The sequence below is a fragment of the Saccoglossus kowalevskii genome, chromosome 2 (genome assembly GCF_978046115.1).
Source record: "Saccoglossus kowalevskii chromosome 2, keSacKowa6.1, whole genome shotgun sequence".
In the NCBI taxonomy this organism is placed as follows: Eukaryota; Metazoa; Hemichordata; class Enteropneusta; family Harrimaniidae; genus Saccoglossus; species Saccoglossus kowalevskii.
The window spans coordinates 18,904,904-18,965,612 of record NC_140642.1 but is presented as its reverse complement, the minus strand read 5'-3'; the positions used below and the strand labels follow the sequence as shown (position 1 = coordinate 18,965,612).

At 35.8% G+C, this 60,709-nt stretch overlaps 2 protein-coding genes across 2 annotated transcripts; one reads left to right on the top strand and one right to left on the bottom strand.

Moving 5' to 3' along the window:
- Positions 1-7,091: 7,091 nt before the first annotated feature.
- On the top strand, positions 7,092-25,610 carry LOC100367773 (tRNA (adenine(58)-N(1))-methyltransferase non-catalytic subunit TRM6-like). The gene is made up of 11 exons (XM_078011271.2): positions 7,092-7,258; positions 17,320-17,459; positions 17,953-18,059; positions 18,549-18,640; positions 19,384-19,467; positions 20,372-20,496; positions 21,071-21,828; positions 22,143-22,228; positions 22,492-22,594; positions 23,443-23,529; positions 23,906-25,610. Exons 1-11 carry the CDS (start codon positions 7,170-7,172, stop codon positions 23,987-23,989), a joined length of 1,755 nt encoding a protein of 584 aa, XP_077867397.2. The 5' UTR covers positions 7,092-7,169; the 3' UTR covers positions 23,990-25,610.
- Positions 25,611-28,959: 3,349 nt separating this feature from the next.
- On the bottom strand, positions 28,960-32,257 carry LOC100313576 (churchill-like protein). The gene is made up of 4 exons (NM_001168045.1): positions 32,161-32,257; positions 30,145-30,283; positions 29,598-29,668; positions 28,960-29,186 (listed from the first exon to the last, which is right to left on the bottom strand). The coding sequence occupies exons 1-4, from the start codon at positions 32,197-32,199 to the stop codon at positions 29,094-29,096; spliced, it is 342 nt and encodes a 113-aa protein (NP_001161517.1). The 5' UTR covers positions 32,200-32,257; the 3' UTR covers positions 28,960-29,093.
- Positions 32,258-60,709: the final 28,452 nt, after the last annotated feature.

The window sequence follows — 60,709 nt, the reverse complement described above, 5'->3', positions numbered from 1 at the left end:
CCATATGAATACAAGAGTTGCTATATTAGTATCTCCATATGAATACAATAGTGACTATATTAGTATCTCCATATGAATACAAGGGTGGCGAGATTAGTATCTCCATATGAATACAAGGGTGGCGAGATTAGTATCCATATGAATACAAGGGTGGCGAGATTAGTATCTCCATATGAATACAAGAGTGACTATATTAGTATCTCCATATGAATACAAGGGTGGCGAGATTAGTATCCATATGAATACAAGGGTGGCGAGATTAGTATCTCCATATGAATACAAGGGTGGCGAGATTAGTATCTCCATATGAATACAAGAGTTGCTATATTAGTATCTCCATATGAATACAAGGGTGGCTATATTAGTATCTCCACATGAATACAAGGGTGGCGAGATTAGTATCTCCATATGAATACAAGAGTTGCTATATTAGTATCTCCATATGAATACAATAGTGACTATATTAGTATCTCCATATGAATACAAGGGTTGCTATATTAGTATCTCCATATGAATACAAAGGTGGCGAGATTAGTATCTCCATATGAATACAAGGGTGGCTATATTAGTATCTCCCTATGAATACAAGGGTGTTTATATTACTATCTCCATATGAATACAAGGGTTGCTATATTAGTATCTCCATATGAATACAATAGTGACTATATTAGTATCTCCATATGAATACAAGGGTGGTTATATTAGTATCTCCATATGAATACAAGGGTGGCGAGATTAGTATCTCCATATGAATACAAGAGTTGCTATATTAGTATCTCCATATGAATACAATAGTGACTATATTAGTATCTCCATATGAATACAAGGGTTGCTATATTAGTATCTCCATATGAATACAATAGTGACTATATTAGTATCTCCATATGAATACAAGGGTTGCTATATTAGTATCTCCATATGAATACAAAGGTGGCGAGATTAGTATCTCCATATGAATACAAGGGTGGCTATATTAGTATCTCCCTATGAATACAAGGGTGTTTATATTAGTATCTCCATATGAATACAAGGGTGGCTATATTAGTATCTCCATATGAATACAAGAGTGACTATATTAGTATCTCCATATGAATACAAGGGTGGTTATATTAGTATCTCCATATGAATACAAGAGTGACTATATTAGTATCTCCATATGAATACAAGGGTGGCTATATTAGTATCTCCATATGAATACAATAGTGACTATATTAGTATCTCCATATGAATACAAGGGTTGCTATATTAGTGTCTCCATATGAATACAAAGGTGGCGAGAATAGTATCTCCATATGAATACAAGGGTGGCTATATTAGTATCTCCCTATGAATACAAGGGTGTTTATATTAGTATCTCCATATGAATACAAGGGTGGCTATATTAGTATCTCCATATGAATACAAGAGTGACTATATTAGTATCTCCATATGAATACAAGGGTTGCTATATTAGTATCTCCATATGAATACAAAGGTGGCGAGATTAGTATCTCCATATGAATACAAGGGTGGCTATATTAGTATCTCCCTATGAATACAAGGGTGTTTATATTAGTATCTCCATATGAATACAAGGGTGGCTATATTAGTATCTCCCTATGAATACAAGGGTTGCTATATTAGTATCTCCATATGAATACAAGGGTGGCTATATTAGTATCTCCCTATGAATACAAGGGTTGCTATATTAGTATCTCCATATGAATACAAAGGTGGCGAGATTAGTATCTCCATATGAATACAAGGGTGGCTATATTAGTATCCATATGAATACAAGGGTGGCGAGATTAGTATCTCCATATGAATACAAGGGTGTTTATATTAGTATCTCCATATGAATACAAGGGTGGCTATATTAGTATCTCCATATGAATACAAGAGTGACTATATTAGTATCTCCATATGAATACAAGGGTGGTTATATTAGTATCTCCATATGAATACAAGAGTGACTATATTAGTATCTCCATATGAATACAAGAGTAGCTATATTAGTATCTCCATATGAATACAAGGGTGGCTATATTAGTATCTCCATATGAATACAAGAGTTGCTATACTAGTATCTCCATATGAATACAAGAGTAGCTATATTAGTATCTCCATATGAATACAAGGGTGGTTATATTAGTATCTCCATATGAATACAAGGGTGGCGAGATTAATATCTCCATATGAATACAAGAGTTGCTATATTAGTATCTCCATATGAATACAAGGGTGGCTATATTAGTATCTCCATATGAATACAAGGGTGGCTATATTAGTATCTCCATATGAATACAAGAGTGACTATATTAGTATCTCCATATGAATACAAGGGTGGCTATATTAGTATCTCCATATGAATACAAGGGTGGTTATATTAGTATCTCCATATGAATACAAGAGTGGCTATATTAGTATCTCCATATGAATACAAGGGTGGTTATATTAGTATCTCCATATGAATACAAGAGTGGCTATATTAGTATCTCCATATGAATACAAGGGTGGTTATATTAGTATCTCCATATGAATACAAGAGTGGCTATATTAGTATCTCCATATGAATACAAGGGTGGTTATATTAGTATCTCCATATGACTACAAGGGTGGCTATATTAGTATCTCCATATGAATACAAGGGTGGCTATATTAGTATCTCCATATGAATACAAGGGTGGCTATATTAGTATCTCCATATGAATACAAGGGTGGCGAGATTAGTATCTCCCTATGAATACAAGAGTGACTATATTAGTATCTCCATATGAATACAAGGGTGGCTATATTAGTATCTCCCTATGAATACAAGAGTGACTATATTAGTATCTCCATATAAATATATGAGTAAAATACAAGAATAACATTTAAAAAAATGTATTTGACGTACCAGGTTCGTTAAAGTGATTTTTTGGAGAAAGATGACACTGGGTGACATTGTAATGAAATTTGAGGCGGACCACTTTTCAATTCAGCAAGAATAAAAAATGTATCAAATTTTAGATTAGCTTCTGCAATAGTTTCTTTCGTCTTGGGAGGCCCAACTGCCGGCGTTGAAGTCGGCGTATCGGTAGTTAGATTTTCAATGAAAATAGAAGTCCCCCAAAAATATTTGATGATCTTTTTTCGAAATTTTGAACCCCAAATAAGCGCCCACCAACCGTGAAATCGCCCAAGGCGATTTTTCGGATGAGCAAATTTACGGTAGAATCCGGTATTATATTTAATATATGAATACACGGCCACGCGTATTTATATCCATTAGGAAAATTTAAACGGTAGCTCGAATTTTACTGCCACCATTGTTAAATGAGACGATCACTAGAACCCTGTCTTTTCATACACTTCATTGGAGGAATTACATTATCCCAGTAGTAACAAATTAAGTTAAATTAGGGTGCTTTAATTGTAATGAATGTTTACATTATGTTGTGATAATGTAAAGCTATGGTTTTATAAAAAACCTGTAATTCAGATAGTGGTGATTTATTATCTCTAATAAGTCCGTGTCACAACAAACCACAATCGGTATTCATGATATATTTCACTGACAAATTATTTACATAATTTCAATTTTAATATTATTTACCTAATTGTACACCAGAATAATTTATTGTCAACTCAGATAGTATTATATGATGTTCGTTCGTGGGCTGATATTGACATCACAGGTCTGCGATATATACAAGAAGATTGTGTTTCGAAATTTCCAAAATGTCGCAAATACTATTAAGAAAAAATGTGTCTTTATGGCGAATCAAAATAGCAGCCTCTTCTGTCAACGCAAGGACCGCCTTACATGCGCGTAACGTGTCTACTGTCGCGCCAAATTTCGGCCTTGCTCCTTTTTCTTCTATTAACTTTTCCAGTGAGTCTTCAACATTGGGCGCCCAATCAACTTGAATTGGTTCGTGTGGAGAGAAAAATGATTTCATCAAATGTAGCAACAGATCTGTCTTTAGTTTACACATGTCGAACGAATCTGGCGAATGGACGTACAGTGTTGCCTTGATTGGTCTGCTGTGTGACTGTTGTGTACACGCCCTCAAGTAGTGATGTAGCCCCCGGTGTATCCTCTTCAGCACTGACGGGTTTCGCGCTAGTTGTACTTCGGATTTTGTCAGTTTTACATTACTTCTCGTTTTCCTGATCTTGGATTTAAATTTTTTCAGAGCTCTGTATACAAGGTGCGATGAACTTGTTTTAACGGCAACAAAGTGTGTCGGATCTTCATCAGCTATCTTCAAAGACGGAACGCTGAAACAACGTTCCATTTCGCAATGTCCAGCTGCGATTAAGTTGTCTTCGGAGTATTCGCTGAGATTGTCATCATGCACAATTGCGCTCTCAGATTTCACAGATATTACGTCGTCGAGTTCTTCTTGTAGCGTATGTATTGGTATTTTGTTCTCAAATAAGCCATCAATTCGGTCGCTAATACATTTCTTCTCAACCTGGCCGCACAGCGGATAGTCTTCATCGTGGTCGTAATCTTCAACGCATCCTTTACCACACACAACGGGTAACAACTCTTCCACGGGCTCGTCTTCGATACACTTATTTCCGGGCGAATCTGCATCACCATCGCGATCCCAATCGACTTCTGTCACTGTCGCGTTTCCAGGGCTCGGTGGCAGTCTGTGTTCCGATATCTCAAAGCCTGAACGGTCATCCCGTATCTCCCGGAAAGAGTATGGTCGCTCCTTCCCATCTTCCGAGTAGGAGAAATAAACCACCTGATCATCTTGTCTTCTCGTGAAGCTTTCACGTTGTTTGAAATATTTCTCGAAGTTAATATTGGAGCCAAGATGTACTCTACATATACGACTTGCATGTATACTGCCGTGTGCCATGGTTCTGGTCCGCCGATGTTACAGGATGTTAATTTCGTAAAAATACTCCGGTAAGTGTTTTACGAATTGAAAGGAATGCACCGCCACTGACGAACTATGATAATTGTAACAGCAGTTCGTAGTATTGTATTATATACAATGCAGCTTCATTCGGGACGATTTGGCAGAAGACGGTGATTCCTTTCCGGACACACTTTTTTGCTGGATCCTTATTGCAAATGTTCGTTAATCCGTGCTTACGTTCTACTGTTCTTAGTACGCCATGTCACGGACGCGCGTCTTGGATACGCGGGCATTGCAAGTTTCTAACTTTAGTTTCAGTCTTATCGAGTTAAAATGCATGTGTCTTCAGCGCCAACAGAAAATAAATTAAATAAGTCGATTACTTTGACCACCATACCTCATCGCGATGTTTTAGCAATTACTGTTATTTCTGTTTTAGTGTCTTCAAATGGCGAAGAACTGTTGGTACATTTTCACTCAATATAAATATAATTACTAGTGATTGAACACGTTTATCATATCTTTATCATTAAATAGTGTGAATATAATCATGCTATTGTAGGCGCTACTAGTATTTTAACGGTGAAGTCCCAAATTCTTGGGAATAATTACTTGTAACACTGGCAATTAGTATGTGTTCTATCGTACCGGTTTGTAACTCATTGCACGGTGTATGCAAGGGGGGGGGGGTAGTTGGTACAGAATACAGGAATTAAAAAGAGCATTTCACGTTGTTACAGAAAATGAAAGTTCCATTTACAGTAAAACTTGTTTGTTTACACTTTACAGATAAAGCAAATTCCTAATTACATTTTGCATTTTTATAATATATTTGATAATTTGTGTTCTAGATTCAAAATTGGATATTGTGTACTAATTACTGCAATGCTGTAACAACATTCAATGCGGAAAATGTTTTAAACGCTTACCACAAAAATAAGATCTTTATACAAATTACGGACGAATAAAATAACTGATTACATTTTACACCTTGCCCATGTCTACGAATTTACGTTTTTTTATTTATTTAAATTACATTATTACGAAAATAAAAACAATTGATTACAGCTCACGAAATTACCCCTTGCCGACCCTCTGAAACGATACATGACTAACCAAGGTCAACTTCAAGTTCATCAAGTTGGTTATTCATCGCATAACGGTCACTGAACGTTGCTCATTGGTTTGTCACGTACATTCGTTAAGCATTAGTTATGACATCACTAGGCAGTGAGTTGGAGTGCCGTATTTTTAGAAAACTTTTAATAGATTACATTAAAATTTTGACTGCGAAAAATACCGACACGACGAGTCGAGAATGATACCTTGGAAGACTTCAGGGAAAAAACACATTTCCCACAAAAGTTTAAACTTTCTCCAGTCGGGATGATTATTTTTTATTTTACTAAAATAAGCAAATATGTGAGTATCCCGAAATACGTGACGTAATTACAAAATGGTGGTGTACACGCGAAGTCATGTGTATACCACTGTAAATAAATTAATAGTGCAAAAATAAATAATCCCCGACAGAAAGCAAGTCTAACCAAATGTACGGTATTCTACAAACGCATTTTATCAGAAAATGTATACCCATTTAATCAGCTGGGCAGATTTGCTGATCTGATTTGCTTTGCGTTTTAACTTGTGTGTGCGAAAGGCTAGCATTACTGTTAGACTGGCGCAGTCGAGGCGATTAATTTGTTTTTGTAGTTTAAATAAAATTAAAAAAATCGCCAAATGAAAGTGTTAGCGCGAAATCACCTCGACGGGGTGATTTCGCAATTACAGGTGAACAAATTAATCGCCCGACTGCGCCAGTCTACATTACAGTGTACATTTTGTAAAACTCCTTATAGACATTAGGATTTATTTATCTAGACAGACTGCTTGGGACAGTCTCATTCACCGAGAGATTCCATAAGTTTATTAAAAGATGTAAAAGTATAAAGAATATTAACATAGTGTATGGAATCGATTCAAACTCATTATTAACCCTTTTTCGTAAAAACGTTTAAAACTTATGGATTTACTAGTCATAGAGGGCGATATATACCCAAGTTCTACGTCAGCCAATATTTAACGGTTGGTAAGCACCAGTACTGGCAATGTTACATTGCTTGTAACATACGGCAATTTCAACTGTAACCATTAATTGCGATTTGCACTATTATTATTTCAATTTGTTTTAAACACAGTCTCCACTAAGGTTTTACAAAATCTAATATTGGAGTACACATATAAGAAACAAATGCACACCAGTCCATGTGTTGTCAACTTCCGGTTCTGAGTTCTTTCCATCGCACATCTGCCGACTAAACGCTTAAGATGTCACTGGCTAGTAAGATTAAAGAAGATGATTACGTTATTCTGCAGAAAGGAAAAAATATGCAGTTAGTACAAGTTCGGAAGAAAAGGTTTGTGTAATTTCTCCGCCTTCACTATTCGCTCAGGCTAACGCGTCAAACTTGGTTAAGAATTCTCTCCTTCAGCATGGCACTAGAACGAAAACTGTCCCCAGATCGGGAGAATTAACCAGATCGGGAGTGGGGGGGGGGGGTGTAGGTCTAGAGCAGGAGTCAATCCCATGCATAAACGATTTTGACAATCGAAAGAACTAGCAATTATACAATTTACTGCCTGACAGTAATATCTAGGTTTTTTGAAGAAAAAAACCTTCGTTTTGTTTTTATCATACAACGGAGAATTGATTAGGAAATAAATATTCATCCGATATTTTAACCTAATTTGTTATAGTTCCTTAGGCAACTCCAGTCCTAACCCTGCCCCTCCAGCAGTAATTTCTTTAATTCAAGATGTACATTTTAGATCATTTAAAAGAAAGTATTAGCACTTTAGCTAAATTAAGATTCTGTTAATTTCTGCATTGACTCAAATTCGCTAAAATGGCATGTGGCTATTTCAAAATGTTTTACAGTCCTTATATTTCAAACTGTATCAGTACATACATCTTGTTTGAATAACATTTGCCATTTATATGATTGAATGAAATAAATTGACAGGTAATTCTCATCTTGATCTTCTATTTATATTATACATATCCACCCCCCACAAAAGATGCACAATTTTGAAAAGTGCAAAACCCTATTACTAGAATGTATCCTCATGCCTTTGTGTACATTTTTGTATCATGCGTAGATTGTTTTATATTTCTAGTCTGTGTTTTACTTAGTTTCTTAATGCGATTTTGACACTTGCAATACAAAATTTATGCATTTTTCTCATGCATCAGTTTTAATGATTAACCACCCCTCAAGAAAATTACACAAAATGTATACAATTACATTACTGGACTACAATGGGAAACAAAAGAAATATTTAAATAGAATGAACAAACAAATGATGTTATCCCATAATTCCACAGTTCCTGTGATTGTGGGTTGTACTAACATATTTGCTTGCGATAATAGTTTGGTAAGTATCTGTGCTTCATGCATTCTGAAAACGTACATTTTTCTCAAAATCTTCTTTTTTTTCTTCTTTTTTTTAAATTACTGATAACTTGCTGATGAATTTTCTATAGTTGTATTCATCAATGGTAAACGAAACTTACTTTACAGCCATACAAAATATTTTTAGATGAAGAAATCCCCAAACATCAGGTTGTGTGGTTGAAACAAAGAAATCTGCACATGAACTGCCAAAAGATAAGGATAGAATTTACATTCCCCAAAGATTGACATCATTTTTAGTGTCTCTATAAATTCTCTTTAAGGTATATTTGATATTTTGGTCACATAATGCAAAAAGTACTTTTGATAAACAAATACAGCAGTCTCCTTAGGGAAGACGTCAAAAGATCGATGTCGGATAAAAAAACTTAATTCCGATAGTTTTTTCTCAACCCCATCCCCCACCCCCCACCCCCACTGAAACTTAATTGATAAATATTGATCATGGCGTCAGACTACATTCACCATTAAATACAAATTGATAATTGGACAGTAGTATGGCATGGCAGTTGGTTGTAATAATGAAGGGAATATTCGCATGCGCAAACTACTTCTCTGGGTTCTGCGCATGCTCTAGGTTCATGCCCTGAAATTGACATCATTTGATGCACATATTTACACTCGGACCAAACCATTTTCTCGTCTTGGATGTGTTTTTTTCATTTTCTGTTATTTTTGTCTATGATTGGATAGAAAAAAAAACGAACTGCAAATACTCCAAGATTTTTTTGACTTTTTGAGGTCAACCACACCACCCCCACCCACACCCCCAAACTAAAGCACATAAGTTTTGTTTTCTAACATCGATCTTTTGACATCGTCGCTTAGGAATTTAAAATTAATAGTGTCCAAAAAAGTATACCAATAAAAAGTGTTAGCAAAATACTCCATATCCTATTGGAAACATAATAATTATTTTTAATTATAAGTGCATGCAGTGCCATTCTTGTGATAAAAAATGTTTATAACTGTGTTCATTTTACAGCACTGTGTGTAAACTAAAAATTGTTACAGAGTTTTACTAAAACTATGGATATTGTAAATGTTCAATAGATATACAATTTTATAAATTTAAAATGGCAGTTAGATCTAAAAAAGACCAATCCAGCAATGTTGTTGTCATTTATGACATCATAGTGTGTAAATTATTATTAATATTAATGAGTTTGTTCAATGTCAGCCAATCAGTGTCGGGGCGAGATGCAAATCATAGGTGTGTTTGTTGATTAAGTTTGAATTGTCTAGTTAGACTTCAAAATGTTTTCTATAATTAATATTCAATTCGCTGTATTATTTCTGTTCAGCAATAGCTTTGATGTTTAGTTTAGATTATTCGTATTCCTATTATATCATACATTGTATTTGACCTATGACGTTATTACCGCGATCAGTGATTGGTTTAAAACCGATCTATCACAACTTGAGTTTTGTGTCATGTGACACTTGAGGTCCTCGTGCCATTGTTATCGTTATTATTATTTTTACGTTTGTTGTTGTTTCAAGCCGTTGTTGATGTTTCCTTTTCAAAGTTCAATAAATGTCAATCCTGACATGAGACTTTCCGACTTCGTGAATTGTTCCGACCTATAGAGTACAGTGGCTATACTTCGAGCCAAATCACAGCCATATATTGGTGCAAGAGACCAGGATTCAACGGAGCAATTCAAAGTCGCGCGACACAGTGAAAGTTTCAACCAGCACAGTTTTCAACATGGCACCAAAAATCACCACGCTAATCAAGAACAGAGATAGAGCAAGAGTCAAGCTACAAGCGGTGCTACAACCCATTGAACAACTAGTATCCAACTACGAGACAGCTCAAGACAAGACCGTCGCATATCGGGAAATCGCCGCAAGAAAGTTAACCGTTGATACGCGAGTCGAAGCCCTAGTCACCGCCGACGGATATGTCACGGGTCTCATCGATATCGACGACCCAGAATTCGCCGCTACTGACAGTTATGAGGTAGATATACTGAATCGTGTTGCTTTTATTACTTTATTTGTCAATCAAAACAATCCTGCTTCAATTCTAGACCCAAATCAACGACCAGTCAGCGTACAACGCCACCCACCTCAACTCAAAACTGTTCAACTGCCTCGCCTCGAGATACCCATTTTCCGCGGAGACCCACTAACATGGAACGAATTCAACGACAATTTTAAGGCCACAATTGATTCAAATACGCAGATTACCGATATACAGAAGTTTACATACTTGCGATCATTTGTTGCCGACGACGCCAAGCAACTCATAGACGGCTATCAGATGTCCGCCGAAAATTACAAACTGGCATACGCACTGCTAGAAAAGCGTTACGGACAGACACAACTTATTATTCAAGCGCACATGGAGTCATTATGGACGCGTGCACCACCCGATTATAACGCCACATCTTTGCGAACATTTCACGATAATCTAGACACAACTATTCGCTCACTCAAAGCTCTTGGACAGGATGAATCTCACTACGAAAAGCTATTGATACCGTTTTTACTCAAGCAACTGCCAGTTCAATTTCAACGCCAACTTTCTCGATCCAACACGGATGATACATGGACTTTGGCGACGCTCAGCAAAGCAATGCTACATGAAATCAAAGCTCTCAACATTGGATCAGACGACGCTGCTGATAGCGATCACTACCCATCGTCTGTTGCTGCTTTCAATACCAACAGTCAGTATCCTCAGTCAAAACAAGCAGCTGGTACCCATGGTAACTATCAATGCAATCCACATGTCTCTAACAAAACAAAATATACTGCTAATGCCAGAACACACACTGCACAAAACAATGCTAAATCACAGCAGTATACACCCAGATCACCACATTGCACTTACTGTAATGGTAAACATTATACCACAGACTGTCGTACCATAACAACACGCACAGATCGTTTGAAATTTATACATGATAACAAGCTCTGTTTTAATTGTTTAGGTCATCATCTTTTGCGAGAATGTCGCTCCCGTTGGACTTGTCGCACGTGCAAAGGCAAGCATCATACTTCAATTCACTCGACTATTTCGACAGACACCCAGCAAAATAAATCAAGCGATACCCACATAAATTTCGCGCATGTATCAAATCACTCTCCCAAGCGACCATTTCTCAATAGGCGGTCAAATACCGACCCACCACCGCGCGTCTTGCTGAAAACCGCACGAATCACCACATTTGGCAATGGTGTTTCTAGGGTCGCTACAGTCCTTTTTGATGAGGGGGCTGATAGGAGTTTTGTGACAACAAAGTTTGCAAATTCGATAAATGCAAATCCCAATTACTCGGAAACTCTCAATCTGAAATCATTTTCCAATTCGAAAACAGGGTATAAAACGATACCTCGTACCACTGTCGGTCTTCTACAGATAGATGGTATAAAGAGCGCAATCGACTTGCTCATAGTCAATGAAATTTCCGATAATTTAGATAACAATCTCACACACGATTTACGCAATATATCACATATACGCAACCTCAAATTAGCACACCCACTTTCTCACGACACTAACATGACTGTGGATGTATTGATTGGTGCTGACCATTATTGGGACTATGTTGGATCCCACATCATTAGAGGTTGCAGTCCTGTCGCAGTTTCTTCCGCTTTCGGCTATCTCTTATCAGGGCCTATTCCTTCAACTAGACGGAGGGGAAGAAATATCCAGACTTTTCATATATCCAGTGTGAAAGCCCCAGATACTGAACTCGATAGTTTAGTCAGCTCATTTTGGGATTTAGAGACAGTTGGTGTTTACGATACAATCAAGTCAAGCGAACTCAAAGTAGCACAAAATGAACAATACACACAATATATTGATCATTGCCTCACCACCGAAGATGGAAGATACACAGCTAAATTACCTTGGAAACCGGAACACCCTACCTTACATACCAACTATCAAGCAGCAAATACTCGCACCAGAAAAATGATCGCCAAGCTACCAGACAAACTTGTCAAAGTTTACGACAACATTATCAATGATCAGTTGCATAGAGGTTTTATTGAGAGAGTCACCGATGATAGTACAGATATCGGGCACTACTTACCTCATCGCTCGGTCAAGAAGGACAGCGAGTCTACTCCAATTAGAATAGTGTACGACTGTTCAGCAACTACTGGTAAGGACCAGCCCAGCCTCAATCAGTGTTTAGATACAGGACCCCCACTTCTCAATTCATTAACGTCTATACTACTGAGATTTCGAGCAGACCCCATAGCATTAACCGCAGATATTGAAAAGGCTTTCTTACAAATTAGTCTACATGAAGCCGACCGGAAATACACTAAATTTCTATGGTTAACGGACTCAACCAATATTAATAGCCCTTTCGAAACCTTCCAGTTCAAGTCAGTTCTATTCGGCGCTACATGTTCACCCTTCATATTGAATGCAGCCATCAAACATTTAACGAATGAACACTCTTCAAAATCGACAGCCCAAGTTCTACAACAGGACATTTACGTCGATGACGTAGTTTCTAGTTGCGCATCTTCAATGGAAGCATTACAGTTCTATGAACAATCAATCAATATCCTATCTACACGCAAGTTTAACTTACGTTCCTGGAACACTAATGATGCATTTCTGAGACAAGTTATTGATATTGATGGTCGATCCAACTCAAAGTCTGACTTATCAATTCTCGGGATCCGCTGGGATTCTAAAGCTGACCTTCTGCGCGTGAAACCATTAAAAACGCCGAACTTCGGACAATTCACTTCTAAGCGAGATATCGTAGCATATAGCGCTAGTCTATATGATCCACTAGGTTTGTTTTCTCCTGTTCATATCAAAGCAAAATTGATCATTCAACATTTATGGATCACCAATCACAACTGGGATACACCCATCGACTCTGAAATACTACAACAATGGCAAAATATAGCCGATGATCTCTACAAGATGACGAACAATCACATCCAGCGCAAATATTTTGTCAACAATCCGACTAGTGTTGAAATTCACACATTTTCTGATGCATCAGACAAGGCCTACGGAGCCGCAGTGTATTTAGTATCTGACACCGAATCTACATTAGTGATGGCAAAGGCACGAGTTGCTCCCATAAACAAGCAAACCCTAACAATACCACGCTTAGAGTTAATGGGAGCCCTGATTGGAACACGACTTAGTCAATTTGTTGGTAAATCCCTTGAACGGAAATACTCAATCTCAAAATATGTGTTATGGTCAGATAGTCAGATAACATTACATTGGCTACATGGACGAGGTAAACAGAATGTGTTTACTCGCAATCGTGTGACAGAAATCAACTCATTTCAACAGGAACTCCACTACGTCAATACAGCAGAGAACCCAGCCGACTTAGTAACCCGAGGTATCACACCAGCTGAGCTATCAGAATCAAAATTGTGGTGGAACGGACCGTTTTGGTTAACTAATCGACAACACTGGCCCAGATGCGAGTTATTTGATACTCCAAACACAACCAATTCTGATCAACGTGTGAAGACAGGGGACACTTCAGTATCCACATATACGCAAGCCCCATCTTCAACGCCCACTGAAGTCTCTGAACAGACAGTACTTCACACTGTTGTTACAACAATGCCAAATTTAGAAAACGCACAACTAGGCCCTCCATTCATATCGCCTACGATACGCGAACAATCAATCTCAGTCACAGAAACTTCCACAGAAGTCAACTACAATATTGACAATGTATTCCAGATCGAACATTATCAAAATTTATCACATCTACTTAGAGTTACAGCGTTTGTATTACGTTTCATTAACAAGTTGAGAGAACGCACAAAGAAGACAGCCATATTGACCTCTCCAGATGACAACAATCAACAAACAACAGCGCCCTCACCGACCGAACTAGAGACCGCCGAGCTAGTTTGGATTCAGAATATTCAACATATGTACTACGCTGATGAAATTCGAAGACTAACCAAGAACGATGGTAAACTTGGAATTCTCTGCAAGCAACTCAAGCTATTCGTCGACAGCGATCAATTATTACGTGCAGGAGGTCGACTGCAGAATACCAACTTACCCTTCAACACTGTACACCCGATATTGATCCCCGGTAAACATGCGTTCACCACAATGATAATTCGGGACACTCATTTAAGTCTTCAACATGCCGGTACTAACGCAGTCACGTCTCAATTACGCGAGCGGTACTGGATAATCTCAATGCGACGCTACGTCAAAGCAGTTCTACGCCAATGCGTCATTTGCAAGAAAGTAGACGGTACGCCATACTCCAAACCAATTCCAGCGCCACTTCCTACCTTCAGAGTACAACGATCTGAACCCTTTTCTTCTATTGGAATAGACTACACCGGACACTTATTCGTCAAAGACCCAATCAATCAAGCTATTGTTAAGGTCTACATCTGTCTATTCACATGTACTATCACGCGCGCCATACACTTAGAACTCGTCAGAGATCTTACGACTGAATCGTTTCTATTAGCCCTCCGACGTTTCACATCACGTCGCTCGACACCTAATCTCATCATATCGGACAATGCGTCAACGTTTGTATCAGCATCACACCAGCTCAAAGAAATCATGCAAAATTCTACAGTACAACACTATTTATCAGATCAACGCATAGCATGGAAATTTACTCCAAAGCGCAGTCCATGGTGCGGAGGTTTCTTCGAACGAATGATTTCTATTACCAAGACAAGCCTTAAGAAAGTTCTTGGGCGATCCTGTGTGACCTATGTCGAATTGGAGACTATTCTGACCGAAATTGAATCTTCAATAAATGAACGACCGCTGACATTTGTTTCTTCAGATATCGCCGATCTGAATCCGCTCACACCTTCACATTTGATCAACGGGCGTAGTATACACAGTTTACCACAAGCTACTGAAACGGTCACAAACCCCAATATCTTGATGAATCATCACATTGCAAATCACCGATATCGTTACCTCACTATGCTTCAAGATGCCTTCTGGAGGCGTTGGTCGCATGAATATATCGCCGCTCTTCGCGAACGGCACATCAACCAACACAAGGGTGTCAAAACCAATAGAATCAAAGTTGGTGATATAGTTTTAGTACATGATGACATCAAGAAGCGCCTTCACTGGAACCTAGCCTGTGTTACCAAGTTATTACCAGGTTCGGACGGTATTGTTCGCGCAGCAGAAATCAAGACGAAAAGTGGAATGACCAACCGAGACATTTCACGTTTATATCCATTAGAGATATCAACCGACAACACGCAATCTGATCAAGAAATATCAACGGACATATCTGCGACGTCATTGATCGATTCACAACCAATCAATGATGAAGTAGACAATTCTAACACAACGCAAATTCACAGACAATCACGAAGAAAGGCAGCTCAACTAGCCAAACAAAGAATCACCATGCAGTACAATGATAATTCTGTGTGAATAATTACATTGACTCTTTATCACATAGAGACTCTTTTACAAACTTTTCGATATCACCAGAGAACTCTTTTCAAAACAGTGATTTATTACTGAACACTAGAAATAAGTAAGAACAGTATTTCTCATAATAATGAATATTGCACAATTTAGGCAAGATATTCATTTGTATCATAATTCTATGTTATAATGTTCCCTTTATTGAATATTTGAGCATTTTACATTGATTCTACAGTTAAGCAAACCCACTATGTTTTGATACAGGTTTGCCAGCAACTCGTTTGTGCCCGGAGTATGTCGGGGCGAGATGCAAATCATAGGTGTGTTTGTTGATTAAGTTTGAATTGTCTAGTTAGACTTCAAAATGTTTTCTATAATTAATATTCAATTCGCTGTATTATTTCTGTTCAGCAATAGCTTTGATGTTTAGTTTAGATTATTCGTATTCCTATTATATCATACATTGTATTTGACCTATGACGTTATTACCGCGATCAGTGATTGGTTTAAAACCGATCTATCACAACTTGAGTTTTGTGTCATGTGACACTTGAGGTCCTCGTGCCATTGTTATCGTTATTATTATTTTTACGTTTGTTGTTGTTTCAAGCCGTTGTTGATGTTTCCTTTTCAAAGTTCAATAAATGTCAATCCTGACATGAGACTTTCCGACTTCGTGAATTGTTCCGACCTATAGAGTACAGTGGCTATACTTCGAGCCAAATCACAGCCACAATCAGCAAGCAATATTCACTTTGAATATGTGAGTGGTGGTCTCACAGAAGTAATTGAGATTCTAATTGACTCTATTCACACTGTGCTCATTGCTGTTGGATAACGGTTTTAACATAAACATCATCCATGCACATTCGTTCCAGGATTCGTCCTGGCTGCTTATTTATTGATTATGCGTATTTAGAATTCACAAAAAGAGCTTTGCTATTGAACAGCAATGGCCGTGGTCAGAATAATGTATATTGAAATCAAATGCATCTAAAATGCCAAAAGTAAATGCAGAAATATAGACATTCCAAATTTATCAAAGTCCTAATGTCTATTGTGTCGAGAGAGCAGTAGTCAAAGATTACAATTTCAATGTGACATCATGACTTGACCTAAGCTGAAAGCAAACATTGCCGATTTTAAAAAGAATGAGCACTCGTATTTGACCAAAATATTTTCAAATCACTGTTTACAACCCATCAGTTCTTCAAAACTTTGGTCCAAATTCTATGATTTAGTAAAGCATGATGGGAACTAATGTAAATACATGTACCCCAATAACTTATAGGACTATTTTATAAGAAAGAGGAGGCTTTTAATACTATATTTGCTTTATTAGAAGCCCTTTTTAAATGGATGCACATATAAACCAAAAATTACATTTGTAATATATAGTGTCAATAACATATTTTTTTGATCATAGAAACACTTGTATTTCACGTAACCACATGTGCTTCTAATAGAGCCAATACGGTATTCTTTTTCCAGAAAAATTCATCTTATACAGTGTCAATAAAATATTATTTCGATCATAGAAACACCTGTAATTCACGTACTAGTAAGCACATGCGCTTATAATAGAGCCATTACGGTATTCTTTTTCCAGAAAAATTCATCTTGATAGAAAGTTTTTTGACTTGGATCCTGCAATAGGAGAGAGTTATGGGACAACGTGGGAGATCACTAAAAGGACAATCACAAAAGTGTACAGTCGTAAACTGTCGGTGGTCAAAGAAGAAAGTACAGGTAATGTCAAACATAATGAAATCAAAATATTCATCCATGCTCTTCTGATGGATTGTGACTAAACACTCAATGAAGATAACTTTATAATACATCTCAATTAAAATTTTACATTGTATTTTTAAATACGCATACGTGATGAAGTTTTAGATGGGTGATAAATACATTAGTAGCGCATATGCTTAAGTAAATAAGTTCTGTCAAACTCAAAATCATATTTTAATTGCTCATGTGCATTTTTTTAGAGATTTATAAAATAGGGTGACTTTTGTTATTTTTTCCGTTCTTCATTATTTCCCTGTATGAAATTTAATATATTAATTTTGACAGCATTGTACATTCTAACTTGTCTAATCATTAACTACAAACCATTTCTTCCACTGACCATTACAGTATATACTTCATTCCTGACACCAAACACTATTCTTGTGGTTTATAACTATGTCACTGTTATTAGAATTTGAGATTGAAGGTACTATAATTATGTTAACCACAGGGTCAGACGCAGTTGGTGACAATAGAAATATCGTTGATGACAACACAGCACAGAAGTTATCTCACAATGAAATATTGGCACTCAAGAAAGATGGTCTAAAAGGAGAGGTAAAACTACAACCGAGGACATTTTAGTGTGTTCAGTTTTAGGAACACAATTCATGTGTTAATTCTAATTAAGAAATCTTAATCTTGAACACAAGTGTTAGTACACACCATACACTATTGGTCCGTTGGTGTATATCACAGTACGTATGATTTTTAGAACTTCTGTTAATAGTAGACACAAATTAAAATTTTCACCACCAGACTTTTTCCCAAAATTTGTCTGCACCTTTTTCTTAAATTCTTCAATATTTCTGGAAATGAACCTTAATTTTGGAGCCAACAGTCAAAGTATGAGTAAATTACCAGTTTCTAATCAAAAATTTAATAATTGCTTAATTTCACAATTAGCCAACATTCCAGAAATTTCCCATAGAGGTGATCATTGTTTTACTGAAAGCAAGTAATTATTAAGGAATTAATTATCACATAAAATCAAATTTAAGTCTAATTTAGTTTTAAGTCTTATTTTGTTTTCATTGCTTATTGCAGGATCTAATTGGACAGATTGTGGAAAACAGTGCAACATTCAAAGAAAAGAATATTTATTCCCAAGCAAAATATATCAAGAAGAAAAAAGACAAGTAAGACAATATGTAATATTTAATGATACACTATCTGCTTTGTAAATACTTTCCAATTTATAATAGCCATTGTGTTGATTCTATGATGCAAGTACAGTTATCCAGTGAGAATATGATATAGTGCATGGAAAAGTTAAGAAATGTGTTTTATCTGCTCCAGATTTTATAAAAAAATATATTTGACAATCAATGTTTTTCACATGAGTGTTATAAACTACAAATCAAGAAATTTCAATTATTTATATAATTGTTTTTTGCATCACTGACATATCTCATATTACTGTGTGGCTGTGGATGTCTCTATCACCTCTAATGATACTCGATAATGTGGGTCAAAGGTTATACACCATCACCGCTAAAGCTTGTGTAAAGTGTCACATTTGTAAACAGTGTCATGTTCAATATTGTGTCCCATGTGATGTATGCAAAGTGAATTTAGGTAATGGTCTCAAATTGTCAAAGTTTGCCAAAAAACGAATGTATTGGGGTGTTTTTAAGTAAAGAAAATTGAATTGTTTTGGTGTTTTCAGACCTTTATAAAGATCCTACTTTCACGTACAGGGGCATGGGAGGTACAAGAAGTAGTTTTTGCCAATTATTCCTTAAAACCGTTGTTTGTTTACATGTTATGTGATCAATGACTCTAATAAATGCCACACTGCGGTTAGATTTAGGTCTTGGCATTTATTTTATATGATGCTTTTTACATATTAGTAACTTGAGAAATATTTCTTTATTTCCAGACATATACCAATATTCAAGATACTGAAGCCCACTACAAGACTGTTATGTGAAATGTACTACACTAAAGCATCACCCAAAATAGTGTAAGTTATAAATACCCATCATATGTACCGGATACATGGTGTTGAATACAGAACTCTATATTTTCTGTGTGTGCATTAGGACAATATTAATGAGTGTGCTATAAGCCTCAATTGCAACACTATGTGTGATTGGCTGGTTCTCAGCCTCAAATTGTAGCACTACCGGTATGTGTGATTGGCTGGCTTCTAGCCTCAATTGCAGCACTATGTGTGATTGGCTGGTTCCCAGGTTCAATTATAACACTATGTGTGATTGGCTGGTTTCTGGCCTCACTTGTAACACTAAGTGTGATTGGCTGGTTCATAGCCTCAATTGTAGCACTATGTGTGATTGACTGGTTCCGGGCTCAATTATATCACTTTGGTTGTTGGCTGGTTTCTGGCCTCAATTATAACACTATGTGTAATTGGCTGGTTTCTGGCCTCACTTGTAACACAAAGTGTGATTAGCTGGTTCATAGCCTCAATTGTAGCACTATGTGTGATTGGCTGGTTCCGGGCTCAATTATATCACTTTGTGTGGTTGGCTGGTTTCTGGCCTCACTTGTAACACAAAGTGTGATTGGCTGGTTTATAGCCTCAATTGTAGCACTATGTGTGGTTGGCTGGTTTCTGGCCTCACTTGTAACACAAAGTGTGATTGGCTGGTTCATAGCCTCAATTGTAGCACTATGTGTGGTTGGCTGGTTTCTGGCCTCAATTATAACACTATGTGTGATTGGCTTGTTTCTGGCCTCCAATGTTACACTAAGTGTGATTGGCTGGTTCTTAGCCTCAATTATAAGATGTGAACTTTTCCTTCTTCTTGCAATGCATGTACTTTGCAAGTTACACTGGTAACTCATCAGCCCTAAAACCAGACTGCATCGGTTATTTTAATATTTACATGTGAATTTCATTCCAGTTTTATCCGATACGACACAATGGGTCAGATATTGACCTTTGGTAACATACATGCCAACATGAAAGTATTAGTGGTTGAAAGCTGCATGGGCCTGCTTCTTGGGGCGGTAATGGATCGCATGGGAGGTTAGTCATTATCTGTATCTTGATTTTCACCATCAGATTGACCTTATAATGTCAAATACATCATTCCCTTTTCTGTATGGTATATAGTTATCATTTGTGAGTATTTGTAAGCATGTTCTTTCTTTGCAAAATACATACAGTGTTAACTTGTGTAGATTTGTTGTACTCTTATTACATTTGAACTGCAGAATATTTTCTGAGCGATGTATTAAAATAATTTGAATGAAAATTGCCCAAAATCTGCCGTTTGGATCACAGTTGCTCAACTCTGGACCCAACAATTTGCCAATTGTCCAATGAGACTGAACAATTAGGCTTCCAATGCCGGCAATGAAGCTATTTTTTTGCAAAAGTTACTTTCACACATTTCATGACAAAACCTGGACTTTGAAAAGTAGTGTACAAAATATGATTTGAAGAAAAATAAGTGTGATTACCCAGCATGCAATTCTGCTAACGCTGCATCTTGTATGATTTTAACGCAGTTTTCAATATTCTGTATTTCTCGGCTTGTATTAGATGAATGTAATGGAAGTGTAAAGCTTTGATACAATTTTTTGTCTGTCTGACACAGGATATGGAACAGTTGTACAGCTTTATATAGGTGATAGTCCTTTACGAATTGCCACTGATGGCTATAACTTCCCTAAAGAATATTACAAGACCCTACACAGTTTTCCACTGAACCAAGCAGGTAGCCTGAAACTCAATACAGAATCTGAACTCAAAGAAGAGTACAGTACATCTCCAAAGAACACAGACTGTCAGTGTTCTGGAGATGAGAAAGTTAAGAAACAAAGGACAGACTCACCATCAAATATCTTTGATGATAATTCACCAAGCAATGATGCAATAGTCTTAGCAGAGAAAAATGACGTTATGGCTGCCAAAAACTCTTCTGGTGATTTTGATAAAAAAGATACTCCGAAGAAAGTAGAGACTTCACCTAGCGTACAAGATGATGATCTAAAATGCTCCAATAGTGAAGATAAATTTCCAAATAAGGATGCACTTATTTTAGATGAAAAAGATGAGAGAATGGATGTCAACAATTCTTGTGATGATTTAGTTGAAAAGAATACTCCGGAAAAATTAGAGACATCACCTTTGGATACGGATGCGTCAAAATGCTCCGAAAGTGAAAATAATTGCCCAAAGATTTCTGATAAAAAAAATGGCGATTCTCCGGCTTGCATAGATACGGATGATAAAGTTTTTCAGAATGATGGCATCATTGAAGAGGACAGTGCTGCTAAGGATACAGATGATAATGATGCTGAGAGGGGATTAGAAAATAACCACTCCGGCAAAGGGAAGAGGAAGCGTGTACCGGTTAGTGTTACGTGAAAAATCACAAATTTTCATAATGATGCTGTCCTCCATCTTATACCAAAACAAGTGATTTTTTAATGTTGGTTGACTACTGTAAAATGGTTAATTATTCACTGGGTTTTAATTTGGCTTATTTCGCTGACTGTAAAATGCGCTAAATTAAAACCCAGTGAGTATGTAAAATTTAGCATAAAACATATTATCTAAATGATAAAACCGTGAATTTAAAACCCACTGAATATGCCTGAAATGGTAAATCAGTGAAATTTAAACCCAGTGAAAATTAGTCATTTTACAGTATTATTTTTATTCAGTACCCAGAAAGAGTAGCAAGAAAAGAGAAACGAAAACAAGAATTAGAAGATGCCAGATTTGTGATAGAGAGTGGACATTTTGATGCGTACGTAGAATATTTTCAGTTATTTATTATATGCACTTTTTCTTCTGACTGACTGAATGATGTTAATCACTTCATCCGTGTATTATCAGAAGAACCATAGTGAGATACCGTATTACCATGTGTTGCATACAGAGACAACACAATAAACCTCATTAAAAACAGTATTGCTCTTGTAACTCTACGACCTGCAGTGCATCATCATCTGTAATTTGTTCTGCTGTTTTGCAACCTGCAATTGATATTTTTATTTTTGGTACCTGCAGCGTTCTTATAGCGTGTAAATTTGATCCTGCACCCATTCTACTGAAGCTATTGGAGTTCTTATCACCATCCAGACCATTCATTGTGTTTTGTCAACTCATAGAGGTAAGATGCACATTAGCATTTATATCCAGTGAAACCTGGTGACTATTGTATGATATTGTGTTACAAATTGTCGTCCTTTCACGTGTACCAAGATCTGGTTAATGCAAGTATAGTAATGTGTGTTTGACATCATTTCATGCTGCTGCCATGTACTCACATGGTCCATACTGCAAGGCACATGGTTCACAATGCCAGTCACATGATCCACACTGCCAGAAAGTCACATGGTCCACACTGCCAGTAAGTCACATGGTCCACACTGCCATGCAGCCAAATGGTCCACACTTATAGTCACATGGTCCACAATGTCAGTCACATGGTCCACATTGCCATTCAGTCACATGGTCCACACTGCCATGCAGCCAAATGGTCCACACTCTTAGTCACATGGTCCAATGTCAGTAACATGGTCCACATTGCCATTCATTCACATGGTCCACATTGCCATTCATTCACATGGTCCACATTGCCATTCAGTCACATGGTCCACATTGCCATTCAGTCACATGGCCCACATTGCCATTCAGTCACATGGTCCACATTGCCGTCCAGTCACATGGTCCACATTGTCGTCCAGTCACATGGTCCACATTGCCGTTCAGTCACATGGTCCACATTGCCGTCCAGTCACATGGTCCACATTGCCGTCCAGTCACATGGTCCACATTGCCGTCCAGTCACATGGTCCACATTGCCATCCAGTCACATGGTCCACATTGCCTTTCAGTCACATGGTCCACATTGCCTTTCAGTCACATGGTCCACATTGCCTTTCAGTCACATGGTCCACATTGCCATTCAGTCACATGGTCCACACTACCATTCATTCTAAATATTGTACATTGCAGCCTTTGTATGAATGTTTTGGGAAAATACGGGAATCCAAAGAGACTGTTAATGTGAAAATCACAGAATCCTGGTTACGAGAATACCAAGTAAGTTACTATATGAACTAAATAATCCATTTGTGCATCTTTTAATGTATGGCCATTGAATATTTCCTTAATTAGTTTGTAATCTAGTGCAAAACCCTAAAGATACATGGAATTAATGTTATGTGGTTTGAATGATTGTCTGAGTGAACAAACAGAAAAGTGATGTGTTAAATGTATTGTTATTACTTCCATATATCATCAGTGTCAATCATGAATAAAATTTGATGTAGATAAAGGCTCCAGTCACTTCTAATGTTGATCAATGATAACCTGACTTAAACTACATGTATGTACCGATGCAAGTAGTTTTATTTATATTTAACATTAAGCTGGGTAGAACCATCTAACAAGATGAAATTTACTGTTTATTTCACAGGTTTTACCGATGAGAACACATCCTCTGATGAATATGAGTGGCACAGGTGGCTATATTTTAACTGGCATCAAAGTTAATACCTAGAACTACATACAACATGTATGAGATGAACTGATATTGTCAAATGATGACAATTTGTATACTGAACTTTTGTACAAGATAATTCTCATCCATGATTAATATTTTTTGTACACTTTGCACACCAAAGTCCACTTTTCTCACTTTTCTCAAAATAAACAGACATAATTTCCCCCCTATTTTCCCATGATTGTTATTCAAGACCTGCAACCAATAGAAATGTATGTCCAAAAAAAAAAAAACTACAGAAACAATGCATAATATTTAGCATTATGATGTGCCAACATTTTGGCACATTGCCTAGTGATGCATGCATGCCTTGTGCTGCATACAATAAATGAACAAGAGTTCAAAGCATAATTATGCTGATCTTGTTATGCAAATGCAGCTATTTGCATAAGAGTGCTATCTTTGATTATTAAACAAATATGCATCGCCTGCTAGAGCTCTTTTAAACAATCTACCGGGTAGATATCATAATCCATGATTTTCTGTGGAAGCTTTCAGCAGATTGAAATGCACAATTTTTGTTTAATGCATAAGATTTCTGGATTGTGATTTTGTGCCAAGTGAATCTTGTGTTACTTTTGCCTGCGAATTTCACAGAGTCGCAGAAATTTTACATCATTTTTATGTTCTCTCGAATGTTATCAAATTATAGTGAAATTATATCACCACAGTTTTAGTATTTGAACTTGAATTAAAATCAATATTAGCAACAGGTAATTGTTACAATAATTAGTGCTGAGTTAGTCCCTGATTGCAAATGCAGTCCAAAAACAGGGACTTATTATTGACCCCCATGCTGTTTGCTAAGTTGTTCGTCAGTGTGATCAACCAATCAAGTTCAAACTGCACACATACATCATGCATATATGCACATGCATTTGTTTCATGATCTGATTCAGGCTGGCTGAATGACAGCCATTTTAGGCCAACAGTGCTTGAAAATTGTCACCATTCCAGGACTGTGGACGAATTTAGTTTAAAGCGCGGTAGTCGACGCCCTGCGCATGTGCGAGATATATGGGTCTCATATAAACAAAGATGGCGACTTTGACTGTTGCGCAGATCAAAGAGTACGAACTGAGGCATTTCCAAGCTTTAATTAAGTAATTTTCATGTTATTGGAAGGCATCGAAGAAATCGAGCCCAGGTCAAACCTCGTACTTGTGATTTCCATTTGAAGAGCACATTGGATTGTGGGAAAATCAATGTTTATCAATACAAATGTCGCACATGCGCAGCGCGACGACTGCTGCACTTTAAGATGGAATCACTGGCAGAACCAAAAATTCAGTAAGGGGCGCGCTTTAAACTTAGTAGATACATTGAACACAATAGGACTTTGATGCACACATGCTTGTATTATTGATGCATTTGGTTGCGCAAGTCTGCTGCATAGATTTGCCTGAGCTGTAATACACTTTGAGACTTTGCATGCATGTATCACAAGACATACAATGTACATACACTCAACTAAACTCTTACTTGCTCTCTATATAGTTTTCCCATTACATATTTTTCTTCTTATTTCAAAAAGCTATCAGCATCAGCATTTTAGAAACAATGTTGGAAAAATATTATCCAATATTCTTGTATAATGAATAAACGTCATAAATGAGTATTTATTGACTAATTTATTGAAAACCTGCATGTACTTGTTATTCTTAATTAAAAGCATTGTGTGAGTGTTGACGATGAACATATGATATAACACCCCTGCTTGCTATATTTTTTTCTTTTCACTTTGTTTTTCCGGTGATTTACAATAATGTCTTTAAAAGTTTTATTCGTTAATAAAAAAACTGCAAAATATTCTTGTGTATTTTACCAAGTTTAGATATTAAATGGCAAAAGCCACATCAAGCAAATACATATAGTAAAACCACCTAGCTAGTGTTATTTTGAAATGTTGTCTCAGGGATGGATAGCCTTTTTAAAATGTCATTTGGTGTATAATGAGATGCATATTTCTGTCACTTATTACCGGTATACGTTTTGGGGGGAAGGGGGTGCAACAGAACATAAGTGCTAAACCCACAAGTGCAATGGAGGAAGGGGGTATTAGGAGCTGCAACAATGTACCAGTTGATTCACGGACATAAAATGCATTCAAATTCCACACTTATAGCATATAAGGGAAAAGGGTGTGGTTATGATGTTGCTCACCCTTGTATTACATTTTTTGAAATTATCAGTACTCCATCACATGGTAAATACAACTTGACCTCCATGAAGATTGACTGCTTTAAATTATTTAAAATGTCCTGCGTTTAGGAGTTATTCAGGTACACCGACACAATGTGTTGGGCTTATCAAGTATTTCAACATATCACTGTTTTGTTTGCAATTATTTTATACCCTTCTACACAGATGTTCCATCTATCCTGGTTGGTTAGCCGATTATAAAAGAGAATTCTTAGATCAGTTTACTCAGAATTTTTTCAGCTTAAGAAATTAGCTCACTTTCTTCTGATAATTTGGAGTTTGAAACATGAGCTAAAAATCCACAAAATGATGTTTTTGTTGCTTTGTTACCCTGACAACTCATTGGCCACACCTAGTAGCCTTTAGATGGGAATAAAAATAATGCACTACATGGCAAGAAAGGTCTTCAATAGGATTATACTTGAGAGATTGAAAAGGCCGGTTGACCAACAACTGCGTGACCACCAGGCAGGCTTCCGTAAAGACAGATCATGTACTGATCACATTGCTACACTGAGGATCATAGTTGAACAGTCCATAGAGTGGAACTCCTCCCTGTACATCAATTTTGTGGACTATCTGAAAGCCTTTGACAGTGTAGACAGAGAATCACTTTGGAAGCTGCTTAGGCACTATGGGGTCCCCCTGAAGTTTGTCAGAATGATCCGTAACTCATACGAGGGAATGACATGCAGGGTAGTACATGGAAGAAAGCTGCCTACTCTCCCCATTTTTATTCCTGCTGGTCATTGACTGGATTATGAAAAAAGTGACAAATGACAAAAATGTTATCCAGTGGACACTATGGACACAGCTTGAAGACCTGGACTTTGCTGATGACATTGCCCTCCTGTCCCATAACCACAAGCAGATGCAAGATAAAACCACCAACTTAGCAAAAACTTTTGCCAAATTTGGTCTAATCATCCACCAAGATAAGACAAAGGTTCTGAAAGTGAATACTGTGAAAGAGGAACAGATCAGACGAAGTGATGATGTTAGGCGCTCAAGATCCACCTGGGGACAGCTTGAGACTGTAGCACAGGATCGCACACGCTGGAGAACTGTCATCAATGGCCTATGTTCCAGGAGGGGCAACAGGCCAAAGTGAAGTGAAGTGATTACATTGATATTCATCAAATATACATTAAGGTGTATGACAGTATATTGGTTCAAATAAAAGAGCAGTATTTAGAGACGCCATAATAAAGCATATTGTTGGAACGATACCATTGCCATGGATATCCTAAACAAGCAGCCTATCGGCTGAGATAGCTCCGCTGTTAGAAATGCACATTTCAATTAAAGAACTGAAGACATCATCAGAAAATGAACAATATGTATAGTATCAAAGCAATCGAACTTACAGTTTTTAACAAGAAGTCGAAAATATCACTTTCTACCAAAAATGACTAAAATATTCACCAAAATTAGAGAATTGAAGATATCATCACGAAATGAACAAATCTGAGAAAGGTCTACATGTAGTATCTATATATGTAATATCAAAGCAATTGAACTTTTGGTTTTTAACAAGAAGTCGAAAATATCACTTTTTACCAAATATGACAAAAATATTCACCAAAATTATAGAATCCAAGATATCATCACGAAATGAACAAATCTGAGAAAGGTCTACATGTAGTATCTAAATATGTAATATCAAAGCAATTGAACTATTGGTTTTTAACAAGAAGTCGAAAATATCACTTTTTACCAAAAATTACAAAAATATTCACGAAAATTAGAGAATTGAAGACATCATCACAAAATGAACAAATCTGAGAGAGGTCCACATGTAGTACCTATATATGTAATATCAAAGCAATCGGACTTGTGGTTTTTAACAAGAAGTCGAAAATATCACTTTTTACCAAAAATTACAAAAATATTCACCAAAATTAGAGAATTGAAGATATCATCACAAAATGAACAAATCTGAGAGAGGTCCACATGTAGTACCTATATATGTAGTATCAAAGCAATTGGACTTGCAACAAGAAGTCGAAAATATCACTTTTTTACCAAAAATGATAAAAATATTCACCAAAATTAGAGAATTAAAGATATCAATACAAAATGAACAATTCTGAGAGAGGTCCACATGTAGTACCTATATATGTAATATCAAAGCAATTGCACTTGCGGTTTTTAACAAGAAGTCGAAAATATCACTTTTTACCAAAAATGACAAAAATATTCACCAAAATTAGAGAATTAAAGATATCATTACAAAATGAACAAATCTGAGAGAGGTCCACATGTAGTACCTATATATGTAATATCAAAGCAATTGCACTTGCGGTTTTTAACAAGAAGTCGAAAATATCACTTTTTACCAAAAATGACAAAAATATTCACCAAAATTAGAGAATTAAAGATATCATTACAAAATGAACAAATCTGAGAGAGGTCCACATGTAGTACCTATATATGTAATATCAAAGCAATTGCACTTGCAGTTTTTAACAAGAAGTCGAAAATATCACTTTTTACCAAAAATGACAAAAATATTCACCAAAATTAGAGAATTGAAGATATCAACATGAAATGAACAAACCTAAGAGAGGTCTACCCAAGGTACATATACACCAAGTATCAAAGCATTCAGGCTTGTAGTTTTGAAGAAGTCGAAAAAGTAAAACATTGACACGGACAACGGACGACGACGGACAATCACTCATATGATAAGCTCCGCTCGACAAATTCGACAGCGGAGCTAAAAATATGTTTCAATGAATAAATAATAAATCATTCAATAATAATTGATGGAATGAGGCAGCTATTATTTTCTTTCCAACAAATACAAACAAAAAACGACCATGGATATTGAGTCAATTCTACTACTTTCACAACTGTCTGTCACATGCCTAACAAAATGTGCATTTGAAGCTCTGTCTCAGAAAAGAGTCTGTTGTTTCCTGGGGTCTGTTGGATTGATGCTGATTGTATCGGAACCTTTACCACAAAGCATACAAAACATATTATAATCCTGCAAGAAAAAATGAAACAAATTGTGTAAATTAACAAAAAAGCACTTTAATAAACGATGGCACCAATTTAGCAAAAAAAGTGCCTTTAATAGGTTAAAGATCCCATATCCTTGATATGATTGATTCAGATTTTTAGATTTGAGCATTTCGTTTTTTGGATATAATATTTAATCAAAACTCCCCTTTATTTTTCACTACTGAAACTAATTTTCCTAAGAATCATTGCCGGTAAGATTGGAAACTTACAAATGGCAGATGGGGTTTCCCCAGTACTTGGGCACTGATGCATCGTGGGTATCTATATGATACTGGATTTACTCTAAAAAAAAATGTATTACCGGTACCAGTGATAGCTTCAAGAAGCTTACAAATAATAAAATCAAGCCATAAACATCTCTGGATAAACCTACCTGGAATTCACCGTCTACACTGAAACTATAGCTATGCTCAGCAACCACATGCATGCAATTAGGGCACACATCTGAAATGTACAACACAAATAATAATGCTAATAATTAGGTACTGTAAAATGGTTTAAGCTGGAATTAATTTTCGCTGTAAAGACATTTTCGGTTTTTGTATGGAATTTATTTTTACCGATTTTGGACGAGTTGAATGTAAAATATAAAAAAAAGGTGTATTCACTGGTTTATTCCTTTAGCGAAAATTAAGAGTTTGGTAATACATGTAGTTAATACAAATTGATGTATATTGGTGTTAATTTTTAGCAAATCGACATGCTTGGTAAGTGTTTATGCAAATATAAATGCTTTGACAAGGGATAATTAACGCAAATTTACATATATTGGTAAATGTTAATTTATGCAAATTTACATTCATTGGTATTAAGTGTTAATTTAAGCAAATGTACATACATTGGCGAGTAATAATTTATGCAAATTTACACTTATTGGTGAGTGATAATTTATGCAAATTTACATTTACAAATTAACATACGTTGGTAAGAAACAGACTCCTCTCCATCTTCTTCAATATCTTTCTGTACATCCACTGTCTTTAGGGGTTCTTTCTGTTTGCATTCGCTGCAGCCATGGTAATTCACTAAGTATGCACCAGAGTCCAGGCACATTGATCCCTGTATTTTAAATACAATGTTCAACTATAAACTTGTATGACAAAACATTGTGAACACCGTAAACATTCACATTTAAAGCTAGCAATTTTCATGATTTTGGTGATTTTTTTTACAAAAGAAAATTTGTCACACCTTGTCATAAGGATCCCAGTGAGATGTTCACTGTAACACTCTGTCTTAAGAATGCTAGTGAAATGTTCTCTGTGAAACGCAGTCATACGGACATTTATTGAAATGTTCTCTGTGAAACCCAGTCATACAGACATTTAGTGAAATGTTCACTGTGATTCTAAATCGTAATGGGTAGCAGTTGTCGTGCAGTTCATTGCTACAACCTTTTGTGATTTACTGGTTTATGACCATTTTTATTGCGAGTTTCGCAGATTTCCAACAGGAACTTATTATTTGAATGTGGACGAGACTAATCAAACATCTCATAATACATGTATTCAGCTAACAAATAAGTATTACATGGGTAAAATGGAAAGAAAGTGTATATTGTTTAATAATGCTCTTGTACATAATAGTTGCATTGTCATTTTTACAATAAACACCCCTTGTGAAAATGTTGTGTCTAGGAGTGTAAAATTGTTTAGACTGCAAATTGAAGTCATAACAAACAATGGCAACTTTGCCAGGATATTGCAATGTTCCAGGGAAGGTTGGTAGGGAGATAGCCCTGTGTACAATTCTGTCAGTTGGCATCCTTAAACTCTTCACCACCAGACTTTTTTATACAAATTTCTCTGCACCTTCTTTCTTATATTCTTCAATATTTCTGGATGTTTGGAGCCAACAGACAAAATTTAAGTCAATTTTCAGTTTTTATTCAAAAATTGTCACTATTTGTGTTCCAATCAAATGCAGACTATAAATAGGACAATTTTGTGAATTTGTGATGAAAATAGGGAACTGGAGGTGAAAAGGTTAAGACGCACCATTTAGTAATTGACTGATCATTTGGTTCTCATGGCTAGTCACTTTAGCGGAGGCCAGCTCACAGGATTATACTCAGGGCTACAAAATAAAATTAAATCTAATGACATTACATAAAAAACTTAACACTCTGAGATTGTATTCATACTAACAAAATATTTAACATAATTGTCCCAAGACCCCAAGAAAGCTCTAGAAATGATCACAGATAGTAACTTTAAAGGGTGGTGGTCAGTGACTTTAAAGGGTGTATGTTTGATGAGTCCCATGCAATGTACACAACACGTGTAAAATACAGTGTTGCTTGTTTACACAGGATTTGAAAAGGATTTGCACAATGACCACTGCATTGTAACAATTATTATTTGAATTAAATTAGTGCAAATATTTAATAAAACTTTGTCCTGCCTTAATTACAAGTATTATATTATAGTGGCTACTTTCAATATAGAGCAAATTTACATTCAGTGCAACAACATATGTATTTTTTTTTTTTTATTTATTTATTTATTAACACTTACTCACTCCCCGGAGAGAGTGGTATTAGTGACATTACTTCGCGCAAATACACACCTTAATACTATTCATATCGCAAACCTCTGAACAATTTTACATATTTTTTATCTAACTTATTGATACTCTCTGAAACCACTGGACTTGTACATAATAATGTGTATATATTTACTCTCTGAAACCACTGGACATATACATAATAATGTGTATATAGACACTCTCTGAAACCACTGGACTTATACATAATAATGTGTATATATTTACTCTTTAAAACCACTGGACATAATTTCATAAGTACATGTATACAGAAATCAAACAGGAAGAAGGATCAGAGTTCGCTCGTGTTGATGGCGCGGCGGCTATGCTATTATGCCATCCATCCAATAATGAATATTTGTTATCACGTGATCGATCTGTGCAATACTTACCCTATCAGGGCACTTCTGTTTAACACAGTCTAAGCACATCTGGGCCCAATGTGTGGTACACAAACTGATTAATACTGTAAACGTATTTTACTTCCGCATCCTATCCGCACATGGAGGTCATGTGATCGCGAAACGTCAGGTGATATATGTGACCTTTGACCAAGCAGTCTACAATCCCCTAGACTAGCAAACACACTCTTGTTTTGTTATGTTCTAATGGAGTTATAAATGGCGAAAGCCGCGTTACCGCAAAAATCTTTGCCTGGCAGTCTACTCAGCTTTCGCCATTTAAACAGTCACATAATATTTTATTTTTATTTAAAAAAACACGACATGCACCCCAACATTTCTGTCTAGGTGATACGTACGTCATGACAGGTTTTTTGGGGGAGATGACCGCGCAGTCACCCGTATTCAACATAGTTGACATTGAATAAGTTCTGACTTTTACGGCAACCGAGGTGGCTCACAACATGGCATTTTATAAAATCATTTTTACAATTCATTTACATTTTGAAAACTCATTTTTATTTTATTATAATCCTTTTTTAAACACCATGTTCGGTTATGGAATCGATTTTTAAAACCCTCTTTCGTTTCTGGCCAAAGTGTAAGCCGACCGATGAAGCCAAGAACACTTTATGGACCAAAATCGCCGTGGAACCACGGATAAAGTTATAGCCTGAAGAATAACTTACGTAAAGAAGCCTTACCAAGGGAACATCACTGGTGGAAAAAAAAACACACACTACCAGGTCAAGTTGAAATGATATACAAATCACATGAGAATCTTAGTGAAAAAAACAATAGGCGGGAAACAACAGCGATTTTTATGTAAATTCTGGTGGAAAATTTGCTTCAACGTGAAAAATACGTATATACCTATACTTCAAATGTAAACAAAAGAGTGAAAATGGATTTTTCAAATAAAAACGGATTAGTCAGGTAAACACAAAAACGGATTTTAAAAATGAAAATGGATTTAAAAAAAGAAAATGGATTTTAAAAATGAAAATGGATTTTGAAAATGAAAACAGATTTTAAAAATGAAAATGGATTTTGAAAATGAAAATGGATTTTAAAAACGAAAATGGATTTTGAAATTAAAAATGGATTTTGAAAATGAAAATGGATTTAAACAATTGTTTTTTTTTAAATGAAAACAGATATCAGAAACGAAAGTGGGTTTTAAAAATCGATTTCAGAACCGAAAATGGTGTTTAAAAAGGAATTATAAAATTAAAATGAATAGTAAAAATGGTTTTATAAAATGCCATGTTGTGAGACACCTCGGTTGCCGTAGACTTTAGATACGGGGTCCGGAGAATTATTCTTGATTATGGAGAAACATCACCCTAGAACTTTCCTTACGCGCCACTTCTGTCAACGACTATACACAGAAACGAAAATTGCACGTAGTGTGATATCAAGTTGGTGGATAAGTTGCTGCAAATTCTCAAATTAATCATCATCTACCGTCAACCTACTAATCTGCTTGGAGTCAATTCATTGAATTCCCGGGAAAGGGATGGGATGGGATAGGGTCGTGTGTGCGCTGCGTGCACTTTGCTTGTACATGTATGTGTATGACGTACAGGTGGACACCATATAGCAAGAAATTACCTATCGGGGAGGTGCAAAAATCGAAATCCCGCGTAAATATCAATTCAAACACGCACAAAGTCAAATTCAATAAAACCAACCTAACTTGTTTCCAAAAAAGGAAACTATAGTATTATCCCTTAGTGGCCCCATTATTATTCCGGTGGTCCAAGAAACGAAGGAGATAATGTTATCCCTGAGTGGTCGCAGTAACAGAGATAATAATATGAGGTTATTACGAGGATACCCTAAAACATGCACGAAGACAGTACAGCGGGAGTATCGACCGACGCGCAGCGGAGGTCGGTGCGACAGCGTACTGTCTGAGTGCATAATTTGAGGTATCCTCGTAATAATCTTATTATTATACATCTTTCCCTTCCATCATGGGAATGCCGAAATCCAAAAAGTTTAGAACAGAATCAGCGAACTTTTTGTGTGAAGTCAGGTCAAACCCTGGTGGCAGCTATGTTTCTTATTATTATTAGAGGACGCTTAGGCGCGTAATCATTCCATATTTGGAATTCGCATGTCTTTACATGGTAGGATAAAAAATACCCGTAAAATACCACAAAATTACGGCATGCTGTAACTTTTGGCGTTACGGTGACACACATGGGTGACAGATGTATAATAATACGAGTTATGTAGTGATTTTAAAAATGTTGATAATTTTTGTCAAATTGTGCTGTTTTGATTATTATTGCATTTTCTGCTGGTGAAGTACAATATTCATGGTCATAATAATTCCATGTTGCTAGAAAACACTGTTCTCATGTTTATTTGATAACATGTGGACCTTTATTTATTTATTTATTTATTTATTTATTTATTTATTTATTTATTTATTTATTTATTTATTTATTTATTTATTTATTTATTTATTTATCATTTGTTTCTTAACACGCCAAACTTAAGCCCAGAAAGATACATTGTATGGTTCAGATAACACTTCGGAAACTATTTAAAGATGTTATGCATTTTCGGGAGACCAGTCTCTTGGTTTTCGCGAATACGCGAAATTCGAAAATGTTTACCCTTTTTCGCGGAATTCAGAACCCACATACGTATTCCTCCAGTGCCCTCCTCCTGGTCAATTATTACTTCTCTATCTCGGGCAGCAAACGTTTGCAGCTGCCTGGGTCTTCAACTTTCACATCGATAATAAGAACGATCCAATATCTCGCCCTGCAAAAACATACTTGTATTATTTATATATGGGTATGCTTATATATGGGTATGCGAGGCACCAGCTTTTCATGAAAATGGAAACTAGACCCCTCGAAAACCCAGCCCTCGAAACAAAGTATGACGTTGTTACCATATATTCAAACGTCCTCTAAAACTCGCAGTCCACTTATGATATGTATGGTTATATTATGGCGTATTTTCTGCGACAGAAACACATTATAAGTCCACGATTTTCAAGTATTTAATCGGAAGAATATATAAATTAAAGGGCAGTGGTCGTCGCGTCGCGTTCTGTTCGATAAGAGACTCACGGCGATGTCTGTAACATACAATGTTACATGAAATTCGAACAAGCCCTGCGCGACGACCACCGCCCTTAAGAAACAAATGTCAACATCCTAGCAACAATCATAGTTTTTTAAACGAAAAATAAACATAGCTGGCTTAAATTCAGTAAGACTATCATACACACACGTTATAACACGGCAATTAAGCATTTTCCCAATAAATGGTGTCACATTTTGACCATGCATCCTAAAATAAACTCAGTTACTGAATCGCTGTCACGATGAAAAGTTCCCATGTATAAATTGTAATTATCTGACCTCACCTTGGTTACCTCAGCTGCTCGCATCTCACCTACTTCAACACCAAGTAGCGACTGTACTATGACCTGTTTAGAATATATTTGCTCAACGATAGCACCGCAAGCGGTGGTAACAATTAGACCATGCACATCTTCTGTATTCGAAAGACCAGGTGTCACTATAAAATTCCCATGTGCGGATTGAGGGGGAGGCGCGCCAAACTCGCGCCCCCTCCTTCAGCCCGCAAAAAAAAGAAGGAAAAAAAAGACATATCAATTGACAAAACAGCCCACCGGAGGTCTACTTCGGCCACGTCAATAGAAGTGCGCACCCCTTACCGAATTGTTGGTTCTGCCAGTGATTCCATCTTAATTTTCTTTCTATCGGTCAATATAGATGTGTTGGTTCTCAACGCTACTGGTCCAACATGAAACCAGCCGGTCCCAGAGAGCGACGGACTGGCGCTCCCCCGAACATGATTTTACACATGTTATCACAAATATAAACTATTATTAAATTGTTATTTTGAATTGTGGTATGTTTATCATTTATATTCATGTTCCGCTGATTTAAAATTTTTAGTATACCAAAAAAATCACCTTTCTTAGGATTTAGCATTTCAAAATATTTAATTTCTTTATTTTTTTTCTTTATATGTATAGTGCTGCTTTTTTTTATACGTCAGAAATTGCGAAGATAAGATCTCTCTAAAAATAAAAATGTGTACTATACTGCATTTATTTAACACCGACAGTAGAATTTCCTATAAAATTAATCATCTTTAAATAAGTTTTATTTTCTTTATTTGTTTTGTTGTCTTGGTGTGCATGGCCATTTTTATCTTCTCTGTCGGGAAGATACAGAAAATATAAGCTGATAAATATCATTACGCCAACCCTTCATTATTGAGGGACTGTGATATAACATACGCTAGTAGACTCTCTCAACATGCTACATAACAAGACAACAACCGCCCGTGAATCTGTTACTTAGCCAACACTACGTTGAATTTGTTTATCGGGAGTCAAAACAACCCTTGGTTATAATAAATCAGATAACGGTACACTCTCCATAGGTAGAGAGTAGGACATGTTTATCCCGTAAGGAAAACGAACGTGGTCACGATGGCCCGCTCGTGTTTAGAGAACCCATCATTCCACAGGGAGCCCAGGAACTATAATCAACTGTAGTACGCAGTCTCTATGAGCGGGGGGGGGGGGTATCGGCTGGTATCTAGTGTAAGAAATAGACAAGGGATGAAGGTTCCAGCCAGCTCACATTTTTTAAACTCGAAAAAACAGACGAAAAAAATAAAAAATAAAATCTAAAAAAAATACCAGGTTGAAGAATATTAATTGCTCCTTCGTGATTGGTTGTTGGTTGTGATTGGTTGTTGACAAATGCTGAACAGGCCACGCCCCCAACTGTGCCGTGCGTTCGGGCAAACCGTTAGGAATTCCTAAATGGAGTCAATTTGTGTAGTTTTCTTGATTTATTCTGCAGATATCGGTAAAATATAGGTAGGGCTTTGGCGAAATTTAAAGAAGCAACAAATATTCTTCAACCTGGTATTTTTTTTATATTTTATTTTTCATTCTTTTCGTCTGTTTTTTCGAGTTTAAAAAATGTGAGCTGGCTGGAGCCTTCATCCCTTATCTATTTCTTACACTAGATACCAGCCGATACCCCCCCCCCCGCGCTCATAGAGACTGCGTATTACAGTTGATTATAGTTCCTGGGCTCCCTGTGATCATTCGGTGATTGTACTGTTGGAACTGTTTAACATACTAGCAGCAAATGACCTTGAATAAATTAAGTTGTGCGATACGACATCTTAATGAAGTTTGCATTCATTTTTCGGTGAAATTACTAAATGTTGTCACTTTCTAAGAGATTGATCACGCTATAACATAGTATTTATAACTGAGTGTAATCGAAATAATATACACTTGGTAAGTAACCACAGAGAAATGCACGGAAACATTTTATGCGATTTCATGGAAACTTATTTTTGATTGTCGCGACTATTGAAATGTCATCTTTCAACACTTTCTTTTACGCCAGCCATGCACAATTTACACCATCAATTCATTGCGATATGGGCTTACATAATGTCTCATATATGTTCTAGCAAGCCGTTGATTTTAAGTTCTCGCCAGAAGGTCATGCATACATCCATGAAATAAATCAACACAGTCCGTCGGATTATATATCCAGAACCATGAGGTACATAACAATTCCAAGACCCAGTTTCAAAGATCATCATCTTACAGGAACAAAAATCGAATTCATTTTTTTTGGAGGTTCACGGAAAAATACAACATGATCGTATTCTCCTATATCCAAGTTTTCTGTAAACGTATACACAGCTGCATACTTGATAACGGGCGCGGTAGACCCTAATCACAATTAAACTACTACTAGTTTTTCCCCTCTATCTATCTTACCAACACTGGTGTGCAATAGATAAACCAAGGCCACTTATTTATTGAAATCATTTGTTTTTAGATAAATCATAGTTCCGTGTATCGCGAATGGTTTACGTCACGTTGCCGTTGCGATAAAGATTTGTGTCGCGACTTGGGAAATTCAAACATACACTGTTGATAAGAAGAAGCAGCGAATAACGAGTAGACGCTCTGCATAAAGTTTTCAATTTGAACATAGTTGCACATTGACCTCATCTAAACACGTCGTAACTAGATAATGGGGTATCATCACAGCAATTCTAAAACGCTATGTTGGCGCATTACTGAAGACAGAAAAGTTGCAACGGTGAATATTGTCCACGATTAAACAATAATATTCATTCTATGGTTACCACAAGACCAAATACATCTACATAGTTTTGGGCTAACTAATAACGTTCTCGTCATATGCACCAAGAATACGTGGGCACATAACCAAAGACGCACGTATAGTTATTTAGCAATGGGAAACTCTTTAACACTGGGTTACCATGACAGCGGGACCCGTCAACAAATATCATGATACTGAAACCCGGCTGTCTATAGCAGTGATCCTCATATATTTACAACTGATCGAACGTATCACCACCACTACCACTTATCAAACCATTTTAGGTCTATATTTGATTTGTTGTGATTTCAAATGCAAACAAAGTAATATAACCAGGACTATTGGATTTTTGATACGATGACACTCGTATGCAAACGCCCACAACAACCGGGATTCGATGGGAACAACGGAAACGTTCCCAGACCAGTCATGTAAATTACGGGTGGGCAGGGGTAGTTGGGCGTGATATACTAGTCTTTCTTCCGCATTCAACACAATTTAATGAAATGTAATTCATTTATTTTCAATATATCTTTATTTCAGCTTAGTAATGCTTTAACTGCTGTATAACACACGTGTCTGTTTATTTAAATAATAAAAAGCAAAAAGCAAATTTAAAACTTTGAATACAATAAACCGATTGATTTTCTATCGACCTGAAACTACAAGAACTCCTCGTAATGGTCCAATGAACTAATAGCTATTACAAACATGGTTTATTCACAGGATAATACAATAAATTCTTACTTATGAAGTAAAACGATATGTTGTCAATAGGAAGTATATGTCTATTACCATCAGTAAATGTTAATCTCAGTTTAATGCACCCTCGGCGACTTATATTTCCCAACAGCGGAGGTCTTCGTGGCAGTGTTTAAACTTTTCAGAGTTCATTGAACTCAATGTAAGATATATATAGAGATTTGCCTCATGGAACAATGTACAAAATAAAGCATTGTATCGTAACTTACAATTATATATACTAAATACTAGGTATTGCTTTTGCGACGTAAATATTATTAAACCCTACTAATGTTTTCTTCCAGGCTGCGATTGGTGTTACGTTCAACAAGTTCCATCTTCCAGTTTAAAATATTGGAAAGCTTCCTGCATCTTGGATCCTGACTTCCGCAAATCTTCAAGGACATCGCGGTAATAATCGACGTCCCGTTCCTCGGCAATGGAATTGTCCTGTAAGAACATAAACAGAGCTTATTATATTAATACTTTATTCATTTTCACTGGATCGATGTTACTGGTGGTTGTAATTTTCCCAGTTCGATAGGACGTTGGTCCGCCAAAAAAATACAATGTTTTCCGTGCATCGTACACGTATTATATGAATAAATATGGTACGGGTTAATCGAATGTTATAATTATAGTACATACTACTTACCCAGACACAGCGGCGTGTCGTGTCAAGAATATCATCGATTGTGCAGCCTCCATTTAAACCATAGGACTCACACTCAGTTAACGATGGTACCTGTAATAATACAAAACAGTGAATGTCAAAAAAGCAGAAATACTACAGTTATGTTCTTGGAAACTGTTCTATTTATGTAAATATTCATATTATTAGGTTTGTTTGCTCACCTCAAAACTAATACTTACGTATGAATCGACTACAGTCACTGTATTATTCACCAAGCTTTCCAGGTATAGAAACTGAGATCGCATGCTATCTTCTCGGCCCGTCTCATCCTCGACGATTCTTGCTACCCAGGGTAGCATAGCTGCCTGTTCGCACTGATGTACCCAAATTTGGTCAACTTTCTAGAATGTGAAGGCAGTATGAAATATTATATAAAGGCTGATGTTTCCCAAAAGGGAGAGGGACTTAAATGCCTTCCAAAAAAGTACAAAACTAACTCACATGCTCGATCAGGAGGACCCCCCCCCCCAAATACTACGTTTTACAACATTCATTGTATCTATGTTAAATTTGAGATTCCAGGGGGACATCATTTTACATTTTCCATTTCCAGATATCGACAAATTGTTTCTATGTCACTTATAAAACTACTCACATTCAATATTCCATAACAAATTATATTATCCTCATAGATAAGAAGACCAGATGGGGATGGCCATGGAGAAGAAGGTTCTCTCAGTTGTACCTGCAAGAAATAACGAAGGACGGTGACAATCAATATATCATTATACATATCTCACGAAAACAAACGCTATGTTTAGTTTAACTGCATCACTAGTTTACTCACGTATTGCTGGATCAAGTCTGGTAAGACCGTTGAGCACCAGTTATGGAGTTCGTCGTTGACGACGTTTGTGCAGAACGCCGTTTCCTCCGCGCATCTCGTGCTTCGTTCATTTCTGCTCAGCAGTCGCTCTAAGGTGACGGCGTCAGTTACCAACACAACGGCAGACAATGCAATGAGACTCAGGAGTAATTTGATGGTCATTATGGCTGTAGGGTTGTTTTGAAAATATAAAGCTAGACAAAAGACAAAAACCTATACAACGTTATTAAATTGCGACAATGTCTTTACATTCACCTGGTAGTTGAATCTGACGTTTCTGTTAAAATTATTTCGAGTTACCGAATTTATAGCTTAGGATTCTTTTTTTTTTAAACTCCAAAAAATCAAGGGGAATGTAGTAGTCTCTTTTAAGTTAACCTTGCGTGACTCAAAGTAAGTAGAATATTTTCCTTCATTGCCAATAAGTTAATCGGCTACGTTACAAAAAACAACGTTATTCCAAATTCAGCGATGACGTGTTCACTTAGGTGATGACACCTAGTTTAATATTTAACTACTCTACATTTAGACACAATCATGGCTTATATGTATTCTGTATTGGGCGGAAACGGTCAGCTGTTCCATACGTCATCGATATATAAAAGAGAGTAGTAAAAAGATGTATATCTGTATTTGGAAATTAACTGACCTGTCTAGTCTAGGGTTTTTTATTACGGCAATTCACGAATTCTATTTTATCACATTACACAACTCTAAAATGGTGAGTGGGGCCTATCAATGATTAGTCTAGAGGCACAGATGCGAACCATTGGTCGTGTTTATAATCTCGATATAATAATGAGACTAGAAATCGCGTCAACGAGTAATTTTATTATTATTATTAGTAGTAGTAGTAGTAGTAAACTTTAATTCTAAGTGTTTTCAAATATGACACATTTTAGTCCCACATTAAGCGTTTTATAATTAAACACATTAAGTGTTTTTTTAATCGCAAATGCTTTATATTACAACACTGTTCTTTTAAAATAAAACATTTTTTACTGTTTGGGGGTAAAACATTTAAAGTGTTCCTAAGCTTTTTCCAAATTCCACTGTATGATGAAAACACTTGTAATTCAGTGTTTTTTATTGAAACATTCGGGGATTTTGTATACAACGCGTTATGTAAAGTCTTTCCACGTATTTAAAAATGTTCAATATCACACCTTCAAAAGTGCTTTCATTAGATAGACGTTTTATAAAGGGCTTTCACTAGATACACATTTTGAAATGTGTTTTCACTAGAAAAATGTATTGAAAATGTTTATTATCACAACATTATTGAAAGTATTTTCACGCCTTTCACGTATAGAAAAAGGTTATCGTTGTAAAGCTTTGAAAAGTGCTTTTGAAAAATACACATTATCTGCACCTGAAATATATTTTGGAAAGTGTTAATGTGCAAAATATATCAAATGATGCGTTTCGCGAACAAGCACCTCGCACGATTGTACAATAATCATAACAAACAATTAACAAATCACATAAACAAGTACATATTTATTATAAATGACGGGTAATAAACTGAAACAGACAATAACATTTATAAACTTGTTCTTTTTAGATATAAATTAACGTGCCAAATTTCCTGCCCGTGGTATTATTTCCTCGAGCACATCAAATTCCCGGGGAAAAGGAACATAGTGGAAAAATAAAAAGATCATTTAAATCAGAGAAACTTGCTCACTAGTTATAAATTTACTTTAATCCAATCCCCTTCTTAATCAAACCACAAATGTGTACTACATTGTACATTTATTCCATATCATTCATTTTTACTTTTCTATCTTTTACTTTTCTGTCTAAATGTTTTTACACCGTTTTTAAAATAACCCGTACAATGGAACATTGTGGTATTTTAAAAGTATATTTACCTAACCAGGACGCTTCTAGCATATGGGACGGGGACGTTGATCCAACAACAATTCATATTAATAGAACAAAACTAATTCCCAATATTAGCAAAATCATCTCGTCCACTCAAACTTTGTTTTTCTCTCTTCAATCTGAAAAAAATAAACTATTATCAAAATCTAGTAGGTAATGTTAAATTAATTATCATTATCGAGCAATGCAATATTTGAATCAGAAATATGTGATGTAAAATATTATTGTTGTTACAAAGTACTTGGAAACTACGACTATGACTACACACCAGTAACACGAATTGAACTACATTTTTTATTGAATTCTGCAGTTCTATAATTTTATTTGGTAACTCAAATCATGACTCCGAGGGATATCGGCAAGGAAAGTATACAGTATGAAATTATCTGGTCCTGTAAATGCATAAATTTGAGTTAAATCAAAAACCGTACCAACCCTTACATAATTAAAAGAATGGAGGCCGTTGCAAATGACTATGCAGGGTACAGCTGCCGATGTTGGCTCTATCATTTACATTTTCCACACGTGTTATTATGAAGTCACGATTCCACCATACCTTCAAGGGACTCTTTTAGATTATGCGCAAATTCGCACAAGTGTTTAGTAATCAACATTAGATGACGTTCAGCATTGAGGCTCCGCCAATAGAAAATGAATCTATTCATTGAAACACAGTGAATTAACGCCTGTTATTCAGTTTACCGGCTTGAACTTTGATAGCAGCTTCGTGCATGTTCACTTATGACAGGTACATGTTAGGCACACGTATAAAACACATGATTATATAAAGATGTTCATTAATAATAATAATAATAATAATAATAATAATAATAATAATAATAATAATAATAATAATAATAATAATAATAATAATAATAATGAATTTGGATTCTTAGGAATAGTTTCTATTGTCAAAAACAATATGTTGGCGAAACAAAGACGGAGCTCAGAACCAGATTTAATAACCACCTACGGACAGTGAGACACAACCAAGACACACCAGTAGCCATGCACTTTAATAAAACCAACCACGACATAGACGATATTTCATTTATTGGCATAATAAAAATTAACAAAACAGACGACCACCTTAGAAAAAAACTTGAGTCTATATGGATAGAAAAATTGATTACACAAACACCACTGGGCATTAACATCCGCCAGTGAGGGCGCATTTATCTAACAGCGCCACCTATTACACCTATAAATAGGTTTCCACCCTCTGTATGGGTTATGCCAATTTACATCTCACGGTATCCCAACAGAGGTAAGTCTTTGGAGTATTATTATTATTTTTGTAAATACATTGTACTTGTAATCACGTTATTTTCACTGGACCATTTCAATCACAAGCATTTACACATTGTATCTATTTGTTTTACAACAGTTTTCTTGAAGAAGCCCTATTTCTAGGGCGAAACGTTGGAATAAACATCACAGAACTGACCAGGTGTATTGTCGTGACAATCCTTGTGTTATTTGCATATTATCAACCCACAATACTAGCTACTGGGGATCGTCTGATTTAATATTGTTGATTATTGATTGAAACATTGCATGTGTGTTTGTTGTCTGAAGTGCTTCTAAATAAAACAGTTTGGAAAAAAGTGTTTTAGTTACTCTCATAAACGCAAATGTGTCTCATACATTAGCACTTTCTGAAACATGTATAATCTGGTATTTCGGATTGAAACATCGTTGGTGATTTTGCTTTCCCCAGTTCGAGTTTCTAATTTTTTTTATTTTCACTCATGTTGTTAGTACTGCTGGTATAAACTTGGTTGCATTATTCAATAAATCCTATCAATAAACACTTCACTGACACATTTATGTCCCTGTACACTCACTGTTTTATTTTGAAAAAGTGTACTTTTGCGTTTTTACAATGTGCTTAGTTATCACAAAAAGTGTTTTAAATACTTTTCCAAAAATATATAATACAAATGTTTTCAATTTAAACATTTCATTAATGCTTATAGTGTCATATCACATGGCCGTTCTTTCGTTTTTTTGGCTATGGCTAAGTACATTAAGTTTAACTTAAAGGAAGTATAATTCATTAAAGATTCAAGTGGTATCTGAAGCACCTATGAACAGTTCATTTGTTTATCCGTTGAAATCTGTGAGTGGCTATCTACGTCACCATGCGGCCTCTCAGTCAGCCAATTTGATAACAAGAGATGTTACCGTATTTTTCCCGTGGCTTGCTATGAAAGGTTTCCGCCGCGCATCGGTGCTTCGTTCATTTCTGCTCAGCAGTCGCTCTAAAGTGACGGCGTCAGTTTCAAACACAACGGCAGACAATGCAATAAGACTCAGGAGTAATTTGATGGAAATTGCAGTAACTGTTATAGGGTTGTTTTGAAAAACAAACAAAACAATTGAACGTTACTAAATTGCGACAGAACGTTGTTCAACTTGAAAACATGTTGATTAGGAAATAAGTGGTAGTTTTCACATAGTAGTTCAATCGGAGTAGGAATCTGAAGTTTCTGATAACATTTTATTGAGTTAAGGTAGCGAGAAGGGTTTTATGACGTTTTCGAATAAAACCTTCTCTGTCTGTTGTCTCGTTCAGAACAGTAATTTAGCTTATATATTTCAAAAGACTAAGTATAGAGGTACAAGTTCGCACAAACTGTACAGTCATTGTTTACATAATTATCACGTGACATCAAAAATGGCGAACCTTGTAAAAATGACTAAGTCCGCGATTGCGAGAGCACACTGCGGAATTTCGTGGTGAAATTTACGTCATGCATTGTCCGTAATCAAGTCCATTGAAATGTGTCCCCGGTAATCAAAAGACCTATTATTCCGATTTCTATGCAGGTTTGTTTTTTTGGCCCCAAATTATTTCATACTTGGCACCTTTAACAGACTATTATTCTGTGAAAAAGCATTTTCTTTAAAAACCCAGACATATTTCGCACCATCTTTATCTTTTGAACGATAACTGCGAGTTTGAATGTCCTAGTCCAAACGCACTTGATTTGGCGGCGGTCCCAATGAGTCGTACTCAGTCAAAACCTCAACTCGAGAAAAACGCGAAAAACAGTTTTGGTTAATAAAACACAGTAGATTTGCTGCATTATTATAAATACACACTAAAAATGGCCAAACACATTAACCTCTGATATCATAGAACTCATATGAAGAGTGTCAGATAATGAATAATTTCAAGCTCGAGCGTGAAAAATGAAGAAAACTGCTGGCAGTTGAGTTCTTACTCCAGGAACGTTCGAGTTTCCATTGTTATGCAAACGACAACGAGGGATAATCCTCTGACAAACATTACTGTCCCACTTTACACGCTGACAGTTTACAAACAAGCTAATCCTTCAAGTGTCTCTGAAAAGAGATCTAATAAAACGGTTTTCATGGTGAAACAAAATGTCCGATGATTGAAAAAAAATTGCTGTTTCAGATTGCGACACTGAGTGGCAGAATTTTCTTTTCCTCGTCTGTCAAAGCTTTCTTTCTTTTCTTCGTCATTGCGTTAGAAAAAATGGTATTAGTAAAATAGAATAGTGACTTGGAAAATAAAACGATTTAAAAGAAACTTGCGCAAAATTACATTACTTATTTCGCACAACCTCCCACCCGCTTCCGCTTTCCAATCACCTTTTTCTCTCGCTTTTGCGACCACTTGTTGAATTCGACCGGACAATTTCCGCTTTATTTTCGACCGCGCAAACCCCGAAGTATCACCATTCGCCCGCCCGTATTTAAAATTCGGATTAATAGAAAAATTTCCGAGGTTCACATTGTCTTTCTGTTTTTTATGAATGTTGAACAGCTGACAAAAGTTCAAATACTTTTTGTTTTAACTATATATAATTATATGCACGCAATCTGACCATTTGACCTAGATTTGGCTTGGACTGAATATTTTATTTAAACAATATTCTGACGTGAAATATAAAAAAAATGTATTTCAACACAAGTACGACATGGTTGTCTGGGTTTTCTTTCCTGGTTGTTGAGTCTTCGCAATATGTTTTGTATAATTATTGTTGTTTTCCCCCGAGGCAAGACAAGCTGAAGGACCATGAAGCTAAATGGCAGTTCCATGCATGGGCTGAGTGAAAGGAAATATTTCTAAGCCTAAAATAAAACCTAATATTACACCTCTTTGTGTATTTGTTAATTTTACATATGTTTTTCATGACAGTATGTCTGTAAATATCTAGAAAAATCTCGTTTTTCGTTGATAATTTCGATTGTTTGGAATGTATGTCTGTTGACCGTGTCCCAATAATTTGTTTGGAATGTCGACCCCAGTTGGTTTCTCCATACTGAGTTTAGAAAGGGCGTCGATCAACACAATCAGCCGAGACAGTACAAACATTGACTTACGGGGATCATGTCCGTAATTAATTTGTGTACTGAAACCCCAAATAATTAAACAAGTATTATTATTATAATATATATTTTATTTTACATCGCAAAACTACAACAGTGCTAGAGTTGTTCGCGGTCAAACAGCCGCATTGAAGACGATGCAACTTCAACTAGCTATTTCTTACCTTGAAATAAAAAAAAAAAATTCGAAGAGCATCGGGAAAAATATTAATAATCATTCTTATCAATCGCTTGCTTTATTTTATTCGAATCCATGAAATTCACGAGTATTTTGACATTTGTTGGCAACTTCCGCTCTAAAAAAGATTGAAAATGTGGGTGTGGTTCTTTTGCGAGGTCCTGTTGATAATACGGACAAATATGGTTCTGTGACCCAGTTCGTGCTCCGATCATGTGACTTCCAGCCAATCAATGATGTTGTAACAAAGCATATTTGACGCTAATTGAAGGGTTGTCGTACCATCCAATTTTGTGCTGTGACAGGCTTCCAAAATATTCGCTGAAAAACATCGGTATATTTTGAAAAAACGGATGGAATTTGACCTCAATTCAAAAAGAAAATACTAGGTTTAGATACATTAGTATCCACGGCGTAAAGACTTGTAGTAAAATATGAAAACTAAACATGTATATTATATGTATATGTTGGCTATAAAAACTGGCCTAAATTAATAAAACTAGTGTGTAGAATATCATGAAGTAATACAAATATAGTAAACAAAATAATGAAAAGCAAAAAACAAATTTAAAACTTTAAATACAATATATCGATTGATTCCTTTCTTGAATTAATATCTATTACAAACATGGTTTATCCATAGGATAATACAATAAATTCTTACTTATGAAGTAAAACGATATGTTGTCAATAGGAAATATACGTTAATTAGCATCATTAAATGTTAATCACAGTTTAATGCACCCTCGGCGACTTATATTTCCTAATAGCGGAGGTCTGCATGGCAGTGTTTAAACTATTCGGAGTTCATTGAACTCAATGTATATAGATTTGCCTCATGAAAAAATGTATAAAATAAAGCATTGTATCGTAACTTCTCTTATATATACTAAATACTAGATATTGCTTTTTGCGAAGTAACTATTATGAAACCCTATATATAATGTTCCAGGCTGCGATTGGAGTTACGTTCAACAAGTTCCATCTTCCAGTTTAAAATGTTGGAAAGCTTCCTGCATTTTGGATCCTGACTTACGCAAATCTTCAAGGACATCGCGGTAATAATCGACGTCCCGTTCCTCGGCAATCGAATTGTCCTGTAAGAACATAAAAAGAACTTAGTTGATATCTTACTTATTTATTTTCACTGGATCGATGTTACTAGTGGTTGTAATCTTCCCAGTTCGATAGGACGTGGTCCACCAAAAAAATAACAATGTTTTCTGTGTATCGTACACGTATTATATGAATAAATATGGTACAGGTTAATCGAATGTTATAATTTTAATATAAACTACTTACCCAGACACACCGGCGTGTCGTGTCAAGAATATCCTCGATTGTGCAGCCTCCATTTAAACCATAGGACTCACACTCAGTTAACGATGGTACCTGTAATAATACAAAACAGTGAATGTCAAGAAAATATTCAGAAATACTACTTTAACAGTTATGTTCTTGGAAAATGTTTATGTAAATATTCTTATTATTAGGTTTGTTTTCTCACCTCAAAACTAATACTTACGTATGAATCGACTACAGTCACTGTATTATTCACCAAGCTTTCCAGGTATAGAAACTGAGATCGCATGCTGTCTTCTCGACCCGTCTCATCCTCGACGATTCTTGCTACCCAGGGTAGCATAGCTGCCTGTTCGCACTGATGTACCCAAATTTGGTCCACTTTCTAAAATGCGACGACAATATGAAATATTATATCAAGGCTGATGTTTCCCAAAAGGGAGAGGGACTTAAATGCCTTACAAAAAAGTACAAAACTAACTCACATGCTCGATCAGGAGGAACCCCCCCCCCAAATACTACGTTTTACAACATTCATTGTATCTATGTTAAATTTGAGATTCCAGGGGGACATCATTTTACATTTTACATTTCCAGATATCGACAAATTGTTTCTATGTCACTTATAAAACTACTCACATTCAATATTCCATAACAAATTATATTATCCTCATAGATAAGAAGACCAGATGGGGATGGCCATGGAGAAGAAGGTTCTCTCAGTTGTACCTGCAAGAAATAACGAGGGACGGTGACAATCAATATATCATTATACATATCTCACGAAAACAAACGCTATGTTTAGTTTAACGGCATCACTAGTTTACTCACGTATTGCTGGATCAAGTCTGGTAAGACCGTTGAGCACCAGTTATGGAGTTCGTCGTTGACGACGTTTGTGCAGAACGCCGTTTCCTCCGCGCATCTCGTGCTTCGTTCATTTCTGCTCAGCAGTCGCTCTAAGGTGACGGCGTCAGTTACCAACACAACGGCAGACAATGCAATGAGACTCAGGAGTAATTTGATGGTCATTATGGCTGTAGGGTTGTTTTGAAAATATAAAGCTAGACAAAAGACAAAAACCTATACAACGTTATTAAATCGCGACAATGTCTTTACATTCACCTGGTAGTTCATTCAGAGTTTGAATCTGAAGTTTCTGTTAAAATTATTTCGAGTTACCGAATTTATAGCTTAGGATTCTTTTTTTTTAAACTCCAAAAAATCAAGGGGAATGTAGTAGTCTCTTTTAAGTTAACCTTGCGTGAGTAAGTAGAATATTTTCCTTCATTGCCAAGAAGTTCATCGCTACGTCACAAAAACCAACGTTATTCCAAATTCAGCGATGACGCGTACGTGTTCACTTTGGTGATGACACCTAGTTTAATATTTAACTACTCTACATTTAGACGCAATCATGGCTTATATGTATTCTGTATTGGGCGGAAACGGTCAGCTGTTCCATACGTCATCGATATATAAAAGAGAGTAGTAAAAAGATGTATATCTGTATTTGGAAATTAACTGACCTGTCTAGTCTAGGGTTTTTTTATTACGGCAATTCACGAATTATATTTTATCACATTACACAACTCTAAAATGGTGAGTGGGGCCTATCAATGATTAGTCTAGAGGCACAGATGCGAACAATTGGTCGTGTTTATAATCTCGATATAATAATGAGATTAGAAATCGCGTCAACGAGTAATTATTTTATTATTATTATTATTAGTAGTAGTAGTAGTAGTAGTAAACTTTAATTCTAAGTGTTTTCAAATATGACACATTTTAGTCCCACATTAAGCGTTTTATAATTAAACACATTAAGTGCTTTTTTTAATCGCAAATGCTTTATATTACAACACTGTTCTTTTAAAATAAAACATTTTTACTGTTTGGGGGTAAAACATTTAAAGTGTTCCTAAGCTTTTTCCAAATTCCACTGTATGATGAAAACACTTGTAATTCAGTGTTTTTTATTGAAACATTCGGGGATTTTGTATACAACGCGTTATGTAAAGTCTTTCCACGTATTTAAAAATGTTCAATATCACACCTTCAAAAGTGCTTTCATTAGATAGACGTTTTATAAAGGGCTTTCACTAGATACACATTTTGAAATGTGTTTTCACTAGAAAAATGTATTGAAAATGTTTATTATCACAACATTATTGAAAGTATTTTCACGCCTTTCACGTATAGAAAAAGGTTTTCGTTGTAAAGCTTTGAAAAGTGCTTTTGAAAAATACACATTATCTGCACCTGAAATATATTTTGGAAAGTGTTAATGTGCAAAATATATCAAATGATGCGTTTCGCGAACAAGCACCTCGCACGATTGTACAATAATCATAACAAACAATTAATAAATCACATAAATAAGTACATATTTATTATAAATGACGGGTAATAAACTGAAACAGACAATAACATTTATAAACTTGTTCTTTTTAGATATAAATTAACGTGCCAAATTTCCTGCCCGTGGTATTATTTCCTCGAGCACATCAAATTCCTGGGGAAAAGGAACATAGTGGAAAAATAAAAAGATCATTTAAATCAGAGAAACTTGCTCACTAGTTATAAATTTACTTTAATCCAATCCCCTTCTTAATCAAACCACAAATGTGTACTACATTGTACATTTATTCCATATCATTCATTTTTACTTTTCTATCTTTTACTTTTCTGTCTAAATGTTTTTACACCGTTTTTAAAATAACCCGTACAATGGAACATTGTGGTATTTTAAAAGTATATTTACCTAACCAGGACGCTTCTAGCATATGGGACGGGGACGTTGATCCAACAACAATTCATATTAATAGAACAAAACTAATTCCCAATATTAGCAAAATCATCTCGTCCACTCAAACTTTGTTTTTCTCTCTTCAATCTGAAAAAATAAACTATTATCAAAATCTAGTAGGTAATGTTAAATTAATTATCATTATCGAGCAATGCAATATTTGAATCAGAAATATGTGATGTAAAATATTATTGTTGTTACAAAGTACTTGGAAACTACGACTATGACTACACACCAGTAACACGAATTGAACTGCATTTTTTATTGAATTCTGCAGTTCTATAATTTTATTTGGTAACTCAAATCATGACTCCGAGGGATATCGGCAAGGAAAGTATACAGTATGAAATTATCTGGTCCTGTAAATGCATAAATTTGAGTTAAATCAAAAACCGTATCAACCCTTACATAATTAAAAGAATGGAGGCCGTTGCAAATGACTATGCAGGGTACAGCTGCCGATGTTGGCTCTATCATTTACATTTTCCACACGTGTTATTATGAAGTCACGATTCCACCATACCTTCAAGGGACTCTTTTAGATTATGCGCAAATTCGCACAAGTGTTTAGTAATCAACATTAGATGACGTTCAGCATTGAGGCTCCGCCAATAGAAAATGAATCTATTCATTGAAACACAGTGAATTAACGCCTGTTATTCAGTTTACCGGCTTGAACTTTGATAGCAGCTTCGTGCATGTTCACTTATGACAGGTACATGTTAGGCACACGTATAAAACACATGATTATATAAAGATGTTCATTAATAATAATAATAATAATAATAATAATAATACTAATAATAATAATAATAATAATAATAATAATAATAATAATAATAATAATAATAATAATAATAATAATAATGAATTTGGATTCTTAGGAATAGTTTCTATTGTCAAAAACAATATGTTGGCGAAACAAAGACGGAGCTCAGAACCAGATTTAATAACCACCTACGGACAGTGAGACACAACCAAGACACACCAGTAGCCATGCACTTTAATAAAACCAACCACGACATAGACGATATTTCATTTATTGGCATAATAAAAATTAACAAAACAGACGACCACCTTAGAAAAAAACTTGAGTCTATATGGATAGAAAAATTGATTACACAAACACCACTGGGCATTAACATCCGCCAGTGAGGGCGCATTTATCTAACAGCGCCACCTATTACACCTATAAATAGGTTTCCACCCTCTGTATGGGTTATGCCAATTTACATCTCACGGTATCCCAACAGAGGTAAGTCTTTGGAGTATTATTATTATTTTTGTAAATACATTGTACTTGTAATCACGTTATTTTCACTGGACCATTTCAATCACAATCATTTACACATTGTATCTATTTGTTTTACAACAGTTTTCTTGAAGAAGCCCTATTTCTAGGGCGAAACGTTGGAATAAACATCACAGAACTGACCAGGTGTATTGTCGTGACAATCCTTGTGTTATTTGCATATTATCAACCCACAATACTAGCTACTGGGGATCGTCTGATTTAATATTGTTGATTATTGATTGAAACATTGCATGTGTGTTTGTTGTCTGAAGTGCTTCTAAATAAAACAGTTTGGAAAAAAGTGTTTTAGTTACTCTCATAAACGCAAATGTGTCTCATACATTAGCACTTTCTGAAACATGTATAATCTGGTATTTCGGATTGAAACATCGTTGGTGATTTTGCTTTCCCCAGTTCGAGTTTCTAATTTTTTTTATTTTCACTCATGTTGTTAGTACTGCTGGTATAAACTTGGTTGCATTATTCAATAAATCCTATCAATAAACACTTCACTGACACATTTATGTCCCTGTACACTCACTGTTTTATTTTGAAAAAGTGTACTTTTGCGTTTTTACAATGTGCTTAGTTATCACAAAAAGTGTTTTAAATACTTTTCCAAAAATATATAATACAAATGTTTTCAATTTAAACATTTCATTAATGCTTATAGTGTCATATCACATGGCCGTTCTTTCGTTTTTTTGGCTATGGCTAAGTACATTAAGTTTAACTTAAAGGAAGTATAATTCATTAAAGATTCAAGTGGTATCTGAAGCACCTATGAACAGTTCATTTGTTTATCCGTTGAAATCTGTGAGTGGCTATTTACGTCACCATGCGGCCTCTCAGCCAGCCAATTTGATAACAAGAGATGTTACCGTATTTTTCCCGTGGCTTGCTATGAAAGGTTTCCGCCGCGCATCGGTGCTTCGTTAATTTCTGCTCAGCAGTCGCTCTAAGGTGACGGCGTCAGTTTCAAACACAACGGCAGACAATGCAATAAGACTCAGGAGTAATTTGATGGACATTGCAGTAACTGTTATAGGGTTGTTTTGAAAAAACAAACAAAACAATTGAACGTTACTAAATTGCGACAGAACGTTGTTCAACTTGAAAACATGTTGATTAGGAAATAAGTGGTAGTTTTCACATAGTAGTTCAATCGGAGTAGGAATCTGAAGTTTCTGATAACATTTTATTGAGTTAAGGTAGCGAGAAGGGTTTTATGACGTTTTCGAATAAAACCTTCTCTGTCTGTTGTCTCGTTCAGAACAGTAATTTAGCTTATATATTTCAAAAGACTAAGTATAGAGGTACAAGTTCGCACAAACTGGACAGTCATTGTTTACATAATTATCACGTGACATCAAAAATGGCGAACCTTGTAAAAATGACTAAGTCCGCGATTGCGAGAGCACACTGCGGAATTTCGTGGTGAAATTTACGTCATGCATTGTCCGTAATCAAGTCCATTGAAATGTGTCCCTGGTAATCAAAAGACCTATTATTCCGATTTCTATGCAGGTTTGTTTTTTTGGCCCCAAATTATTTCATACTTGGCACCTTTAACAGACTATTATTCTGTGAAAAAGCATTTTCTTTAAAAACCCAGACATATTTCGCACCATCTTTATCATTTGAACGATAACTGCGAGTTTGAATGTCCTAGTCCAAACGCACTTGATTTGGCGGCGGCCCCAATGAGTCGTACTCAGTCAAAACCTCAACTCGAGAAAAATGCGATAATTAATAAAACACAGTAGATTTGCTGCATTATTATAAATACACACTAAACATGGCCAAACATATTAACCTCTGATATCATAGAACTCATATGAAGAGTGTCAGATAATGAATAATTTCAAGCTCGAGCGTGAAAAATGAAGAAAACTGCTGGCAGTTGAGTTCTTACTCCAGGAACGTTCGAGTTTCCATTGTTATGCAAACGACAACGAGGAATAATCCTCTGACAAACATTACTGTCCCACTTTACACGTTGACAGTTTACAAACAAGCTAATCCTTCAAGTGTCTCTGAAAAGAGATCTAATAAAACGGTTTTCATGGTGAAACAAAATGTCCGATGTTTGACAAAAAATTGCTGTTTCAGATTGCGACACTGAGTGGCAGAATTTTCTTTTCCTCGTCTGTCAAAGCTTTCTTTCTTTTCTTCGTCATTGCGTTAGAAAAAATGGTATTAGTAAAATAGAATACTGACTTGGAAAAAAAAACGATTTAAAAGAAACTTATTAAAGTTACATTACTTATTTCGCACAACCTCCCACCCGCTTCCGCTTTCCAATCATCTTTTTCTCTCGCTTTTGCGACCACTTGTTGAATTCGACCGGACAATTTCCGCTTTATTTTCGACCGCGCAAACCCCGAAATATCACCGTTCGCCCGCCCGTATTTAAAATTCGGATTAATAGAAAAATTTCCGACGTTCACATTGTCTTTCTGTTTTTTATGAATGTTGAACAGCTGACAAAAGTTCAAATACTTTTTGTTTTAACTATATATAATTATATGCACGCAATCTGACCATTTGACCTAGATTTGGCTTGGACTGAATATTTTATTTAAACAATATTCTGACGTGAAATACAAAATGTATTTCAACACAAGTACGACATGGTTGTCTGGGTTTTCTTTCCTGGTTGTTGAGTCTTCGCAATATGTTTTGTATAATTATTGTTGTTTTCCCCCGAGGCAAAGACAAGCTGAAGGACCATGAAACTAAATGGCAGTTCCATGCATGGGCTGAGTGAAAGGAAATATTTCTAAGCCTAAAATAAAACCTAATATTACACCTCTTTGTGTATTTGTTAATTTTACATATGTTTTTCATGACAGTATGGCTGTAAATATCTAGAAAAATCTCGTTTTTCGTTGATAATTTCGATTGTTTGGAATGTATGTCTGTTGACCGTGTCCCAATAATTTGTTTGGAATGTCGACCCCAGTTGGTTTCTCCATACTGAGTTTAGAAAGGGCGTCGATCAACACAATCAGCCGAGACAGTACAAACATTGACTTACGGGGATCATGTCCGTAATTTGTGTACTGAAACCCCAAATAATTAAACAAGTATTATTATTATTATAATATATATTTTATTTTACATCGCAAAACTACAACAGTGCTAGAGTTGTTCGCGGTCAAACAGCCGCATTGAAGACGATGCAACTTCAACTAGCCATTTCTTACCTTGAAATAAAATAAAAAAATTCGAAGAGCATCGGGAAAAATATTAATAATCATTCTTATCAATCGCTTGCTTTATTTTATTCGAATCCATGAAATTCACGAGTATTTTGACATTTGTTGGCAACTTCCGCTCTAAAAAAGATTGAAAATGTGGGTGTGGTTCTTTTGCGAGGTCCTGTTGATAATACGGACAAATATGGTTCTGTGACCTAGGTCGTGCTCCGATCATGTGACTTCCAGCCAATCAATGATGTTGTAACAAAGCATATTTGACGCTAATTGAAGGGTCGTCGTACCATCCAAATTTGTGCTGTGACAGGCTTCCAAAATATTCGCTGAAAAACATCGGTATATTTTGAAAAAACGGATGGAATTTGACCTCAGTTCAAAAAGAAAATACTAGGTTTAGATACATTAGTGTCCACGGCGAATCAGTTTTCTCTGCAAGTTGGGAAATAAAGTAAACCAGAGTAGGGTCGATGATTTTCAGCCTTGAAGGACTTGCGTGTGAATTCTGAGTTTCGAATTGTTCATCGACTGGCCACCAAATATTTATGACTATAACTAAATTTGACACGTTTTTTTTAAGCCCAATAAATTATTCATACATGTCAAGCTCTGTTCGATTTTTTCAGGGCATGTGGCCGTTTTTAGTCGAAAATATTTGTTGTGGGAACACTTTTACGGTACGTATACGGTATAGACTGAACTCATTCAATGATCGTGACTTATTTTTGAAAATTGAATGTCAAATTTTACCAGACCGGCCGACGTGGATTTGGTATCGTAATTTTTAGAATTAATCATTAACATTTCCTCGTTTCTCTTCACTGTCAAAATGAGTTGTCTATTCTTTTTTCACGTAACTGTCTTATTAAAATAATAACAAATATTACATCTAAAACAAGCACCCAAAACACGTAACAAGAGGTCACAGTTCAGTTGCTGATACAAGTGTCATACAACTATTAGATTTGAAGTGTCGTTCAGAATTTGATAATAGTTAGTACTAGTTGTATGTTCACACTTTACTATCAAAACCACCATTTCGACCACTCATGTGCCAGTGAGCAGTGTTTGGGCGAGCGGTCGGTGTTTCAATGAGCGAGCGAGCGAAAAAAAAAACGCGATTAAAATGCGGTTGGTTTCCGGTCGGACAAGACCGCATGGTCGGAAATTAAGCGATAAGTGGTCGATGTACAAGCGGAAAGTTGGGCGATATGAGTACTGTATGCCCAGACTGTATGACCATGTGTCTCCGACGAAGTCTCGACTGACAATAATGCTGACAATGGACGTTAGATAAACACGCATTGTTTGCGACGGGAAGCTTATCACCCGTTATATCAGAATCGTCAACAACAGAGTATACAGATAAGATGTTATCATTTAAACCCTTCCAAAGATAAACATTATGCAAATATCCAAGAAACGGCAGTTGTAGTCTTTTCTTCTATCGTTTTAAAACACTAATTTAAGCAACGTTATTTCGCAATTTCGATCTGTTGTAAACCTGGGGTGATGTATCAAGGTCTAAAGTAACCGTTTTATCAATTTTTGAAAAATCAAGAAAAAAGTGAAAATTTCCTTTCATGCTACCTTAATCGCATTTATATTTATATTTATGAACGTAGTATTACTAGAACGAGTGGCATTTTTAATTTAAAGTCATTCGTATACGGACGTCCTAACAACCCGGACCTGGGTGGAAACAACGGAAACATTCCCAGACCAGTCATGAAAATTACGGGTGGGCAGCGGTAGTTGGCCGTGATATAGTAGTTCCACATTCAACACAATGTAATGTATTTCTTTTCAATATATCTTTATTTTTAATTTTTAATTTGAGCTTCGCAGTGCCTCAACTGCTGTATAACCTATATGTATGCATATTCATATGAAAAATTCAGTCGTGACTACAATTTGATTTTAATTACTTATTTTGGTAAAGACTTGTAGTAAAATATGAAAACTAAACATGTATATTATACACATATACTTTCTGGTTGGCTATAAAAACTGGCCTAAATTAATAAAACTAGTGTGTAGAATATCATGAAGTAATACAAATATAGTAAACAAAATAATGAAAAGCAAAAAACAAATTTAAAACTTTAAATACAATATATCGATTGATTCCTTTCTTGAATTAATAGCTATTACAAACATGGTTTATTCATAGGATAATACAATACATTCTTACTTATGAAGTAAAACGATATGTTGTCAATATGAAATATACGTTAATTAGCATCATTAGATGTTAATCACAGTTTAATGCACCCTCGGCGACTTATATTTCCCAATAGCGGAGGTCTGCATGGCAGTGTTTAAACTATTCGGAGTTCATTGAACTCAATGTATATAGATTTGCCTCATGAAAAAATGTATAAAATAAAGCATTGTATCGTAACTTCTATTATATATACTAAATACTAGATATTGCTTTTTGCGAAGTAACTATTATGAAACCCTATATATAATGTTCCAGGCTGCGATTGGAGTTACGTTCAACAAGTTCCATCTTCCAGTTTAAAATGTTGGAAAGCTTCCTGCATTTTGGATCCTGACTTACGCAAATCTTCAAGGACATCGCGGTAATAATCGACGTCCCGTTCCTCGGCAATCGAATTGTCCTGTAAGAACATAAAAAGAATTTAGTTGATATCTTTCTTATTTATTTTCACTGGATCGATGTTACTAGTGGTTGTAATCTTCCCAGTTCGATAGGACGTTGGTCCGCCAAAAAAATAACAATGTTTTCTGTGTATCGTACACGTATTATATGAATAAATATGGTACAGGTTAATCGAATGTTATAATTTTAATATAAACTACTTACCCAGACACACCGGCGTGTCGTGTCAAGAATATCCTCGATTGTGCAGCCTCCATTTAAACCATAGGACTCACACTCAGTTAACGATGGTACCTGTAATAATACAAAACAGTGAATGTCAAGAAAATATTCAGAAATACTACTTTAACAGTTATGTTCTTGGAAAATGTTCTATATATGTAAATATTCTTATTATTAGGTTTGTTTGCTCACCTCAAAACTAATACTTACGTATGAATCGACTACAGTCACTGTATTATTCACCAAGCTTTCCAGGTATAGAAACTGAGATCGCATGCTGTCTTCTCGACCCGTCTCATCCTCGACGATTCTTGCTACCCAGGGTAGCATAGCTGCCTGTTCGCACTGATGTACCCAAATTTGGTCCACTTTCTAAAATGCGTCGACAATATGAAATATTATATAAAGGCTGATGTTTCCCAAAAGGGAGAGGGACTTAAATGCCTTACAAAAAAGTACAAAACTAACTCACATGCTCGATCAGGAGGAACCCCCCCAAATACTACGTTTTACAACATTCATTGTATTTATGTTAAATTTGAGATTCCAGGGGGACATCATTTTACATTTTCCATTTCCAGATATCGACAAATTGTTTCTATGTCACTTATAAAACTACTCACATTCAATGTTCCATAACAAATTATATTATCCTCATAGATACATTTTTTTTTCACTTATATAACTTATAAAAACTACTCACATTCAATTGTTCATAACAAATGCGATTATCCTCATAGATAAGAAGACCAGATGGGGATGGCCATGGAGAAGAAGGTTCTCTCAGTTGTACCTGCAAGAAATAACGAAGGACGGTGACAATCAATATATCATTATACATATCTCACGAAAACAAACGCTATGTTTAGTTTAACGGCATCACTAGTGTACTCACGTATTGCTGGATCAAGTCTGGTAAGACCGTTGAGCACCAGTTATGGAGTTCGTCGTTCACGACGTTTGTGCAGAATGCCGTTTCCGCCGCGCATCTCGTGCTTCGTTCATTTCTGCTCAGCAGTCGCTCTAAGGTGACGGCGTCAGTTACCGACACAACAGCAGATAATGCAATGAGACTCAGGAGTAATTTGATGGCCATCATGGCTGTACGGTTGTTTTGAAAATATAAAGCTACTAGAAATGGACAAAAAATGCCATATAAAGTTATTGCGACAGTGTCTTTAAAATTGCCTTACGTTGTCCAAGTTGAAAAATACTGATTTAGAAATAAGTTTTAGTTCTCACCTGGTAGTTCACTCGGAGTAGGAATCTGAAGTTTTTGATAAAATTGTTTCGAGTTACCCAATTTATAGCTCATGATTCTTTTTTTTAAACTCCAAAAATTAAGGGGAATGTAGGAGTCCTTTTTAAATTAACCTTATGTGACTCATGGTTGCTCGAAGAGGTACCTTCATTGCCAAGGAGTTCATCGGCTACGTCACAAAAACAACGTTATTCCAAATTCAGCGATGACGTGTTCACTTCAGTGTTTACACTTAATTTAATATTTAACTACCCTACATTTTGACGCAAGCATGCTTTATATGTATGTATTCTGTATTTGGCGGAAACGATCAGCTGTTCCATACGTAATCGGTATATTAAAGGGATTAAATTAAAATAAAAAAACTTTATACATTTATATTTGGAAATTAACTGTTACTAGATACATGACAAAATCTGTCTAGCATTTTTTTAATACGACAATTCACCTATTTTAATGTTATTGTACATCTAATTTTCAACAATAGGATTTTGAAATGATCGACGAAAATCGAACTTCTATTTTCAATTTGGGACGTTTCGGTTTATTGATTTGCTAGAGAGGGCTCTCGGTTATTTGCACATTTTCAGACAACAGCGGGCCAAACAACGCACAAACTACAATGTTACCAGTTAGCTTTCTTTTGATGCCTACTTTTGTATATTCATATAGATTAACACGTTTTCGTTTCGTACATGACGTCACCATATTCTAGAACTGAAGTGACGCTAACTCATTAGTGGCGTTGCTAATTGAAATGGAAATCAAACAAATTTTTCACGCTGAGTATATCAGTGTTCTTGTCAACAGGAGACTTTTCACGGCAAGATCAACTATCGCTTTGCCGCTCAGTGTCCGAGTCATAGTGGAATTTCTGTGAAAAGCGTGCGACGATTCTCTAATTATCGTGGTATACATCCTCAGCTCTAATAACTTTGAAGTGG

Bases quoted from the DNA above. Each gene is read 5' to 3' on its own strand.
- LOC100367773 (XM_078011271.2), top strand. From the start codon at position 7,170: ATGTCACTGGCTAGTAAGATTAAAGAAGATGATTACGTTATTCTGCAG. The intron at 21,829-22,142 runs GTTAGTGTTACG...ATTTTTATTCAG, and splicing joins GGAAGAGGAAGCGTGTACCG to TACCCAGAAAGAGTAGCAAG. The intron at 22,595-23,442 runs GTAAGATGCACA...TGTACATTGCAG, and splicing joins TGTTTTGTCAACTCATAGAG to CCTTTGTATGAATGTTTTGG.
- LOC100313576 (NM_001168045.1), bottom strand. From the start codon at position 32,199: ATGTGCTTAGACTGTGTTAAACAGAAGTGCCCTGATAGG. The intron at 30,284-32,160 runs GTAAGTATTGCA...TTTAAAATACAG, and splicing joins AACAGAAGTGCCCTGATAGG to GGATCAATGTGCCTGGACTC. The intron at 29,669-30,144 runs GTATGTTAATTT...TGTACATTTCAG, and splicing joins GGAGTCTGTTTCTTACCAAC to ATGTGTGCCCTAATTGCATG.